We start from the raw sequence: 71,719 nt of genomic DNA, 5'->3' as shown, positions 1-71,719 counted from the left end.
TGGTAAGGGCGCTAGGCAACTGAGCCACAGCTCCCGAGTTCGAACCCAGCCGCGGGGGACGCGCTTCGATGAAGGCGAAACGCACAAGGCGCCTGTGTTCTGTGAGTTTACGTTAAAGATCCCCAGGCGGTCGAAATTATTCTGGAGCCCTCCACTACGTTACCTCTTTCTTCTTTCACTCCCACCTTTATCTCTTCTCTTACGGCGCGGTTGGGCAGTCTATCGAGAAGTGAGACAGTTACTGCGCTGTTTTCTTTCATCAAGACCAACTTTTACAGCTATTGCTGTTAGGCGCCCGTCCATGGCTAGCGCTACGTCGTCGTCGCCATCGGCTTACTCACCCAGTTGGTGGATATCATTAAGGCACCCACGGGTCATTAACGCACTACCTTGATCGCAATACAAAAACAACTTTCCAGTAAAAACTTGCACTCTGGAGAAAAAAAAGCCCGCCAAACACTAAATCAGTAGGTGAAGCATTACTTACGGCCGCAAAGGACTGGGTAAAACCATGAGAAGTTGTTGCTTTCATTGCAACGTATGGATGCTTCGTAGTTATGTGATCGGGTTTGCCGATAGAGGAGCCAAAAGTGCGTTGGAAATAAACCCCTTGATAGTCTTCAACTTCCGTCATTCTTTGTACACTGCCGCCATCGCACAACATCCTCACCTCCTGTTCTCTTGCACGCCTCTTCGGCGTGGACCAGGTTCCAGCCCGTCTATCTGGATGACGATTCGTTCACAACGCCGTTGGCCTTGGAAACTTTCGGCGGTTGGGCTTTGTTTCGCAGTTTTTCGTTGTACCAATTCTTCTTCTTTTCTCAGCGCAGAGAAGGTAGCACATTGCGCTTAACTTCGCATACGCTGCCATTTTACGGTAATGATTCCTGTTTAACTTGAGCAAAAGGCCTGAAGATGGGTATGCAGTTTTCACGACACCGCAAACGAATCTCGATGCCTTGCACAAGAAGCAATGCACAAGATTGCAAAAAAAATAGTTTGTTCTCACGAAAAAGAATTTTTTGCGAGATATTTCGCCGTTCTTATAGCTCATCTTTGAGGCGCTCCCGATTGTCTTCCTTTTTGAAGCGAATGATTCATACGCTGGTTTTCAAGAGAGCAGTGTCAGTGAAGTCATGTGACAGATATCACGTGGCAGGCCATGTGACTTACTAACGTTATCACAATCTGCCCACCATGACAGGTGTCAACTGCCCCATCGGACTGCCCCATCGGCAATGTGTCGTGCAAAGGAAGCTTTCGCTTTTCACCAGGGTTGACCAAATTTTAAATCACAGCTAATTTTTTTATCTCCCTAGTTGCTCCCCATTGTTCCTGTTTTTCTCCTTCTGCGATTTTTATGCTGCACATTGTGCAGTTTTGCATCGGTGTAAACAAAGGCGACGTCCTTACAGCACTACGCTGTTATTACGAACCTTATGCACACAGTGATGATTATGGTTTGATTTAGTAATGCAGGATTTTTTATGCAGGCAGTGAATTCTTAGATAAGCGTACACGCACGCGGCATGTTAGCGACGTGTCATCCTATAAAAGACATTTTATTTATCCTGGCGTAGCATGGCGGGCTCTGCCATAAGTCTTTGCTGTATTTTTTTTCATTTACTTAGGTACAGCCATACACAATGCAAATGCCGAGCTGAGAATAACCAGCATTTTGAGGGCGCTCTCCAAACAGACCGCAAACAGCATTCCTGTGGCTACCTGTTCACTAGAAGTTATGCCCGAGCACGCATTTCGCTGGCCTCCGTAAAAGCCAGTGCCGTGCGCCTAGCAGTGCGCAACGGAAGCCCGGACTCTCGGACATGTCGTGCCTTGCAGCATGAATCATCCAGGCTGGCCCAGCGGAATGCTCCTCTTTCCCCCCTCGCAAGCGCCGGCTCTAATCGCAACCGACGCTCCGCTTGCAGCCGTCTTCCGGTTGTAAACTTACAACAGCTTCTCGTCCATTCGTCAAATTCGGATTGTCACCAGTGCCGTGGCTTGACTGTAGGGTTTGAACGGCTGACTGCTGCGACGGGCACCGGAGGCAATAACAGGTCGAGCAGACGAGCAGATGAAGACATCAAGCGAGAGAGACGCTTTCCCGGCGCATCACCGTGTCCCTTTGTGCGAGCCTGTCGTGCTCCCGGCGACAGAGCCGATAACTTAACGCCCCTGTTTGAACTGTACATAACTGTTTCGTTGCCTCACCGTGGCCTTTCTGTTTCGTCGCTCAGTTCTGCGCAACAGTAGCAGCACGTTGAGATGCGCCGATCCCAACAGCAGAGACAGGCTGGGATCCCCAGTTGTAACAGTGGATGGCAGCTGCGGGATCGCCCGGCGTCAGCTACCTCGGCGCGGTGAGTGCCTGATGTTTTTTTCCCCATCACTTCGGCAGACTGCTCAAGCACACGTTATTGTTGCCTAGAGTAGGGCTGTGGGAAGCACAGGAGACAGATTTGTTGTCCCAAGCCTAGTAAGAGTGGTTTGAAACTAAAATTGGTGTGAAGGGAGTAAACAAGGCGTTGTTGGAATGGATTGCATGCACGTGTCGCACTAGGAGCTGGTTAGTAGTGAACAGCAAGCAAATTCTAACAAGGACAAACAGCGTGAGGCTGAATTCGTCAGGCTGCTCTAGCACACGTTATTATATCCCAGAGTAGGGCTGTGTGAGGCACAGGAGAGAGCTTCGTTGTTCCAAGCCTGGTAAGAGTACTTTGAAATTAAAACCGGTGCGGAGGGAGTAAACAAATCGTTGTTGGAATGAATTGCATGCGCTTGTTATACTAGCAGCTCGAGAGTAGTGAACGAGAATGGAATTCTAACAAGGACAAACAGCATGAGGCTGAATTCGCCAGACTGCTGTAGCCCACGTTATTGTCGCCTAGAGTAGGGCTGTGTGAGGTACTGCAAAGAACTTTGTCGTTCCAAGTCTAGTAAGAGTGTTTTCAAACTAAAGCCAGTGTGGAGGGAGTAAACAAGGCGTTGTTGGAATGAATTGCATGCACGTGTTATACTAGGAGCTCGATAGCAGTGAACGGCAAGGCAATACTAAAAAAGGGCAAAGAGCAAGAGGCTAATGTCAACGATGGAGATTTTTAAAGTGAAGGAATTCAACGAAACTTGGGAAGAGTTGGGCATCGATTCTGTCCACACAAAACGAAAACTTGCGATTCTTGAGATCGTCTGGGCGGAGGGCGTAACGGCTGAGGAAGCCAATGAGGCCTTGGCTGAGATCAAAGAACGCCGTGAGGGTGAGGGGGCCAAACAATGCCGTGAGCGCGAGGAGGCAAAGGAACGCCGTGGAGAGGCACATAGACAAGAGCAGCTTGAGATAAAACAGCGTGATCTCGCAATGAAACTGCTGAACTTGGAGCTTGAAGCGCAGCGGATGAGTTTCAAGAGGGATAAAATATTATCCATACCGCATGAGACTTGCGTTCGGCAGTCGGGAGACGTGCTGCGGCCATTCGGAATCGCCGAGGATATGGCGAAGTACCTAGCAGATTTAGAGAGCATCTGGAGAGAAAGCGCATTGAACGGAATGGTTGGGAAAAGGTATTGGTCGCCCCTCTTTCCAGCAAAGCGTCTAACGTGATCGATGGCTTGGTAGACGATGGCGTGGACAGGTACGACGACCTGAAAAGTATATTATTGAGTAAGTATCACCTCCCATCGCTGGTTTTTCCGGAAAAAATGCGAGTATGAAGGTCGCAAGTCGTGCTTTGATTTATCGTATCAGTTTAAAGCCGATATTTTAAAATGGCTCGAAAATGCGGAAGATTTGGATGATTGTGACAATGAGGTATAGTGCGTAGCTGTAGAGCAGGCCTACCATTGCGGCACAGAAGAAGGCAGTTCGTACTTGACAGATAAAACTGCTGCTGTAACTGGAAGCTGCCCCGCATTCGCCAACTGAGCAAACTTCTCTGCATCCGGATCAGCTACCCACAGCATTGGATGATGAAACTGCAGAGGTCACACCAATTGAGATGGGAGCGGTATTATCGGAAAGTGAATCTCCTAGCGCGTCAAAAGCAGGAGGAACTGCAGAGCGTGGCGGAGAGGATGTCCGGCTGGACCTTGATGAATAGGTCAGTGCCGACGCAAGGGAAGTTAAAGATGATGACACAGAGTGTTGAGCATCGCTTTCAAGAGAAATGCAAAAATGGGAGACTTTCGGTCAACGGAAGCTGAAGCGTATATATAGTTTGCCGATGCTCAGTTGTACGCTACTGTTTGCGGCGAGCGATGCAATACGAGTGTGGTGCTTTTGCACCGCTGCGAGCTTAGTCACAGTACAGAAAGGTGCTGCTGTGGCGAAAACACCGCTACCGAGGTCAAGGACGACCGCCACCGTATATCGCCTGAAACGCGCCAGAGGCCCCGGGAAAGTTGCCTACCAGCAATCATGCCAGGAGAGAACACTAGCTCTTCAGCGCCTGAAGAAGCTAAAGTGCTGGACGACAGTGAAGCACAGGACCTTACAGATGACATGGTGGTTGTAGAGATCATTTCAGCCGACATGAATGACGACGAATGTGCGCTCAGAGACTGTGAGGAGGAAGAGCGATGTTTTGAGAATGTCATTAAAATCATCAAAGACAAGCCTAGGTAGCACAGGTGAATCGGCTGGCAAAGAGTGATATTGTCAGAAAACAGGATCCTAGGCGAACTAGGCTACTGAAGCAGCATGTGCTTCCAAAGAAGTAGGATCAGCTAGTACGAGAGTATAGCCACCGAGAGATGACTGGCAGGCATAAGATTGGTGCCGCCGAAAAGAGAGAAAAGGCAAGTGCATAAAAAAGAGCTGCCGCCATCGGAAGCATGAGCGTCACCGGCAAAGTGACAGATGCAGCGAGGTAAGCGGAAAGAACAAACCGTCTAAGCACTCGGAAAGCCACAGATATCGCGGTGGAAAGGAGTGAGTTGAGGTCATGCTATTCAGTACGCGTAAAATCCAAACGCCGGATAGAGGTCAACCTCACATCGAGCGAAACGGAAAATGGTTGCGCGCGGAACTAAACACTCGCGGAAGGTCTCATTTTCCACAAAGAAAAAAGAAAAAGAAAGGACGGTCCCATCGGAATAATCACGCACTTGCAATGAAAATTCGCGACTGGCGCGCAAAGCGTAAAGAAACAGAAAAATCTTCAGTCAGAGAAAACAAATCGTTCTCGTCTTGTTTCTCCCGTAAAAACTGGAAGGACGAGTTCAGAGAGAGAGTGAAAAGCGCAGCTACAGTGGATGAGGCAGAGACAGTAGCTCCTGCGGTAGCGTATGTCATTTAACGTTCGTTAGAAGCGAGTTAAGCGCGAACGCATACGCACTAAGCTGTGCGTTATAAGCAAGGCTGCCTTCGACCCCGTCGTGACTTACATTTTGTCACTTCGCGAAGAGTTATCCAGTTCGCTCGTAGATAGGGGCAAAAATAATGTCTTTATTTGCAGCCTCAGCTGTGTGTTTTCTGGCCCGATTGATTTGAAGGGACCCAAATTTATTTTGTATTCATTTCATTCCTTGTGTTAAATGTGCTTGGCACTTTCAGTTCCAAATTTAAAACATTTGTGTCGTGTTGAAGAGGGAGAGAAAAGGGAACAGACCTATTACTAAGAGAGTTTTAATGACCTTGAAGCCTGGTGTTTTGACGGGTGACAGAGGGAACTTCCTCGTGTTGGGTGTTGCCTATTGTCGGTCCGTTCTGGGCAAGACGCAGAGCGACCAACGACCGTGCTGCGAAGCAAGCCCGTCAGAAGAACCGAGCGAGGCTCGTCGAGACAGCTTAGCGACAAGGAAGCGGAGCAGTGATCCTGGCCAGAGCAGTGATCCTGGCGAGAAGAGCGGGACCTGTTCACGGAAGGGAGCGTGGAGGCACCTGCTGCATAACACCGGACGAGAACTTGGAGGCGCCTGGCGTACGAGCGCGCCCCGCATCCGAGTCACGTGAAAGCACCTCGTCTTCGTGGCGCACTGTCAGGCGGCGCAGGTGCTCTTATGCTTGAGAGCGCATTTCGCTGGCCTCCGTGAAAGCCAGACCGTGCGTCCGTCGTAGCGCAACGCAAGCCCGGACTATCGGACATATCGGGCTTGTAGCATGAATCATCCTGACTGGCCCGGCGGAATCCTCCCCCTCCCCCCTCGCAAGCGCCGGCTCAACGCTTAAGGTGCGTTTATACTCTGACGTAACCTGCGAGCTGCACGGCGTCTTCACGTCGGCCAAAGCGAGATCCTCTATACTCCAACTGCGTTTGACCGTCGACGTCTTCGGCGACTTCAGCGCATTCTGACCGCGCAGGCGTAGACTTGGAGCACGTGTCTATTTCGCGCCGAGTGCGCCAGGCGCCACCGCCCCGGCCACACCATGTCCGCCTCTCGTCGGGGCAGCGCTGTTTCGCAAATCTACGAGAGATGGCGCTTCGAATGTTCTGAGCATCATCTGCGCATGTGTTACTACTGGCACAGCCGCTGAGCCGCGTCGTAGTACTTGCAATGTTGCAGGGCCGAAATCGCGCCTGGCGTGGCGCCGCCAGCCTGACGTGACTGACCACCGCCGGCGCTCACCCGCACTCCGAAGAAGTCGTAGTATAAACTCGCCTATAGCCGGCAGCCCATTCCCGGCTACGAACTTCGAAGGGCCGAGCTCCTCTCGTCCATTCGTCAAGTTCGAACTGTGATCAGTGCCGTGACCAGGCTGGAGGGTGTGAACTTCTGGCTGTTGCAACGGTCACTGGAGGCGATAAAAAAGGTCAAGCAGACAAGGAGACGGAGATATCAAGCGAGAGAGATTCTCTCTCGGCGCATCGCTGTCCCCCTTTGTGCGAACCTGTTGTGTTCCAGGCGACAGTGCCGATAACGTAACGCCCTTGTTTGTACTGTTCATAAAGGTTTCGTTGACTCACCGTGGCCTTTCCGTTTCGAAGCTCAACTCTTCGCAGTGCCAGCCGGCTGAGATGCCTCAGCCTCAGCAGCAGAGACAGGCTGGGAGGCCCAGTCGTAACAAAGTACATCTCGAGATACCAAGAAATAAAAGCAAGCCAATATGCCGCAATCTCAGGGAATGCTGCGGCAATAGTTTGTTCACATATTCTGAGAAAGCTGTATAGCTTTCATTTGAAACAAAATGGCTGCGCTTGGGTGGATGCCAATAAATAAGTACTCCCTTATATATTTACACCATTAATTGATACCAGTTAATACCATGTGTGTTTGATTTGTGCCAAAATTTCAAAAACGAAGGGAATTAGCGTTGTTTTCATAGTGATATGTTCTCACACTCACAAGCGCGTAAGGTTTGTTAATTGACTAGTTAAATAAGGGGACATAAATATTACCTTATAATTATTATTTTAAGGACGCATTACTAAGTTGCAGATATGGAGATTCACGCTCGTGAAATGAATCCTAACCGAAAAATCGTATGAAACGTAGATTGACAACACACAGCTAGCGGGCTAATTTTGTATTTTTCGAGCGCTTCAATCCGGAACTTCCAGCAACAGGTCTAACGGAGGATAGAAGCAAGAGCGAACCAAGTTTGCTAGCAAGCATGGCTGGAGCGTCTGATGACGATAGGAATGTGGCCGTGTTGAGCTATGCGTTATCCTATGTCATGCAGTGGAAGAAGAAGCTTCAGCAGGGCAGAAATATTTTGGAACATAATATTTTCTCCTATAAATAATCACCGTAGTTTATAGATGTCTGCCGACAATTGGAACCCGCAAAAATCGCAAACCACTTTCAATGAAACAACCAAACGGAATACAGTAGAGCTCACTTTTAACGAACGTGAAGGTCACGCGAAATACGTTCCCTGTATCGGAGGTTCGTAGTAAGTGTACTTCCCCTGCTTTAACCAAAAATACAAAGTCGCAGAGTATAAGCCCTCCTCTATGCGCATACGCTTAGTCAAACTAGATCCTATCACTGCGATTTTCAAGCTGCCAAATTCAGTCATAAGCTCCTCGCCGATATCCTTGCAGCCCCCAAGCTGGTTTATGAACGTGAGATAACTAATCGCGATAAAATCTCTCACAGTATCAGGTGGTAAATCGGCCACCTCATCATTGTCCTCACCAATTTATTTACAATGCGAGAATTCTTGTACTTCACGTACCATTATTTTCGCCAGTGTATGGTACTTGGTGGAAATCCGCACTAACGAAGTAACGCTTTGTGGCATCAGGTCGAGCTAGCTGCGGATCGACGACGCGTTGCCACAAACTCCATGCGTCCGAAAAAGTTGTGTTTTGCAGCGCTGTTCAATCAATCTCGGTTCCCCAAGGCTGCCTTACAGAAGCAATTCTTGATGCACTCCGTAGTCAGATCCATCCACGAGATCTTATTTCTCCGCAGGGAGCAGAAAAAGTCGAACTGCAACGTCGCCGCATCGGGTCAGTCAATTGATATCAGCATGCACTGGTGACGCACAGCTGACAGAACACCTTGAGCATACGAATTATGCCCATGTTAGGTGGCTCGTCTTCGTCGCCGCATTTGTGACAGAAGTGCGTGGTCACCGCAGTGAAGGAAGGTAGCCGTGGTGCGCCGCACGGTTGTCGAGCATGGGGACTTTTCTATTTTTTTTGCAATGTCCTCGCCAGAGTCCACAAGCCACGAGGCGCGCAAGTTGCCTATCATGCCCATGCGCCCTCCATACGTATGCCCAGTGACATTCGTCGATAAAAAAGGTCTAAGCCCGATTACGACACTGCCTAATGCGATATTTGAGCACAGCTCTGTCTGCTTTGGCGGCGCTAACGGCACAATCCTCTCGAAGGCGCCGCATGGCCTCTACTCGGCATCGCTCCTGGGTCCTCTCAGCGGCAAGAGTGGCGTGGCCGACGCGGTAAATCTATCGCATTCAGCATATTTCAAAGCACCGCCTGACAGTGGAGCGCAGCGTGGCGCGACTGTCAGGGGCATGGTGTCAGGGAAAAGCGCGAGGGCGCGTGCTGCTAGAGACAGACCTCCCCTCCCCTAGCAACCCTACCTCAGCTCATGAAGTGGTGGTGCGCGATGGCGCGCACCGCTCTGGCGCCGTCTATGAGCGAGCTGCGCGTTTTCTCGCCACATCTGGTTTCGAGGGGAACGTGATCGCACTCCTCTCCTCTCTATTCCACCGACCTCGGTTACGCCTGCAACGCCAACGCGGCTTAATCCAAGAACGGGGGCCTCACAGCTTCACTCTAAAAAAGTCGGGCATCATTAAGGCATTTGTGTCGTACCCGTATTGTACGAGATGGTAGCTTCTAAAGCACTGCGTCTTGAGGTACTTCCCGACGACAAATGGCAAACACCGGTCGCTTCCATTCAGGCTTCTGCACAGAAACCCACATAAGCGAAGCTTACTGCACTTTCAACCAGCGCTCAGCTTCGCCTTTCGTACATTTCATAGCATACGTTTTTGACGGCCGCATCTGGTGAAACTTTTGTCGGCATTCCATACGTCCCGTATTCCGTATTCGTTGATTTTTTATTGATTATATTTATCTGAGTCGTCAAAATTATTTCCGTAGGAACGGGGACGGGATGATACGAAGGTAAGGAAACTCCTGTCGCTCTCCGTTCCTGCAACAAGCGCTGGTTTTCTCTGCGGAGCCGAGTTTATAGCATCTACTTATTCGCTGGAGTAGTGCCGCCTGTTCGTTGCATTTGAGACGCAGTGTCGTTGCCGTAAGACATCACTTTACAGTAGCACCGCCCTTGTTTGTAGTAGGCGACCGTTTGTTATGACTGCGGCTGTTATAATTTGACTCGACTGCATAAAGTTCAATCGAGAGGAGATCAGTGACTGTAACGAGTCTAGCGCTTTGCGGCTGCGTGAGAAGGCGAACAACGCAATTCAGCAATCTCATGCTTCATTTCCCCTCCAAACTAACGGAGAATTTGCATACCATCCAAAAGCTCAGAATTGGGGACAATGGACGAAGCGATCATGCATCGCAATGCTTTCGGCGGATTTGCCTCCAAATCATACCGCCGTAATTACTCGATTCTAAAGCGTAATTTTTTTTGGAGAAAAAAAAGCCCTAAAATGACATGTGCTTCACACCTAGATTGAAAACGAAACTACGCTAGCAAAACTCTATTGTCATCGGCATCACGGAAATTGCGCCTTGGTACTTCTTGCGCAACGAAATTATCTGTATCGCCCAACACAGTTTTGGATAATGAAAGGCCTCGCGAGCGTTTAAGTGTCCCGTCAGGAAGGCGCTGACCTGGACTAGAGCCAGAATGGAAACGTTCTTTACGAAGACACACCGGGTTCATTAGGATGTCAGGTTAAAGAGATGCCACCCTTGCGTGGGGAGGTTTTCTAAGAACACTGGTGCAGCCAAGCAGCCCCGCGCCTATTGCGCAACCGCCGCCGGCGCGCACAAGCAGGGCGCACAAGCATCTTGGCGCTCTGCCATGTTTATCGAGCGCACCACCGCCGCCGGACCTCTTGACGACGCCTCCGGATGTTATCGGAGCGAAGCACCTTGGCGCGCTGCCAAAGCATGCACTGCGGACGCCGAAAAAGGCTGGAAGGATCGGGGTAAAAACCTATCGATTTAAAATAATGTTATTTTTTGTATGATTGCAAGTAGCAACCGGGTGGCCTCAAGTACGTGCACTTTACAGAATATTTGAAAGTCTGGTGCGCATTGCAATCGAAGTCTATGCAATATTTTTTCTTTCCTCGTGAAAACAGTCGTGTGTTACAATCAAGGACGCGTTAGAATAGAGGAAATATAGTAATTATCTATCACTGCGATCAGCCATCCGGTGTGGCTGGAAATAAGAACAGAATCGAATCTTGCAAGAATCGGTAAGGTGAGCCTATACTCTGCACGTCGGGGCATAGAGGTAGCGCTCGGTCCTGGTCCGCTGTATAGAAGGGTGGTCGGCTCGCTGGCGGCCGCTTCAAAAAACTTCGATATCTTTTTGTCGCAGGAGTCAGTCCAGCTGCACTTTAATTGCTCCATTTAAGGAATCGACTGGTGCTATTTCTGTTCCCGTTTAGTTTCTCATGGGTGAAAAATGCGGTACATAAGGCAAACGCACCCAGCCATTTAAACACGCTTGATCGCACTCTACTCATTCGAACGGAATAAGAACCTACAACCGCCATTTGAGACCCTAGCCACAACGTCACACATCAACAATAAATTTCTGGAAAAGTATAGTGTTTGTTCCCTTTCTTAGCACTACTGTCAATACACCAGAGTATTACAGCGTTAAGGAAGTCTACAAATATGCAAGCCTTATCCTCTCGCCGTATGCACGCTCGTCTGCCTCTGTGTTGAGAACTTTATAAAAATTACAAGAATTGCATGTCTATGAGCACCACCACGGCACAAGTTTCAGGTGGTGGTGGTAGTGAAAAATTTTTATTTGGTGAAGATAGTTTGCGAGCCAAAATTGGCCCTTTACATAGGTGGAGTCAATAGTCCGGGACCCTGCTGAACGAGGCCGCTACTAGCGCCCGGTGGACTAGTGCCCTTTGAGACTCCAGCCCTGAACAGTTGTGCACGTCTGCCTGCCATGCCTCTCCCTTCTCGAGGGGCATGTTTCAGCGTGTCGTTGTTCTGGTGCGTATCATCAGCGTTCTGGTATCATCTATAAGCTTTAAAACCATTGTAAGGATGCCATGTTTATGAGCAACCGCACGGGGTATCGTTCAGCGTGTCGCTGTTCTGATGCGTAAGGTTTGCTTTTGCATTGGCATCCGCGAGCGACGAGTCACTCGCGCACGCCAGCGCTAAAGCGAACCGTCACCCGGACAAGTTTAACCAAATTAGGCACTGACCCACACTCCACCCTGCTTTACCACGCCAGGCAGGCGTCTATCTGGCGCCCCTTTCTTATCCGCTGTTAACGCAAAGCCCCGTTGTCCAGAAAATCCGCCGTTGTCGGCTAATCGTTCCTGTCGGCGTTGTGAGCGGAAACTCTCGGGAATGGCCCTAGCAGGTGGTCCCCAGTGAGCAGCCTAGCAGGCAGTTGGCCCACCTAGATCACGTGACCTTGCGGCGTCTTCACAACCTGCCCACCGCATAGTGAGCAAACTGCTCACCGTGGTAGGTGGCAGATAAATAATGATTGGCCGCACGGGAAGAGCAACGTGGGTCGTAGAAGAACCGCCGCTGGGAGCACCTGCCATCGCAGGGCAGTGGCGCATCTGTGCCAGGAGGGGTATGAGAACCCCCAGGGATCTGTCGATGCACAGAATGACCTTCTGCATACATAACAATTAATCCCTTACGCTATCATGCCTTACCCCTAAGGCGGAGGTTTGTCCCGTCCCATATTTTCCCCCTGCAATCAAGGAGCAGGATGGGGCTGAACAAGCAATCTTCCGTCGTTGGTCCAAGAGTTTTGACCAAGCCTCAGTGTCATAATGCCACGCTATGATAACATTTTAGAAAAGAGGCATCACTACAGTATTCGCTTGTTTTTGTGTTTTTTTTGTTTTCAGAGTGGGTGGTGAGGCTACTTACTCTGCGCACCTCCAAGGGCTGTCCCTCTCGTTCCCTTTTCTCTGAGGTGCCCCCGGGCAGGAAGAGTGCATGGGGGGTGGGGGTGGTAGTGCTGCTTGCTTATTAAGCCGGTCACGGATAGTTGCATCTGTGTCATTACCTCTAAATGCAACTCATAGATAGTTTTTCCAACCTATTAAGTCACTAATGTCTTCAGTCTACGGTGTCCTCTTCTTCCTAACAAGTGCACCAGGTGCACCAAGGCACCTACAACTGCCACAGGACCGACAGTATACTGCCATCCACGTATGTCATACGACTTCAACTATTCGCGCAGTAAATACCGCGCATTCATTTATGCACACTTTATCATCCCGCGCATATGTTCAGAATGAAATATATTGTGCTGGTACAACCTTTGTCCATAATTTTTCGAGACTAATTCATTTTGTTCTCTGGAAATGACTCCCCATAACAAATGTTGCTTTGTATGTGTAGCGCCGTCTTTTCGGGATAACCTGACTTATTTATTTAATTGCTGTGAAAGCCGCAAGATGGCACTACTTATAGTAAAATACGTTTTCAATAGGCGTCTGCGCTTTCTACTGTGAGTGAATGTGGAGTGATGGACATCTGTCACATATAGTACGGAGGCTAAATTAAATTTAAAAGGAAAAAAGGTGTAAAGAAGACGACGCGAATTAACCGAGGAATAAAGAAGAGGAAGAAGAAGCATTCGGTGAGGTGGAGGGAGATGATTGGTGGAGAAGCGTTCGGTGAGGTGGAGAGAGGTGATTGGCGGAGAAGAGAAGACGACAAGGCATACGTGGACTAACACCGAGGCTATAAAAGGGCGAGTGAGAGCGAGGCCCGAGGGGGAACAGCAGAGAAGCGGAGGCTCCGGCGGGTCAGGGACACTTTGGCTGGAAGAGAGCGACGCCGGCTACTGCTCCGGTGAGCTCGCGTTCTACGACATCGCATCGTGGACTTCCTGCCGTTCCTGAGCCCGTTCCGTGGAGTCAACAGAGGACACTACCACCTGCTACGGCCAGGGGTGTCTCCAGCTCTATTGCCATCCATCCGGGTGGTGCCCCCAACGCCAACAACGCCGGCATCACCTCCACGGGCGCTTGGACCTGGAGCTTGTACGACGCAGCCAGCGACGCCAGCCCAAGCGCGTCGAACGCCGCCAGCGACGCCAGCCCAAGCACGGCGAACGCCGCCTCGACGCCGCCTACTGGATCCATACAACGCCGCAGACACACCGAAACAACCGTGAGCACGAACGCCTACCGCTAATAGTAGAATACTAGTAGTAGACGCTAGTAGCAGTGTGCCCGGGTCGTGTGTATTTATAGTCTTTGTGTTTTGTGTAAGTTTTTTTAGTTTTGTGTTCTAGTGTGTGTGCCGCGTAGGGTGTACTAAATGTGCGTTTCTGTGGGTACTCCCGTCGCCTAGTCCATTCTTTCGGTCCGAGTGTTCTCCGGAGAGATCCATGACAAAGATAAGTGGCGAGCCTGTGCCATGATACATTACATTTTTCTTTTTTGCTTTGTCTCGAATTTTTCCGATCTCTCGACGGCAGAAAGTATGAACTTGGCAAAAACCTTAGAGCTGGCGCTCAAGCTAGGGTTAAGCAAGGAAGAAGCGAAGCGTCTCTGTGACGAGGAGAAAGAAGAGGCAAAAAGGCAGAGAGAGGAAAGGGTGCAAGCATGCGCAGACGCTCGCGAAACAGAATAGCGCGAGGCGAAAAGAGCTCACGACGCAGAAGAGCGCGACGTGAAAAGAGCTCGCGAGGCAGAAGAGCGAGTTGCTAGAAGAGCCCGCGAGGCAGAAGAACAGGAGAAAAGAAGGATAGAACGGGAGAAGGGGTTTATTTTGTGGAAACAGGCGCATATCGCTGGATTATATGAGGAGATCACGGACAATGATCAGCATTCCTTAGCGGGTACAGAATCTTCTAGACCGGCCAGAGTTTGCCCAAGGAAGCTGATGGCTCCTTTTGATGACAAGAGAGATGATTTGGATGCATATCTGCAACGATTCGAGCGGATAGCTTTGGGGCAAGGCTGGGAGCACAGTGAATGGGCCATGGCATTGAGCATGTGTTCAGTCGGAGGCGCTGAATGTGTTTAGAAGGATGCCTGCTGCTGATTCCGTGGACTACGAGAAAGTCACAAATGCACTCCTCCAAAGATTCAGGCTTACGGCAGAGAGTTTTCGTGAGAGATTTCGCACCACGAAACCTGAGGATTCGGAAACCGTGAAGCAGTTTTCCTGCAGGCTGACCAACTATTTTGATAGGTGGCCTGATATGTCAAACACAGAAAAGAGTTTTGAAGGGATGCGTGACAAGCTGGTCACAGAGCAATTTTTAGCGTGCTGCAGCTGAAAGCTAGCGCTATTCCTGAAAGAAAGTTGTGTTCATTGGAATAGTTCGCCGACACTGCAGACCAAGTACTCGAGGCTCAAGGGCTAAGAAATTTGAGTAAGGCAAAGGAGGAAACCCAAAAGACCTTAGAGACAGATGCAGCAAAACGAAGATCATATGACGGTGCATCTAAGGCGCCAGTAAGGTGTTATCTACCAGTCAACCCTTATAGCCATCCCTCGACACATCCATGCACATCTCGTTGTGAAACCCCTTCCTCAAAAAGTCTATCCCCAATATCACATCCCTCGCCGCGTAGCTCGCGCTAATGCCCTCCATAAGTATTATGGGAAAGCCCACGATGCCGTTTGGGTAGATGCCGCATGTACAGCACATGAAGCGGTAGCAGTTGCCTACAATCCAACCCTACCTCACCCCCTAACTCACCGTCTTCCCTCGGGCTCTACGCCTGAGGAGGCAGAGGAGACCACCATCGCCTTAGCCCTTGCATATTCGGACGCCCAATACATCTTCAGCGACTCCAAAACGGCTCTGTCCAACTTTGCCAGGGGCAGGATTCACGCCCCTGCCTGGCAATTGTTGAACACCCCTACCCAAAATTTACCGCGCAGGGTAGAGCTTCAGTGGGTGCCGGCTCACTCTGGGAACCCTGGAAACAAGGCTGCCGATAAATTGGCCCGAGGTCTCATTTGCCGGGCTCAGGACAGTCTCGATCCAGGATTCTCGAGGGAGCGGACGCACACCTTTGCGGAGCTCACGCAAATACCCCGTTTGGACCGTCGGACTTACCCTCCTCCCCACCCCTCTCTTACGCACTCCCAACAGATCCTCTTCAGACACCTCCAGACCCGCTCTCTGTCATCCCCTCAGCTTTTATCCCACTTTTGCGGCACATCCCCTGCATGCTCCCTTTGCGGTGACCCCAACGCCACACTCTCCCATATCCTTTTCGGCTGCCCTGCTGACCCTCCCCCGCGGGGACAGCACGCCATCTCGAGCTGGGAGGACCGGGAGGTCCTGCTTATGTCTGCAGACCCGACATCGCAGCTCGCTGCGGTGACTCGGGCTGCCGACGTTATGTCCCGGCATGACCGACTTGATGCAGTGCGGGACCGCGCAGTAGCCCAGGGACCCAGCTGGGTCGAAAACTCACTTGCTGAATAAAGTTTTTCTGTCTGTCTCTCTGTCTGTCTCTGCGGCAAGGTGGGACACCGTGCACCTGACTGTCGGACTAGTATTGCTGCCCAAAAAATACAGGTTGTGTGTAAAGGTTGTAAGAGGAGGGGTCGTACTCTTGATGAGTGCCGATACAGAACGCAGGACCGAGCTGCATGCGTTGTCGACTCTAGTGTAGAACTTGTCACGCCACCCGAAGTTCCACAGCGGAAAGGAGAGCAAACGCCGCTGGAAAATGAGGCAGTGAGTGGGACAGCCAAGTAGAAAGCAGCAATGCCAGTGGTGGTTGGGCAAATAGGGGACCGTCCTATATTGGTGCTTAGAGACAGCGGAGCTAACACAGTCTTGGTTCGTAGAAGCCTGGTGAATGACGAGGATCTTACAGGGGAAGCGCCGGCCGTCACTCTGGTAGCCAGCACTGTAAGGTACCTTCATGAAGCTAGGATTCTAGTGTTCATGCCATATTATACTGGGCAGGTAGTGGAAAAATGCGTAGACCAACCCATCTACGATCTCATCCTGGGAAACATTACGGGTGCAAGAGGTGTCGACGACCCCGATCCCAAATGGAGGATGCTCGACGTTGAAGAACATCCAAAGGAGGAAAGGCCCGCGAGAGCTCAGACGGGTGCAGTCAGTTTCTCATCGGCAGTGGAGACAAGAGCTCAAGCGACAGCCCGAGCAACGCAGCGTCCGCTCTCCACTCCTGTTACGATGTGCCTGAGCGTAACACCGGGCGAAATTGTAATTAGGCAAAAAGAAGACCCGAGCTTGAAGACTTGGTTCGAAAGAGTCGGGGAAAGAGTGAAAAGAAAGAAGAGTCGTACGTCATTCGAATATCAATTGGTAAAAGTTCTTCGGCACAGGGAATGCATAATTAATTCAGGAAGGCGGGTCCAACATCTGGCGTTACCGAGATGTATGCGAGAGACCGTGCTGCGCTTAGGACATGACGTCATTATGGCCGGACACCAGGGTGTTCAAAAACGGTGTCTAGGATCACCGAGCAGTTCTTTTCGCCGGGTGTTCAGAGTGACTTTAAGCGCTTTGTTCGCTCATGTGACGTGTGCCAGCGCACAGTTCCGAAGGGAAGAGTTAGTCCCGTACCTCTGGGCAAGATGCCAGCCATCGACCTACCGTTTCAGCGAGTGGCGATTGACATTGTGGGGCCAATCTCTCCAGTATCCGCCAAAGGCAATAGATATGTGCTTACTCTCGTTGACGTGGCCACTCGTTATCATGACGTTATTCCACTGAGAACTATTGGCAGTATCCAAGTGGCGGAGGGTCTTGTGGAAATGTTTTCGCGTTATGGGTTCCCGAGGGAAATTTTGAGTGACCGGGGCTCGAACTTCACATTGGAGCTAATGAAGGAGGTTAAGCGCCTTTTGTCAGTAAGACAGTTACTGACGATGCCTTACCATCCCATGTGTAATGGGCTTGTAGAGCGGTTCAACGGCACCCTCAAAAACATGGTCAAGAAAATGTGCCAGGAGAGACCTACTGATTGGGATAGATATCTCCCAGCTCTTTTGTTCGCTTACCGCCAAGTACCACAAACGAGTCTTGGTTCTCGCCCTTTGAGATGCTGTATGGGAGAACCGTTAGAAGTCCACTTAAAATACTCAAGGAGCTGTGGGCTAATAAAGAGATTGCATCAGATCTCAAGACAACATACACATACGTGTTTGAGTTGCGGGAAAAGGTTGAAGGAAAAATGCAGGCTTGCACATCAAAGCCTGGAAAAGGCGCGTGAACGCCACAAGGGATGTTATGAAAAGAAAGCCATTCACAGAAATCTGAATCCGGCGACAGGGTTCTTGTGTTGCTACCCATGGATCATGATAAGTTAATGATGGAAGGGCCTGTACCTTGTGACGCGGAAGAAAAAGGATATCGATTATGAGGAATTGATAGAGGGCATTAAGAGGGTTTTCCATGTAAATATGTTGAAGAAATATGAAGAGGTCCTGTATGGCGGTACGCCCTCAGGGCAGCGTGTTCGGCAGGGGCCGAGGAGACAGCTGATGCTGCCGCGGTGCCCACGTTCAATGGGAAGAGAAACGCAAGAGGGGATGAGGAACTGAAGAAGCCCAATTTTAATGCAGACAGAGGATTACAGCTGTACTCCAAATCAAGGGGGAGACGTTTTGGATGGGCCAAGCAAAACTGAGGTCATATGTTACGAAATAGACTTGTATACAGATAGAGCTAACTGAACAGCTCTAGGTATCTCTGGGATTTATCTTGTTGTTGTTTCTGCTGTTGTTGGTGTTATGTGATCATACAAGGGAGTGGGTTGTGAACACGAACATGTTTATTAAGGACTCTGTACGGACGGCAGCAGTAGTGTGTTAGTGCTCTGAAAACGCAGTTTTGTGTGCTGTGTTAGTGGTGTGCGTTTGGTGTGTGCTGGACATCTTCGGTGTGGTTTGTGCTGAGTCCAGAATTGCCACAGAAGATAGTCGGCTGGCTGGATGGCTTGAAGATGAGGATGACGTGAGCAATTTTTCATGGAAAAACTCTTGAGAGAGGAGGCCCTTGTCGTATATATTAAGGAGCCAAAATTAAATTTAAAAGGAAGAAAGGTGTGAAGAAGACGACGCGAATTAACCGAAGAATAAAGAAGAGGAAGAAGAAGCATTCGGTGAGGTAGAGAGAGATGATTGGTGGAGAAGCGTTCGGTGAGGTGGAGAGAGATGATTGGCGGAGAAGAGAAGACGACGACAAGGCATACGTGGACTAACACAGAGGCTATAAAAGGGCGAGTGAGAGCGAGGCCCGAGGGGGAACAGCAGAGAAGCGGGGGCTCCGGCGGGTCAGGGACACTTTGGCTGGAAGAGAGCGACGCCGGCTACTGCTCCGGTGAGCTCGCGTTCTACGACATCGCATCGTGGACTTCCTGCCGTTCCTGAGCCCGTTCCGGGGAGTCAACAGATGACGCTACCACTTGCTACGGCCAGGAGTGTCTCCAGCGCTGTTGCCACCAATCCGGGTGGTGCCCCCAACGCCAACAACACCGGCATCACCTCCACGGTCGCCTGGACCTGGAATTTGTACGACGCAGCCAGCGACGCTAGCCCAAGCACGGCTAACGCCACCCCGACGCCACCTACTGGATCCATACAACGCCGCAGCCACACCAAACCAACCGTGAGCACGAACGCCGACCGCTAATAGTAGAACTCTAGTAGTAGATGCTAGTAGCAGTGTGCCCGGGTCGTGTGTATTTATAGTCTTTGTGTTTCGTGTTTTGTTGGTTTTGTGTTCTAGTGTGTGTGCCACGTAGGGTGTATTAAAACAACGCTGATAGCTTTTTTCGATGCCAGTGGTGCCATACAACACGAGTTCGTCGCAAAAGCGCAGACGGTGAATCAGGAGATTTATATCCGCGTGCTTTAATATATGCGTGATGCACTTCGACGCCGTCGCCCTGCCTTATGGGCATTTGGACAGTAGAGCCTTCTCCACGATAACGCAAGGCCGCACGCTCCTCGCAGCGTGACAAAATTTCTCGCCAAGCACAGTATTACTGTACTTCCCTATCCGCCATACTCGCCTGACCTCTCCCCATGCTATTTTTTCCTGTTTCCTCATGTGAAGAGAGATAGCCTTAAAAGGTCAATGGAGGGGGAGCGTGGAGGCCATTAAAGACGCCACGACAAAGGAGCTGGAAGAGCCAAAAAAAGTTTTTTTCAGCCGTTTCCAAGACCCCAAGAAGCGCTGGAAGCTGTGTATAGACTGCAAGGAAGACTATTTCGAAGGGGTGCTGCACAAATGATTTCAATGTTTAGCGCTTTTTTTGTAATAGACCTAGCCTTGGTACTATACGGACAAAGGTTGTATATTGCTTTCTAACAGCAAGGAATAATATGGCGGGAACCCCTCCTGTTTAATGTTATGTAGATATCGTTGTTTAGTTTTGACGGTGAATAGCTGCTTTTTGCAAACGACGCCTACCTCTCTGAACCTTGCCTACATTTTCATTTCTTTTTTTAACACCCTAAGGGCTATTTGGCATTACAGAGGAGAGTGATTAAATAGACGACACATCAAACAAAAGCAAGCAACGCAACAAAAATAAAAAGACAAGTTGTTAGGCTCCTAATTGTACAATGTTGGCTAGTACGTTTTTAAAACCATGGTGGTCTTCAATGGCGGCGATATGTCAGGGAAGGCGGTTCCACTCTCCGAGCATTCGACAGGCTCTAGATTCGATTAGCGCGGCAGCCATAGAAAGAGATTTAGTGCCGCAAAGAGCTCTTTCGCTCCCGTATTTTAGGACCTGTGCTACTATCTAGCGAATATGGCCAAGCTCATAAAATTTGATCAAGAGAAGCCCTTAGGAGTATGGGAGTCTGCGTGAGCATGTATTACTGTAGTATTCGAAAAAAAATTGTGGGGACGCTTAAGTAACCTGAAGTGAATGCCATAGCATTAGTTGTCATATTTGTCGCAGCTTCCATTTCAAGTTTTGTGCTTTTCGGTTTTGGTTGTATGAGGTTTAACATCCCAAAGCGACTCAGGCTGTGATCGACGTGTAGTGAAGGGCTCTGGAAAATTTTGACCACAGTGTTTTTTAACGTCCACTTAAATGACAGTTACATTTCTGACTGTGTATCCGTCATTTTCTTTGCAACTGTCAGTTCATCAACTCACATTTTCGGACTGCAAGCTGCAGTAGCACGTACATGCTATGCTGTGGCAGTGTGAACATTTGCATATATCACATTTTTTTTATTTTTTATTGTAATTAGATATCTAGTTTGCTGTCTACAAAGTAGGCTGCTCGAAACCCGGTGTACAGGTTCTCAAGGCATCACAATGTCACATGACCTCTATCCACCAATCTTTAATTTCATTGCCACCTGACATGGTGGGTAGATTCCTCACGATTTGATGGCCAGTTTCAACCTGCTATGGTGGCCGGGTGCAAACTTCACATGATCACGTGAGCAATCACGATCAATGAGCGAAATTTGTCTAGGACATTGCAGGGCTTTTCGTTTTACAAAACGCAATACCATCTTTACGAATAGAGCATTTTTACGAAGTAAAATAATTTTAAGCCATTTTTAACGCTCGTAACTACAGAAGAAACACAACTAAGCACGAATTTAAATTAAGAGGGGTTGTAGTTTCCCTCGGTGCTTCGGAAATATCGTTATTAACAATATAGAGAACATCCCAGAGCCTGAAGTTTGGAAACTCAGCGTAAGAAATCTGTCATGCTTTGGCACACAAATTATCCGATCCTAATTGTTTGAAATAAATGTAAAACAATAACGTCTGTGTATCGAGAGGACACAGCTGTGCGCAACTCTTGCTTCAAAACCGGCCCTCAGCCTCATGAGACACTAGCATGACCGGAAAACAGCTGCGTTATTGCGTAAGGGTGAAAAGCGGTGATCTCTCAGTCAAATAATCTATGCAGCAGGAACCGCGGCCGCTCACTGGTTATGGTACTCGGATGCTGACCCGAAAGACGCGGGGTCGATCCTGGCCGCAGCGGTCGAATTTCGGTGGACGTGAAATGCTTTAGAGGCCGGTGCATGTGCGGTGTCAGTTAATGAATCTCAGGTGGTCGAAGCTATCCAGAGGCCTCCACTACGGCACCCCTCATGGGCTGAATCGCTTTGGAACGTTAAACCCCAAAACCTTAAATCGCACTCTTTGGACTCCCGGGTATCAAAGAAGAGCTGCCTGCTATGCCCAGGCTCAGTTTTTTGCAGGACTGAAGCAGAAGCTGCGAGCATGACGCGAAGCCTACCATGAATGCACCGTTCATACGGGCAGACGGGCCAAACACGAAGGTTTCCAAGGTGGCGTTTGCACATGTAATTTCGCCTGCAAAGCCGCACAATGTTTTCTGAGATTAGGGGTGGTATAGTGTTAGCACTGTAGATGTATGCCGCGAAATATGATGATCGTGAAGGTATAAGCCAGGCTGGAACCTTTAAGCTTATTGGCCCGAAGGAGCAATATGAACTCGGACATCTAACTTGCCTGGGATAAATACGTTGTCTTGTTGAATTACGTTTAACGTTATTTTGTGTGTTTTTAACGAGATAGCGGCCAAGGCTTCCGTTCTACAAATAACCAATCGTTGTTATCGACGCTATGTGTGACAAATTTGCGGATAATGACCAATTACGCGTATATGGGTATTAAAGCATGCGGCCTATCGGGCCATAACTTAAGGCGGAGCTTAGCCGTCCCCTCCAGTTTTTTGCTTTTCTGAGTGCAGCTGTTTCTGTGTTTGAATTTTGCGCCTATGGGACTGCACCTTGCAGCCATCATCATTTGCATTATTCTTTGGGTATGCGCCACGCAGAACGCGAAGCAGAAGAAAACGAAGAATCGCTCACGCTCTGCGCTCTCCGCCACATTTTGTGAGGGGAACAACAACAACATCGCTGCTCCCCTTGTAGGAGAAGGTGCACTGCAGTCATGACCGGGAATGGCTCCTTCAACCGACCGCCGCCGGGTATGTCTCAAGCACCTTCGCTTCTGGACTGGTCCCCGCCAGGCCGCCTACGCTGCGCCAAAATGGATGTCGGACACAGCATGCGTTGCTGGGTGCCGTGGCCAATGAGTCTGCTTCTGTAGTGAGAGCAGCGGGCATAGCTCGGTACGTGCGACGTGATCTGGGCGGCCAACAGTCGCTGCGTTCGACAAACGCCTCGACGTCTCGGTCCGGCGGTGCGACAGCGCACACGGAGCACTTGGTGTTGGCGACTTCCTCAAGCCCCGCCGACGGGGTCAAAGGCCGCGGAGGGCAAGCCACGGGGACCCACAGTTGCCGGAAGTGTCTTCAGTCGACATTGCAGCGGCGAACAAGGTATTGATTCCTGAGAAGATGTTTGTCTTCTCAGTTCCTTTAGAAAGGTGTGATGGTCAAAATGGCCCCAGACGTGAGAAATATCTGTTGTGGTCTCTTGGCAGCAGGTTCTGCATAACTCGCTGCGCTATATCTTTAAGTTAAAAAGACACGGACAACTTATGAAAAGTAAGCTCAAAAGGCTTAAAGGAGTAATTTAGGCTTGAATGCTAGCTGTTAATATAGACGACTTTTGCCCTCATGGTGATCGCTATTAGAGTAATTTAGGCTCCATTATTGTAGCACCGCAGTGGCTTGATGCAGGAAGAATTCCTGAGGCCCATGCATATTGCGAAGTCAGTGCACCTTAAGGAACCTCAGGTGGTCGAAATTTCTGAAGCCTTTCACTACGGCGTCCCTTCAGTCGCTTTGGAGCGTTAAACCCCCATAAACCATAAACAAACCATTTTTGTAGCTCCTACCGCAGCCTTCCTCTGAACTGTAAAGAGGCGCCTAATGGGAACTTTCGTTCTACAGCATTTCTCAATTCTTAAGCGGTTCCTAGCTTGTTAGGACAATGAGATCTAGTGAAAAAGAATGTAATAATAATAATAATAATAGCAATAACAAAAGCGGTGAAATTTTGCTATAATAGTTATTTTTTCTGTCCTATGGTGGCACGCATTTTGGAGTAGCGCGAACAAGACTGCAAGGGAAATTGCGAAACACTATACTAATTATGCTCATCCTTGTTACGAGCATTTGCCCAGATGAGTTATTTTATTTTAGAACGCACCCTATGCTGTCGGGACGCGCCTGCTTTCCCACACATTATGAACTAACCCACTGTTTGTGCGCGGGCGTGCTTGCTTGTGCAATAATTCCTGTGGTTCTTGACTCTTGGAGTTCTTTCGCTTTCTAAACTCCTTGTGCATCCAACGACCGGTACGGGTTTTGCGCTGTCAGACACCGGCCTTGCACTCCCAGTGCGTTCCCCTGGGCTGTGCAAGGTACATATGTGGTGGTGTCGTCTACGGTGTGTCTCACCACCGCCGCCATTGCCGCAGTGCTGGAGGTAATAAGGCCTGGAGGTGCTTCTGACTCGCTCATCGTCGCTGCGTGCCCCGTTGAGGCATCTGCTGCAGGCCATGTCCGTGAATTGACGGCTCACAAGCGCCTGCATTCTTTTTTCTGTAGGATTTTATATACTGAGTTAGGATAGTATTACAACAACGTTTTCATTTTTGTTTTGAGCTTGTCACACCTTGATAAACGAAACATGGGTATACGTCGCTTGTTACAAATATTCGATTACTTGTAATCAGTTGTTTTCGTGAGAGCTTGCAATTAAGTGATTACCTTTTTCAAACGGTAACGTTTTGGGTGATTCATTTTTTTATATATTTGATTAGTAGAAATCGGTAACACTTTTCCAAAAACAAGATTCACCCAACGGTAGAGCGTTGAGAACCTCTTCGTGTCAGCAAACAGTAGTGCCGGCGGGGTTGTTTCTATGTTTCGTAAGTTAAAAACCGAGAACGAACCGTCAGCGGCGAAGCATCGCGCTCCATCATGTACAGACCACAACTGGGTCACTGCAGTCTTCAACGGTGGTTGTTGTCACGAGAAATATCACACGACCGTTGTGCAGTGAGCCTCCGTCGTGTAAGGTGGTGGCGCAACTTGCCTCCACAGCTTCCCGCTTCTGCAATCCAGTGACCCAGGTAGCCATCGGGGTCTACAAATAGGTACAAAGCCTATAAGGTGCTCGGCTTCGCTGGAAGCCTGCGCCTCGAAACCCGCCACTGTGAGCGAACATTGTGAGAGCCGCGTGCCTGATAGCTGTCTCAGTCATTGACCTATGGTGTGCTTCTCAAGGTATCCATTTTAAGCCGCCGGTGAGCTTAGGCAGTCTGAGGAAACTAATGAAAAATAAGTTCGCATTAGTCTGCCTTTCGGCTTGTATAGAGGGGAACTGAGCAGCACAAAACGTCGCTCAACACGACTATTTTTAGAATGTTCAAAGCTACTTTACAATTTCGGAGCACGTTGGCCACAGCCCGCAGCATTCATACATGCATTTATACACACAATTAATGTACTGCGATCGACGAAAGCCGCACTGTAAATAAAAAGGAGTTAAAAGGGAGTAAACCTAGCGCACTCCTTTTCGTCAGAGGACAGGGTACTTTCTTTTCACTCTCATATAGGCGAATTCCTGTTGAGAGTGCGCTGCGACGGGGGGTGCCTTGCTGAGTCTGTAGCGGTAGTGGCAGTAACTAAGCGCACTAAAAACAATTAAAACAAACAAACCTGACACGCTAGCGCAATTCTTCATGAGCAGGTCGCTCTCCGTTCTGGCGCACGCTACCACGCACGCGAGCCCCAGCGACCACCATGTGAGTGCAACTACGAGCTCTGCGCCATTGTTCTTAGGTTATGATACCGATCTGCCCTCCAGAGCGTGCATTGAGAAAGTGTTCAGTGTAAGTGCCGATCTATTCAAGAGCAAACCGGCAAAAATTAATGACTGTTTCGAGAAATTCCTGTTGAAACTTCGACAAGGTAAGTTGTTGGGCTAGTTGGTTTCGATATTTAATGACTACAGTGCAACGATCGGGACGTAGAAGTAGGACACAGGCAGAGAGACAACACAGCGCTGACTCACAACTGAAATTTTTATTAGCTGCCAGCCGGAATAAATACCCGACTGGCAGCCAGGACGGAAAAACAATGCACACAAGTAAAAATATAAAAAAGACGCTCAAGTCACAAATTTGTGACTTGTGCGCATTGTTTTCTGTTTCTGGCCGCCAGTCGTGTACTTATTCCGGCTGGCAGCTAATAAAGATTTCAGTTTTGAGTCAGCGCTGTGTTGTGTCCCTACCCGTTTTTTTTCTACACCCCGTTCGGTGCGCTGTAGTCATGGAATGTTGAAATTGAAAAGTGCACAAAATATCAAGAAATTAAGCCGCAGTAGTTCATTTAGTCACAGTAAATCTGCTTTATCGTTGTGAACATTAGAAAGCAAGTAACACAATAGTAATGAATTACTTTTCTCAGTAACTTCTTGAGGGGCTGCAATTTACCTCTAAACGGTTACATTTCAAGCGGAGGAACTAATTGTAATCGGTGACATATTTTCTGCAAAGTGAACAAGACTGACCAGTTAGAGCTTAGAATGGCTTTGTATTTGCAGGGGACGAGCGAAATGAGATGTAAGATGTAAATACACAACGGGAAGAAGTACGAGCGTTTTCTCTTTTCATCCCGAGATGTTTCTTTCCCTGGTGAAAAAAGTTGTATAATGCAATAGCCTCATAAAGGCTTTGTCATACAAAATTGATACAATTTAATGATAATGTAAGTCATCTGTATAACGAGTGTATGAGTTTGCAAAAATGAATAACATTTGTTGACAATTTTGTGTGATGCGAAGGCAATCGTAAGACATTTGTATGACCAACTGTACGAGTTTATTGCACTGTACAGCTTTTTTCAGCAAGGGTTGTTTTTGTTTCAGTGGTTTTTAAAACTGTAACGTGCGCTGAGGTACGAAACCCATGATTGCGTCCATTATAAAAAAATAGAAAAACTAAATATTTGACGCGGCCTTCTAAGCATAACCATAAGCGCTGAAATGTGTTGATGTTACCCCATAAGCACAAATGGGGCTCTGAATTGCGGGCCCTTGTGGGCCCGGCACGGGCTGCCCACAGGGGCCCGTTGTGACATATGTGCGAGATTTGCAACTCGCCATTGGGGGGACCCTCAAGGGCAGCCCAGTGGGCTTACTGCAGAGCCCCACAAAGCTCCGCGCTGGATCCCCGTGGGCTGGCCCGTTCCGGGCCCCCGTGGGCTAGCCCGTTCCGGGCCCCCGTGGGCTAGCCCGTTCCAGGCCCCTTTGGGGTAGCCCGTACTGGGCCCCTGGGGGCTAGCTCGTTCTGGTCCCAGTGGGTTTCTTAGGTGACACTTGCGGGAAGTCAACCAAGGTAACCGATGTAGAACCCATAGCTCTATGACTTTGGGCCCACCGACCCAATTAGACTTGAGGTCCATCTTGCCAACCCAGAGAGGCTTTTTTCACTTCATCAGTATTATTTGTGTGCATGTTACTACTGAAATTACATTCCACATATCTGACATTACAATGCAAGTAAGAATGCTTCTTATTTATTTGTTTTTGCAAGACATTTTGGGCATTCTTATTTACAAAGCCCCAATTACTGGGGTTAAGGGTCCACCTTCTTCATCCGAGCTTTCCAACCGCCATCCCAGTCTCTCGCCCCACGCAGGAACGCCGCCACTCTGTTGTTGATGCCTTCTATGGTGGCTGTTGAGATTCTGCACTGCAAAGACAGATGTAAAAGTGAACAAATAAACACACATATCAAATTGATTTTCAGTATGGTAGATAAAAATCACTTTGCACAGCATTACAGGCACATGTTCCAGGAAATGCTTCATAACCATTTGCAATGCTACAATGTGCAATGTTGAAATAGCAAATTTCTTTTGCTATTAATATCCGTAACTAGGGGTGTGCGAATATTAGAAATTTCGAATACGAATCGAATGAGTTTCATATTCGATTCATATTCACATTCGAGATTTGATATTCGTGAATTTCCGAATATTCCAAAATTCCCGAATACTCGGAAGCGATCGTATATCTCGCCGACTGATTTGTTGCAAAAGCGCAATATCTGAGAAAATTATCTGAATATAGAGTCTAAAGTTCCAGGAAAACAATATAAAAGCCCTGTTCTTTCTTCTTCGTCGTTTGTCGCGTCGACCGATCGCATTCCGATGCCGCTAGGCTTGACCTTGTTCACAATTCCGCAGGTGGACTTTCCCATTTACCACACGTGCTGCGAACAACATGGGGGACGACTCGCTTCTAACAATTACAACGCGAAAGTGCGTTTATTTTTTATCTTTCTGTAAGGTCTTATCTAAATAATGCCCTCACCCATGGCATTCGTTCTGTCACCTTAACATTCTGAGCGTGACCACCGCCATCATGCTTTGTCAACTACGCTATGCGAGAAAGCCTAATGCGGAATTTTGTGTGAGGCTCCCGAAGGGGAGAGTCGAGGTGTCACAACAGGGAAAGCGATCCTGTAAAAATCCCGCGTATTGCATGGTGCACTGTTACCCATGCACCTCTTAAGTGGGCCTAACGGCAGGCGTGATAATGTTCGGAGGGCCCCTGTCACTAGGTTAAATAAATAACCTGGCCGCATAGTTTTGGTTTCTGAGCTTGGCCACTCGCCCGTTGCAACGGCAACTGTCGGCCCGCACATTCGCCAGTAGTACAATCTCAGCACCGTGCCGCTTTCAGACGCTGACTGACACGTCGCTTGCCATTTCTTTTCCTTTTTTTAGAAACAGTCTCGCCATTCCGACATCAATGCGCGTTCCCATCTCGCTTATGTTCGCGATGTCTTCCAGCACGCCGTAACTCTGTGCTCGTCACTGGATTGCAGGTGTTTCCACGATAGAGCCACCTCACAAGACTACCGCATTTTTGGGTTTTTTTCGGGGCCGCGGGGAATTTTGTAAATCGACCTTCAAAAACCTGGGCATTTCTGTCGGTTCTTTGAACTCTGAATAATTGAGGTTTTACTAGCCTACATGTATTTTTGTTTCCAGTCTTGTCATGTTATGGCTTGCATTTTGCCTGACCACATTACAGGTTGCTTATTGTTATGCAGTTCAATTAGGTAGTACACATTTTTGCGCACATCATGTTTTTTAATTCAGTGCTGAGGCAGTCTAGTTTCGTTTATTTCAGTTGCAAAGGCCATACACAATTTTGAAAAAATATGAGCAACAATTTTTGCTTGTTTATCTTTTCTGAATTTATTTTTTGTGCTGACCAGATATTCGATTCGATATTCGAAGCCAATTTTACATCATATTTGTATTCGATTCGTATTCGAAAATTTCGATATTTGCACACCCCTATCCGTAACCATAATAACCATAAATATCCGAAATAAGAATAACCGAAAGGTGCATGAGCCATTAAAGAACTATAGACACCTAAATATATTGCGTGTTTTCTTCTGTAAAACGGTGCGTTAGATAATAAAATACGTGGATTACTTGGTGGTATTTGCCTACAACCCCGCTAAAAAATTTATAATTGAATTTCTTCTCTCATGCTGTTTTGGTTTCATCGACCGAACGCCCACTGTTGTCAAGTTGATGTTTTGGTCACATAATGCAGCTATAAAAACTAATACATTCGCTGATATGTAGCTTTAATTCTCTACGATATTTAATCCAGACTCTTCCAAGACCTGCAATGAGAAAAAAAACCTATCAGCACTAACATATCTGATTTTTTTATGCCTCATGTGACTTAAACACCAACTACACGTCACAGTCATCGTTCGACTGATGAAACTGAAGCAGCGTCAAAAAGAAAAATAAATTGTAGAAAAACTGCAGATTGCGCTAGTTGGTTTTGATGAGTGCTGGTTCAACAGCGCAAACACACACGAACCAAGTAAGAGACGAGACACACAAACCAGCGCTGAATATAAAACAGACTTTTTATTACGAAGAAGCACGTCATATATACACACACGAAAAAACAGCGCACACGCGCAGTGTCAACAAATCTCGTAGTGCTAGTACAAGGAAAAAACGCTTTAAAAGCACGAATCTGCAGAATCGCTACCCACTATGTAGCATATTCATTTCTCAGAGCGATAATGTAAAAGATGACGTACTCACGCACCCATTACTTGTTCTGATATGAAACACCTCAGCTACTTCTCTAGTGCGCTGGTCAGAATGAGCGAACAAGACAGCAGTATCATAAAAAACGGCGTACATTTCCACGTGAAACAATGCTTAGCCAGGTTAGTTTCTCTCTTTCTTAAAGAATTCGCGCGCTCTTTTTCTAGCACTCTTTCTAGCTTTTTAGGTGCAGAGAACAGAACCTTTACCCCATGCTTGCTCCTCACTCTTTTGATCGGGTGTGACACCGTGTGGACATATGGCATAACCACTACCTTGCTTGTCCCTTCTTCCGAACCTTTTTCCAGCGCCGAGGTACATGCAGACAATTTCAGCGCACGGAGGACTTTGTCTGCACTCTAAACGAGAACTGAGGCCAGAAAAGCAGCTTCCCTACATCTGTCTGCCTGAGCTAAGAGACTGGGCATCAATTTATGATAAGGTTTCTTTACTGCCATGCCTAAGCATCCCGTAACGATGCCACTTTTTACAAGCTTTGAATGAAAGGGCCTGTAATTCAAAACGGGATTTTCACTCCTAGGGGAATACTGCCATCAGACATGGTTGGGTTCAAAAGACAATTTTAAATCAAGAAATTGCGAGACTTTCTTGAGGGACTTCATGTGTAAACCTCAGCACCGACCCATTACATGCAAAAACATTAAGAACATTTGACACAAATTCCTGATTCACGAACCTATCCAGCACCAGGAAATCGTCCACGTAACGAAAAATGTGCATGCAATAACCGGCTAGATCAGTCTAACCTTTCATATCAGCCCGGCTTAGATAAATGTTACTGAGAATGGGAGCTACCTTGTCACCTATGCACACACCCGATTTTTGCATATAAAGTCGACCATCCCACTCAACAATCGTGTTACTGGGGTAGTAAGATAACAGTTCCAGAAAGGATTCTATTGTGATTCCACAGTAATTTGGGAACACGCATTCATCGTTGTCATCCGTAATACAAAGCTGAGCATACTCGATTAGTTCAAAGTGTGGAAGAGAATAAAACAAATCAACCACAACTACGCTTAAACCGTCACGTAGTGCCCGGCTCTCATTTCGGTGGACATCATCTACTGCCTCAGAATTAGGTACGAGAAACGGATCCTTTACGCGAAGTGACGACAAATGTTTGCAAAGATAGGTAGAGACAAACAACTGCCAAGAATTGTGCTCAGAGATTCTTGCCCGGAACGGAACGTTAGGCTTGTGGATCTTAGCACTAAACAAAATTTCTAGCACCGAGTGTTCAGCTTCCTTCACTTTCTTTGCTATACCTTCTAACAAAGTTCCGAAGTAAAGTCACCGCCTTCTCTGAGCACTCGATGTTAGAAATTTTCTTTAGTGCTAAGATGCACAAGCCTAACGTTCCTTTCCGGGCAAGCGTCTCTGAGCAGTTCTTGGCAGTTGGTTGTGTCTATCTAATTTTGCAAACATTTGTCGTCACTTCGTGTAAAGGATCCGTTTCTCGTACCTAATTCTGAGGCAGTCGCTGATTTCCTCCAAAATGAGAGCCGGGCACTATATGATGCTTTAAGCGTAGATGTGGTTGATTTGTTTTATTCTCTCCCACGCTTTGAACTAATCCAGTTATGTTCAGCAGCGTATTAGAGAGGACAACGATGAATGCGTGCTCCAGAAAAAGTGCGGAATCACAACAGGATCTTTTCTGGAACTGTTACCTTACTACCTTAGTAACACAATTGTTGAGTGGGATGGTCGACTTTATATGCAAAAATCGGGTGTGTGCATAAGTGCCAAGGTAGCTCACATTCTCGTAACATTTATCTAAGCCGGGTTGATATGAAAGTTGACTGATCTAGCTAGTTATTTGCATACGCATTTTCAGTTATGTGGACGTTTACCTGGTGCTGGCTAGCTCAATGAATCCCGAATTTGTGTCACATGTTCTTGATGTTTTTGCACATAATGGGTCGGGGCTGAGGTTCACACATGAAGACCCTCAAGAAACAGTCTTGCCATTCCTTGATTTAAAATTGCCTTTCGAACCCAACCATATCTGTTGGGAGTAATCCCCTAGAAGTGAAAAGCCGCTTTTGAATTGCAGGTCCTTTTATTCAAAGCTTCTAAAAAGTGGCATCGATACGGGATGCTTAGGCATGGCAGTAAAGAAATCTTGTTATTATAAAATGATGCCCAGTCTCATAGCACAGGCAGACAGATGTAGGGAAGCTGGTTTCCCGGACTCAGTTCTCGTTTCGAGTGCTAAGTCCTCCGTGCGCTGAAATTGTCTGCAAGTACCTCGGGCTGGAAAAGGGTTCGGAAGAAGGGAGAAGCAACGCAGTGGTTATGCCATATGTCCACACGCTATCGCACCCGATCAAAAGAGTGGGGAGCAAGCATGGGGTAAAGCCTCTGTTCTCTGCACCTAACAACCTTTAAAGAGTGGGAGCGGCGGTTCAAAGAAGACATGAAGGGCACAGAAGAAATGCTTGCAACATAAATCATGTAAATATATTCCCTCTAAGACTGGCGTAGTGTATCAAACCCCTCAGTCCTGTGGCCTTACCTACATAGGCGAGACTGGCCGCTGCGTTAACATGCGGCTCATGGAACATGCTAATTCTTTAAGAAAGAAAGAAACTAACCTAGCTAAGCATTGTTTCACGAGCAAATGTACGCCGTTTTTTGATGACACTGATGTTCGCTCATTCTCACCAGCGCACTAGAGAAGGAGCTGAGCCGTTTCATATTATCTGAAAAAGTAATGGGTGCATGAGTATGCCATCTGTTACATTATCGCTTCAAGAAGTCAGTATGCTACATAGTGGGCAGCGGTTCTGCAGATACATACTAGCTTTTAAAGCGGTTTTTACCTTCAACTAGCACTAGGAATCTTGATGACATTGCGCGTGTGCGCTGTTTTTTCCGAGTGTGTATATATGACGTGCTTCTTCCAAATAAAAAATCAGTTGTAAGTTTAGCGCTGGGTTGTGTGTCTCGTCTCTTACTTGATTCGCATGTGTTTCGGCTTTTGAACCACCACTATGAAATTCAATTATAAATTATTTAGTGGTCGTATATGTATAGAATGTCTAACGCATGGTTTGAAAGAAGAAAACGCACAGGCAAACATTTGGTACCTATAGTCCTTTAAATTTGGATGCCTACTCAGTAATTGATAACGGAAGTTCTGAAAACCACACCATGTAGATTGAAAGTAGCTTTTTCCTGCAATTAGATGGTGTGTACCAAAAAATGTCTATAACCTTCAGAAGATTCACATGTACTCATCAACAATTGCGCTGTACAGCCGTAGGTTCTCAAATGCTTCTTTTTCGTTCTGCCCCTTCAATCTGTTCCTGAGGGCCACAGGAGTCTTCAATAAAGTCTTCATAATAAGTTTTGTAGCCTCATCAGCTGTCTCACCCCAATGAGTGCTAGCTTTTTGATCTGAAGTAGATCATACAGATTATACAAAGTGAACTATGCCATGAAAACCATACAATGAATCTTACATAAAACTACCTCTTTGAGGAACCATGTCCAAATCAACAAAAAATCAGAAGCATGTAGAACAGGAACATACGGACAACTCAAACAGACCTATGATCACAGTGGTTTAACTCAACTTAACAATAACAGAATTCTTAGATGTTTTCTAAACGCCCATCTTTGCATCATCATATTAACTTCCCTTTATGCATGACTCAATGGCATATGCTTCCCAAACAATAAGATAAGGGGGAAAAGTGAAGCCATTAATTTAAGGCCACCTTGAATCATGACACAATTGTAGTCCGGAGCTACTTGAGTGATGTAAGCACATAACCATCAGCTGCCACTATGAACAGCAAGGCTAATGCTTGTGCTAATTTCTTGTAGTAGGCTATACATTAACTACAGCAAATCCTCCTCCAAATACACTTGTAAAAAATGAAGCTTTCGTGTCTACAAATCCAAACGCAACATTAGGCAATTTCGAAGTCCCAACTTAATCTGAAGTGGACTCACCATATGTAAAGGGCTCAAATTAAACTACAGCTGAACAAAATACTATGCATCAAAATTATAATAAAATGAATCAATACTATGCAGTAGTTCATAGGCGCAATTGAAAGAATTGCCATATACCCAGTAGAAAAAAACACCAGCCCGTTTCTGGTGTTTACACCAAACTGGCTTTTTTAGACACGGGTTCTGGTGTGACCGAGTATGGTGTTCCAACCAGCTCAGGATTTTCAGACACGGGTCCTGATGTGGCGTAGTGTGGTGTGCTTTAGTGTGTTCTGGTCTGGTGTTCTCTGCTGTGACCCGGTTGTCTGATACTTTAGTGTGTTCTGGTCTGGTGTTCTCTGCTGTGACCCGGTTGTCTGATACCAGCTCTGGCCTGCTTTGGTTTAGTGTTACCTGGTGTGGTGGGTGTACCATTCGATTTCGTGTGGTTGGTGTACCGCAGAATGTCGTGATTGAGATGCTGTGAGTTTGAACATACTATTTTGAAAAAAATTAAGAGATCCCTGCGAATGCACGCCAAATAGTGTAAAAGGGCAAGTCCTCCTGATGCCGAGGCAGGTGCACTAACATCCACCAATCTCGCCGGGCCGGACTTGGTGGCACGAGCATTTCATCAGATGGCACCTGCACGCAGTTAGGCATAGTGTGGCACACACTAGCAGTGTCATAATTTTTCACATGATTGTACACGGGAGCATGCACATAACCACATCATTTCTGTTCTTGCCGAAGATGAAGAGCAAGCACGTATCGTAAAGAAAGAAAAGATGCTCACATTTGCTCAAAAGCATCCTTAGCTTCATTGATAACAAAATTGGCAGTATAGTCAAGAAGGAGGCCCCTAGCATCATAGCGTGCATCTTTTTTGACAAAGTCGAATATGTTGCATTTCCCTGATAGCAGCTTGACTCCAGCTGCGTAGCCACAATGCCTGAAGAACTACAAAACAAAATCACGAATTTGTGTGAAATACACTATAATAATCAGTGAAAAGACCAACTGGGAAATACTGCTATTAAATTTATCTCAGTAGTGCAAACATATACTACACATTCAATACATCTTGCATTGCCTCTGCAGTAAATATACTGTCTTCTGCTATATAGTAAATCAATGCTGCTCTCATTAAGCGTCCCACATGTATAATTTGATTGAAATCAGTGTCTGGATGAGCTAGTCTTTCACACTTTCATTTACACTGTGCAACAATGAACACGGGCAAGGGGGAAGACACCGAAAAACGCTTTTAGGTGCCTCCTCCCTTGCCCCTGTTCATCATCATGCTGTGTGAATGAAAGTGTGAATTATTGCGTTAAGAGTTTTTTCTTTTTTATTCATACCTAACTGCCTATATTTACAACACAGCTGGGTACGCCTGTATCATAATCTCAATTCCTATCATATTTTGGCGTTGCAGCTGATATTGGGCATGACAGTCCTAACACAAAGTCAGGCTTTCTGAGCAAATCAATAGAACTCTTAACATCTCCGTAATTTGATTCATTACCAGGCTCAGAGATTCTAATACTTGGTAACATAGAGAAATAAATTGATAATAAAATTCTACTGCTGCAGAAAACAAATTAAGAGGAATTAAGGAATTAGAGAAATGATTAGATGTCATAAATATGGCCACAAAAAGGAGATAAGACTTAAAAAAAAATTGATGCAAGTATACTTCAGGGTGACAAAATCCATGTAATGAGACATTTTATGTGCAGAGGGTGCAGAACTGTAAAGCACTGGCTGGCTGCACCTATTTAGAAGACCATTCCTTATCATTTCTTCCAAAATAGTGGCAGCAAAGCATAAAAATCCAACTGCTGAATTTTATTTTCAGCTGAATGCCACATACAAAATGACAAGGCTGGAATGGTAATGATTCGAAAGGAAACCTTAAAGCAGATGCTCTGAGCCCTGGCACTGGTAAAACCCTAACAGATGTGCAAAAAATCTGCCAGATTAATTTTCCTGCTTTATATATTGAAACCAAAGCTGCCTGAGCGCACATCAGTTTTGTTTAGATATAGCTTGCTATACACATCCTGAGCCTCTGGTGCAGTTTACTGCACAGTACTTTCAGACACTTGCACACACACAAGCCCACGGTAGACTCTGCATACTGTACATTGCCCACTATGGTGCCTACCACTCCCTGTCTTCTAGTGAGATGCACTTCTTTTGGAGCATCCACGCAATAGTGTTCCAGTTATAAAAAAATTTCCAAGTTGATTACGAGTTAAGTGATTAAGCTTAACCAGTTGACTGGTTCTAAGCATGCAGATCACTTGCAAGGGCCGCTTCTCATAGCAAGGCAGATAACAGTAACGGCTTCAGGACACTGTAGTGCAGGGCTCCAAATTAATTTAGAACAAATGGGGTTCTTTAAGCTTCGCCGACATTGTATGGCAGACCGGCGCCTTTTCCAAAGTAGCAATGTTTACTGCCACACAAATACATAACACACAAGTCGCATGATTCCTCCCAACATGCATGCAACAAAGTATTGCAACCGCTTCGAGCCATCTCTGCAGGCCCCACTGGGCCGTCCCTGCTAAGTGTGAAAAAGTGGCTAAGATATGCTTTGTGATATTCAATGCTGCAAACTATTTTTACAAAGCATGCAGCAAAACTATCGAAAGAGAGCTCAAGCACATCTATGCTTGAGTAAAATGTAGCCAAAACTTTTTTACATGTAAACTGAAGTAGCTGAAGTTAGAATATGACTTGCAAAACTGTATGCATAACAGCTAGTCAAGAGAGCAGAGAACGTAAGGGAAGAGAGGGGCTCATTATGGGCTACATGATGGACTCTAACAGGCACTTCCAGCATGGCATCTGACAGCTAAACAATAGCCCAGCTAGCATCCAATTCACCTTATTTTCACGCAAAAAGCTTTCAGTGATGGCTACAAGTTATAACATACAATTTTCGTTGTTAAGTAGAGACAACCAGAGGATTCATGTACGATGGCAAATGACGCGGCACCCATGAATGCCTATACTGAATCAGCATCACTTAGGCCTCAGTACCTAAAATCCAATCTTCAGGGCCAATGACTGCTAAGTACCGTCAGTCTTCTGTTTCCATTGCTTGCGAAGTATTCACTAAAAGCTGTTCATTATGAGTAATTTCACAGATCATGCACTGCCGGACTGCACATAGAGCCTAGGCCTTTAAGCTTCTTTTATCCTCACATGAGCTAACTGCACCAATCAATTAACCTCCTGTAAAAAAACTTTCACATGAATACATCATCTACAATTATTTGGCCACGTCTTGTATGTTTGTCATTATCCTTTGTTAGCGCTTACATATTATAAACCACTAACAAACCTGAGTCGTAATTCTCACATACACTGATGAAGTGAGTATATGCCTCCGAGATAAATTCAGCTAAAGCTAGCAATTACCCCTCAGTGCATCCATTTTTCACTTCAGTGAAATATGAAACATCACTCCAGCGCACAAAACCACATGAACGAAGAGGACAGACACCACGGACACAGGACATAATTTTTGTGTGCTGGAATGATGTCTCATAGTTTTGCCCAGAACCGACTATCCCAGCCCTCAACGCTTAGCCTTGTGGAGAACCTTTTCCATGTTTACTGCTGTCACCTCCTGAGCACTTGCCACTGGAACTGCATTGTACAACTGCTTCTTCTGACCAGATGGTAGTGGCAGTCCTCTTGTGAAGTACTGCAACCTTTGGGATTCCCTTCATGGTGTCATACATTGCCTTCTCTACCTTCAATTCAGATACACCTACAGGAAAAAGAACACGCGTATAAAAATTTTTAGTCATATTCGAAGCCAGAAATATGATAATAATTGTATTTGTACGCTTCACATTGGCAGTATGCTTTAACGCCTGTTGAAGAAAGAAAGTAAGAAATCATTCCGTTTATTACCAACGCAAGACTTACACCTTGACGTTAATGGTGCCATGCCATAGTGGCGAGTTTTGATGGCAGTGTGAAGTACGAAAGGCAACTGCTTGCTTTGACTTTTAGAATATGCAACTTTAACTGCACAATTATTGAAAAAAATTGACTTCATCCTTGAAAATCGCAGATTGGTGTGTGTGGTAGCAAATACTCAAAATAAAAATAATAGGAGCACTGCCAGTTTTTAAATCAACACGCAGTGACTAGTTCGGTTTACGGTTTGGTTTATATGGGTTTAACTTTGCAAAGCGACTCAGGCTATGAGATACGCCGTAATGAAGGGCTCCAGAAATTTCGACCACCTGGGGTTCTTTAGCGTGCACTGACATTGCACAGTACACGGACCTCAAGAATTTCGCCTTCATTGTAATTCAACCGCCGCAGCCGGGATCGAGTCTGCGTCTTACGTGCCAGCAGCCGAGCACCGTAACCACTCAGCCACAGCGGCGGCTTCGCAGTGACTGCTAAGAGCAATTTTCTAATTACACTCCTTGCCCATGCCCATGTCAAGCAAGGCTCTAATGCCTGTTGACTTGGAGTAATTCTAATGTGTCCTCAAAATGCTATCAGTTAGCAAATTTCTTGTAGTCAAATTGAACGAAACATTACTCAACATTTTTTGAGCTAGAAGTGCATGAGCTATCGATATAGTTCAAGGCAAACAATTTAGTGCATCAGAATAGTGTTCAACGAGGGGCCCACACGCAGAGATGCTGGACTTGACACTGTTTCCTTATACAAAGTAGTACAGGAGTGCATGGCCTGTGGTGTTCATGATAAGAAATACAAAATATAAATAGAAACAAAACTGAAGAGCAAAGAAAAATTAGAGATAAGTTCTGTGATTACACCTTATGTGACACTAGAGAGTATATGTTCGTAAAGACATAGTAAAATAGTCATTTTGAAATTTTGCACAATCATCAAATTGTCAAGAGCTTAGTCAGTAAGCCTTTACTTCGCACAAAAGGTCTCCAGCGGCTCCGGTGCACTTTAGTTTCTTTAGTACAGTGCCTTTAAAAGACAAATTGTTGAAGGGCCACAAAATGGTAATGACTGTGCATCAACATTTTCATTTCCATGCTTCATTACTTTTTAACACAACCTCCCATATGACCCACATGATTTGCTGCAGGAGCAGGATGCCGGTGTGCACCATTCACATTCCATGAAGGACCTGGCTGCTTTTTCCAAGTGTTATACTAATTTTCACAATGAAAGTTCTGTTCAGCGAGTTTGGCAGCAAGCAAAAACTTGATTTGAACCCAATAGCTTAGGAAGTTTTAAAGTCGTCCGTAACATTATGCTTGTAAACAGACAACTTCAGGTGTCAATACTCATCAAAGTTGCCATCAGATATCAGCTTTGATGTGCTCATAAAGTAATGGTGGGGTGCTTAGTAATAATGACCGATTGTCACGGCTGGTACGTTGTGCCACCTACTTCAATGATGAAGGCGGTGACAAACTATCCTCCAAAATCTGACATCTGGCAAAAAGGCTGAAAAGCTAAAGCAAATGAAGGACCACCGAGACTTGAAATTACTTCCTACTTGCACAGTTATGAACATCATAAACAAAGCTGACAAGTGGCACAAAGTTATACTCGTATTTTGGCACCAGATGCTCGCTCATTTGAGCCTCAGTATCCTAAATAAAGGAATAAAAAACACATGACTGTTGAAGAAGGCTTAAAAAGCTCCGTAAAACTCATGAGCAGTAAGAAAAACAAATTCGAACCCCTCATAATAATACAAAAGTCAGCCAATGAGGCCACTGTGTCAGTCAACAACTAAGAAACCATGTACAAACTATACACTGTAAATGCACTAACCATACATGAGAGCAAAGTATTCCCTGCACTTGTGAAACAAATTTTTGTCAATGTAAGATTCTTGGCAACAGTAGGCATCACCATTAATAGATATGCTAAAACGGAAGAGGGCACCTAAATGATTCTGTACAATTTAGAATTCAGGTTTTCAGTAAACTATATTTTGTCTAGTACCATGAGCACCATCACAGGAGAAGGCAAAAATGAAAGGAAAGCTCTGCCAGTTGTCATGAGGCCTGTCACAAAAAAAAACACTGAACAGAAGTGACGCACAAACAAAAAAGAAGCGATGCACTATGCGATTCATCATCATCAGCCTTACTACACCCACTGCAGGGCAAAGGCCTCTCCCATGTCTCTCCAATTAACCCTATCCTTTGCCAGCTGCATCCACCCTTTGCCTGCAAACTTCTTAATCTCATCCGCCCACCTAACGTTCTGCCGCCCCCTGCTACGCTTACTTTCTCTTGGAACCCACTCCGTTACCCTTAAAGACCAGCGGTTATCCTGCCTTCGCATTACATGCCCTGCCCAAGCCCATTTCTTTCTCTTGATTTCGACTAGGATGTCATTAACCCGTGTTTGTTCCCTCACCCACTCTGCCCGCTTCCGATCTCTTAACGTTACACCTATCATTTTTCTTTCCATGGCTCGCTGCGTTGTCCTTAACTTAAGCTGAACTCTTTTCGTTAGCCTCCACGTTTCTGTCCCGTAGGTGAGTACCGGTAAGATCATGCTGTTGTACACTTTCCTCTTGAGGGAAATTGGTAAACTGACTATGCGATTACACAACACAAAATAACACAGGAAAACAGGGCTCAACCAACGAATGAAAAGAGAACAACAAAAAGAATGTAAGCAGTACTGAACACTGCTACCTCTGCAAATTGAGAACAGTGAAATATACAACTAAAAAGTTAGTTTCAAGGACTATAAACACGTGATTTTGGTCACATATTTTTTTAGATGCTGCATTAGACATTAGAATACATGAATCCCCAAGTGTTGTTTGCCGACCTATAAATAATTTATAATTTCATGTCCTTCTCTGATGTTGTTTAGGCTTGATCAGCCGAATGATAGCTGTGATGCCTAGTTGGCCTTTATGTCTGCTGAGGCATAGAAAAGGCTTGAATATAAACGTTAATATGCAGATTTAATTCACTACAACCCCTAAAACAGCCTGTTTCAAAAGATGGAATGACAACAAATGCCATACCAGCAGTCATATTACCACTTTTCTTGCTTTTGACTTGACCTGAATACCAGCTACACGTCGCAGCCATCGTTCGGTTGATAATACTGAAACAACTAGAAGAAAGAGAATTACAAATTATTTACTAGTCATAGAGCAAATGTCACGGGGTGGTTCATGTACATTAATGTCAAAGGCATTCGAAAGAAGACGCAAGCAAACATCTGGTGTCCATAGTATATGCAGTTTCTTTGAAGCTTTGTTTAACTATGATATCAGGTAGCATGCCGAAAGGCTGGTACTACCTCTAGTAAAAATTACCTGCGAATACTCAATTTACAGAAGCGCGTACTTCGGTTGCTTGAAAGGTATACAGGACACCCACAAGAGTTACCAACAGGTCCACTGTTTGTAAAGTATTCTCTGCTGAGAGCTGATGAAGTTTATTGTTTCAAGTTATTGCAGTATGTACAAAAACATAAACTTCACGTAAGTAGTAGTCCTGTCGAAACACATACGCTCGCCCTTCGGAGGCAAGAGCGCAGAAAGCCTCGAACGCGCACGAATTATGGCAAACAGCATTTAAATTACCAAATTCCGGTGCTTCTAAACAAATTGCCTGAAGATGTTAACCTAAAGAAACCACTGAAGAAAAAAACGGTAAAAGCATTGGTTATTGAGAAAGAAATTCGTTACCAATGACTTCTCTTAAAATCATGTGTAGCGTCTGTAAACCAGTACTGTTTTTTTTTCTCTGTGTTTAGGATGTCGCCTTTCTTTTTTTCTTTCTTTTTTCTTCTTTTTATATGCACATATGTTCTCCGCGATGACTGAGCTTTGCACCTTTGTTAATATTTTATTCTCTTTGTTGTTTATATTTGTGTATAATCATATGTACTGCATCCTGCAAGACCTAGAAATGTGTAAAGTGGAACAACAAATGTGTGTTTTTGTAATGCTGTCGAAACTGCATGCGGAGGGAGAGCCTCGTCAGGCCAATAGCCTTTAGCTTTCCCTTCGCTTTTTCCTTGTATTGGAAAGAAACCAATAAACAATCACAATCACAATCACAAATATTTCACTACAAGCTCCTACCTTCCTGTAAGTGTATTAGAGCAAGTATATTCACTGAACTTGCACAGTGTCATTACCTAGCAAGTGAAATGGCAAGAAAAAATCTAAACTCACCAAGACAACCACCCAGGTAAGAAATTATGGTGAACATTCACCTTTTTTCATTAGGCACTTTTTGCTTTTTTGTGCACAGGCTATAATTCAACACACACTGAAGTAGTTTGCAGTAGACAGTGCTTATTTTCTACTAAGATCTAGAGGCAGTAAAAATAATGCAACTAGAGAGAAAGGTTTGTTTAATAGTACCTATTGCTGGGCGAGTTGGTGTAACATTGCGTAACGATAGCAAAAACAGCGCTAATTTTTACTTTTATTATACAGTGAGAGGCCACAGAAGAGAATCTTACAAGAGCAGCTGTCAAGTCCAATTATTGTTTCATCTTTGAGGCGCATTCATAGCTGCACTATACAACACCATTCATATTCTTTTCACCAAGTGAAATAAGGCGTCTTTGCTGGACCAGTCTCTGAGGAGTGCCACGTGACACCATGTGCAGAAGCTTGACATGGTTATCCTTTTACTATGATTGTCTATGAGCAGTGCCATGTGAGATGGGTACTAGAGGAAAAAAGGATAAAAGCATTTTTCTCATGCTGTAATATCACCTTTGAATGTTGCCCTGTAGCCCATTACTTAATATTGGTGTTTTTTAAAGCCACTGGCTGCACTGAAGGAGGTCACTAGTGGCTCGAGAACAGGTGCGGAGAGAACCAGAGAGGGAGAGAGAGAAAGTGGCTGAGCTGAGGCTATGCCAGTGTGCTTGCTGATGCTGTGTAGCCTTGGAGCTGAGCGGCCAGCTCTGGACTCAATCGTGGTATGAGGGTGCGGGTTTCTCTTTTTCTTCCACCCTGTGTGTTGTGCTGTCAACTTTGCATTTTTTCATCCCGGCTATAACAAACATGATAATGATTCTTGCTAAAAATCGCCACGATATTTTAGAAATGACAGGAGAAGTGTTAGAATCACCACAAAAAAGAAAAAAGAAAATTGGTTGCTTGCTTCGGATTCATACACTCCCTACATTCTAGTACGGGGAGTCTAAGATTCCTCGTTAGTTTCGTAAAGCTTCTGAGGCCAGCCGAGACCCCCTTATTTTAAGCACTGCTTTATTCTGAGCAGGAAACTGGCAATATCAGATGATGACCTATTGAGAAGAGACACGAACGTTATTTTGAATAGGGGATGTCAATACATGCCATCAACGTTCTGGTCCAAAGCAGACATTGCAACACTAATCTCAACACAGAGGTGAAAAAAACCGGTTCTTAGAAAACTCGATACATACTTGTGCTCTGCAATGTACGCTGAACGGGCACAGACAAGAACAGCCCCAAGTCTGGACAGCGGAGACATCCTCTCCGATGATGCTCTTTTCAGACCTCGCCAATACTGAAGAGCAGGCACTTCACCCGCATAACATCGTAATTTCCAGCTATGTGTTTTGCATCCACAGTGCCTGGCACTTCCTGATAATTATTTGTATTGCTGGCATTCCACACAACCACAAGAAAATGTTTAAACAGCCAAACTTCAACTACATACCGCCACTTGCTCACACTAATTTCTATAAGCTCTGTACTACTTGGGTTATTCAAAACCACTTAATTTGAAAGGACTACAAAGCGCTCTTTTTCTAGGGCTAATCCTTCGTCAACATTTAGCAATGATTTTTATTCACGGCCACCTGCAACTAAAAGAACTTTACAGCTGCAGGCAACGTTACCAATATTAGAAAAGTGAACGACCAGGCAGCTCCCTGTTTGTTAGCGTATCGCAGTGACGCGTCGCTGTATTCACTCAGTCGGTTGCATGCCTTGACGCGTCACACACCTCCCACTCTGAGCTTGACAGCTAGTGTAATCGGCTCGTAGAGGTGCTTGCTAACCTTAAGACGCCACATCAGATCACTATAAAGACGCACATACTCGCAGAGAATAACACAACGCTAAACAGACCGAGCTGCGCACGCTATCGGCAGTCCGCAACGGGCCCATAGGGGCGTCAAAAACAGGCGTGCATGCAGTGCACGATCACGTCCCACGTCGAATAATGAACAGAAAGTCGGGCAACCACCTTAACGAAAGACTAAAACATAGTCACGCGCCTTGCTGGGTGGTATACAATTGCCACATTTACATTTAGGACTCCTACACGTGCCTGACATTCAGCAAACGCATCTATGCATACACCTCGGCGGTCGCGTCGCAACGCATACACTGTGAACACTGACAGACAAGCAGGTTGATTATTATATGTGGAATGCACTTTGCTGCAACGGAAACAACCAGTGACTCACTCGCAATGCCGAAGGGAAACGAACAGGAAAGAGCTGACAGAGCTTGGTCCCTTCCGCTTCTTCTCGCCTTTGCGCTCGCTCGTTTATTTTCGCGGTCGCCAATGGCACGCACTCTTGTGCTACACTACGGGTCTCACCTGGAAACGAAGACTCGACGTATTGCAGTAATCGGTTTCTTCTCTTGCTTCGCCGCTGCTATGGTTGAAGTCAAACGCGTTGTCAATATGAAACGGCTCCATGCTTCTCGGCGTGGCCACTGTTTCACAAAGTACGCGAACGGCTGCATTGCTGACACGCGGCGCAAGCTACGATAAGCAGGAAACCAAAACGGAAATTTGAACGAACGATTTTGAAATCAGCAACAAACAGCACACGAACAGCAGCAGCACAGACCACGTCTCGGCGCGGCGTAAGGCCTAGCCGGATATCACTCCGGAATTCAGAGGGAGAGGAGGGGAGGAGCGTTTGCGGCGTCCTACCACGTGACCTAGCAGCCAGCGTGCTGGATTTGAACGGCGTTGGGAAGCACGCTAGGCGCTGGCGCATGGCTATTAGCGTGGCTATTAATGTCATGGTAAATAATTACTGCGAACTGTCACAAAATTGCAGTTAGACTAAGGCAATCTGCGCCTCCGTGTATCATTGCCGTGCAGTTTTCTTGTCAAAAGCAGGCGACAACGATTCAGCTCCTTACAGAACAACTTTAAAAAATGTTTTCTTAGCTGTTTTCTTTCTCGTTTTTTGCAGACCGGATTAACGAACTTCCGCTGCATATTTTTTTAGCACAGCACCAAGTTTCTCCTAAACCGCATTTCGGCTTATGCTACATAGATATGATCTGTAGAACAAGTCTGCTTTACTCATGAACTGCAAAAAAAGTTAATCTAAAAGTTTCTATTGCAGCTTTCAACAAAATGTGTATTACTGCAATAGCTCATGATATCGAACATAGAGCGACCATACAAAATTTCAAATTATCAAATGACCTACAACAAAACTAACAAGAACCACTTGTACCGGGGAAGAAGAGGGGACCGTCTCAGTTATTGCTGGCAGCCGGAATTCGTCTACCTATATTCTTTGCCATTTTGAAGCGCATATAATTTAAATTACATGCTTAATTCTATATTCTATGCAGGATATAGATTGAACGCGGGAAAGCAAGCTATCTGCCACATCCGTCTGGCTTCATCAACGTGCTGAGAGGGCAGCCCATATGCTGAGCATATATATGCCCGCACTTCACCCATGCGACCATGCTCCATCGCTGTGGCACCCATGCAGCCCTTTTACACGTGATGTAGGATATGCAGCGAGGCTAATGTAAGTGGCACTACATGTCCATAGGTGTCGCCGAGAAACGATCGCTAAAATTACGCGTGATGTTTCTGCACTGCAAACTCCAGAATAATCGACGCAGGACTTACGAAGGCTGCAGGCAGAAATAAACTCCTGCTTCCACACACAGTGTCATCAGAGTGATGCACGGAAAGCCCCAATCGGGGTTGCCCGTAATAAACCGTCGTATAGCCCAGGTTCATGCACACACATTTTCCACTACATAGTCCACACTTTGCCCTTTTCTACCAGATATGTAGGCGGGGAAGATATTGGAATATCAGATATGTGCCAATGCGCCGCCCACGTATTTTCTACACACTGCACTTGTAGGATGTAGGCGGGAATATTGGATGTTTGCCCACACGCAGCTAGCCTCCTTGGATAATTGAGGATGCTGCAGGGGTAGCCCCTATTGGCGTTCCCCGCACTTCACCATCATATAATTCCATTTTTTATGCACACGAACTGCATGCAGCCCATGCTTAGCCCTTTCATACCCTGTTTAGGATACAGGTGGAAAAGATGCGGGAACGACAAATGTGCCCACGCCTAGCCCATGGCGGCCGCTGGGGCTTTCTTGTGCGGACATCCTTGCGAGCGTGGCTTTTTGTTAGTTCGATTGTGTTCGCTGTAAAGTGAGTGAATTCTTTCCTACACCTCAATTTGTCCACACATTTAGGTTTTCAACTTTAGAGCACCGATTGCACTTGTTCTTCAAAAAATAATAACGTAACAGATTAACAAATATTAAGTAATGAATTTTTAAAGATTACTGAAATACTGAAAACGTAAGAGCTTAAAAAGAAATGAGTACATTAAAAATTTAAAAATAATTTCAATTAATTATTTACTCGTACTAGCGTGCTTGTCATGTTTCTTGGCTTTTCCTGCTCTTTTCATGCTTGGATTTTATTTTTTGCTCCGAAAATTCCGTTTGCTTTAGCAGAATACGTAATGAATTGTTCTGATCATAGCTATGGACAGTACCGCTAGCATGTCATGCGAACAATGTTTAGTTGGGTGCTAGGCACTAGTTTATTGGCAAGTTGTCAAGTTGGCGCATCCTAATTTTTGCTAATCTAAATATGGGTTATCAACCCGCACTATATTGTGAGTGTTGTTAACAGCTGCGGAGGAGTCGCGTAATTTTCCGTGGCAGTTCTCGATACCTTCACGATGTAATCACCACGGAACGCAAGCCTCAGTGCAAGAGAGAAATCCTAGAACCCTGGACAAATGCTTCTAGTTTGCGCGGCTACCGCGATGCCCCACGTGGCGCTGAACACTCAGGAACACCTCGAGAAATTCGAGCGTTGGGCACACCTCATTTATTTTCTATGGCCGTCGTAAGTTATCGTTGTGAGCTGAGGAGCTATCTCATAGGTCAAATTTTGCAGCAAGAAGGAAGAGACAGTCGTGAAAATCGCCATGTTCGCGCAGAAACTTCGAACCCTTTTGTTTTCTCAAAATTATAAATTCAAAATATCCTCATTGAGTTACGCAGTGTTCACTACTATACAGTGCAACCGATCCCACTAGTCGCCGGTGTCCGGTAATGTCCTGGAGAATGTTGGCATGGTTTTTCTCTTCAGTGTATATAGAAATGTGGCGCCACGGTCGGAAATCTAACCTCCGAATTTGAGCATCCACAGCGGTTACCACGTAAACACTCACCCTCTAGAAACAGCTAGTACTAAGTCCTCGTCTTGCAAGCAATCCAGTGTGCTCCCAAGTGATAGGTTTGCATTGATAAACTTGGACGATGACTCTCTTCGTCTCTCTGTTTATTGCTCAGCACTGGTGTGGCACCATTTACACCGAATTGTTTGCCTTCGAGAACTATATTTGAGCTTGCGGTATGCGTGAACTCCTCATGAACTTTATTGATTTATCAATTTTTTTTTCTGCGCAGTGCTTGAGATGTGGCTGCCTCTGCTGCCGTGAAGGCGCGCTCTAGGAGGTCTGCTCTCCAGGGACACTTGGAATCTGTTTACTGCGACATTTTCATCGCACTGAATTTATTGCATTGCAGAATTTATATTTCGTGTATTCTCGTTTTCCAGAGAGTTTCTAGTAGCATTATGCGCTAGGCAAGTAGAAACTCATGCCGAATGAATGTAAGTACATTGCGATCTTTTTTTTTCAATCTCCTCAACCTTACGCGCACTCCTTGTGCGTGGGGATAGATTTAGTGATTGCCATAGCCACCTATCACGATAGTGTCCCCATCCTAAACAGCGCTCTCAAACTTCATGAATAGACAACTGTCCAAAAATGTTCATACAGTGCTTCACAAGAGTGCCCTGGAAAGATAACGCAGTCTTCTGATGCAAGTTAATTGTGTGACAAAGTGAATAATATTTAAAGAGGGGCTGCCCTGACCGCGTATCATGAGTTCACAGACCCATCTATATTTAATTCGTGAGTGCAAGAGAGACTCAAGCAAATATGATGCGACTTTCAAAAACGCAACTGCACCTTAACGAATAACTGCCTTAGCAAACGTGCTGAAGCCTCCATAAGGCGGGGCCAAGGAGCCACTTTTCAGTCATTTCACCGATAAGGAGCTGAGTACCTAGAGAACATGGTAAAGGTTATACCCGTAGAAAAACGGTGGGTGCCTACTAAACCTTCATTGAATGTGGTCAAGGAAGCGTGAGTGGGATCACAATAAATCGGATTAACCCAGAATCACGGCGTATGAGATGTTTTAGAGCTGAATGAAATTCACCCTAATTCTTGGCTTTGCCCGTAGAGTACCCTGATTGATCTGAACTTGATTGGTTATTTATGTAAAGAAGAGCACTAACAGATTGAATTAAAACCAATCACACTGTGCTGCTCATTTTATTTCGTATGTCTAGTGTCACGAAGCCTATTTGGAAGCTCGACGGAATAAGCATGGTCTGAGCCTGTGACAATTTTTAATTTTTTTTATGCTGCCAACGTTTTTCGAATGCAGTAGAGAAGTTGCGGTTATAAAGCTACGGAAGAGCAAATACATGCAACCACGTATAAAACTGCATACATTTGACGGCCGAGTCTTAATACACTATTCCACTAGTTTTGTGCTTGTGCTTTGAATTAGCCGTAAGTCTATGCTTACCTTCCAGGAAAATAATTCCAAATAATTAACCTCGGTAAATTTGATGTAATCGTCCCAGTTGTCCATCGCAAGTAGTGTGATACGATGCAGTGACACTCTGTCAATCCCCCGCAGTGGGTAAGCGCCATCATCGTATTGAGGACAACAACAGCCAAGTAGATTTCATCGGTGCCGACAGAAGCGTACCGCGGTCGCTCATGTGGAAACGCTGACTGGTCGACGGAATGCGTTCCTCTGTCGCGCCAATCAGTATGAGGCCGGCACGATGAAGGAACTGATTGATTTACTGGCTGAAGTGCTAGAACGTCTGCTGGCATGGAGCCGAACGGCGCGTGACGCCGGCACGAGGAGCGAGCTCAATTCCACCGCACTTCGGCGTCATCATCATCGACGGCTAGTGCTGCTCCTGCTGCGTAAGGCCGCTGCTGCTGCTACAGTACCGCCACCCCCCCCCCCATCGCTAGTGAAGGAATCCGGTGAACCTTGGAGACGGTACGATACTTTCCGCTTCTGAGAAGTGTCAGGGAAAGATGGCGGTGGAGGGCAGCCGACCGGTTGGGGCAGAGAAATCACGCATGAAGGTCCAGTGGGCGAGGCGTCCTCTGTGAAGGTTGGCTTCAAGAAGTCGATTGAAGTGGTGTCAGTGCGCCCATGATTGTCGACGACGAAGAACTTCGGTGTTCTTTCGAGTACACAGAAGGGGCCGTCGTAGGGGCGCTGAAGCGGCTTGCGGACAGTCTCGGCAAACAAAGACGTGCATGCAAGTCACTAGTTCAAATGGAACATGTGAAGATAGTCGAGACTGGCGTCGGAGATGTGGCGCTTTGAGATGGCGGAAGAAATAGCGGAGCTGCGTCACGTAATCGGTAGGGTCAGGACTTGTAGACGAATTGGTAGATTTGAAAAATTCACCAGGCAGACGCATGGGTGAGCCGAAGACAAGTTCTGCCAGAGTGCAACGAAGATCTTGTTTCAGTGTAGCACGGAGACTGAGCAGAACCAGCGGGAGTGTCGAGTTGTCCTTTGATGGATATTTTAACGAACGATGGCAGCGTTCGATCATACCGTAGGCGATGGGATGGTAAGCAATATCTCAGATTCAGGAAAATCCAAGTAAAGTCATAAGGTTATTAAAAAGATGAGATTCAAACTGGGCGCCACTGTCAGTGGTGGTGGTCGATTGAAGCCTGTACAGGGAGACCCAGCCGGCGACGAAGGTTCTGGCGATGGTGTCGCTGATGGCGTCAGGCGGAGGTAATCCTTGGGGCCAGCGAGTGAACGCATCGATGCAAGTAAGCAGATATTACTCTCCAACGGAAGGTGGCCAGGGGCCCAATATATCGATGTGGACGTTGTCAAAACGAACTGATGGCGGAGGGAACGAGCCTAACGGAGAGGTCGTGTGTCGCTGAGTTTTAGACTGCTGGCAATCCAGGCAGGCAAGAGCCCAGGCGCGCACGTCCTTGTTTATGCCGGTCCAGACGTAACATTGCGTGAGAAGGCTCTGCGTGGCGCGAATTCCGGGATGGGATAGACCGTGGAAGGCGTCGAAGAAAAGACGACGAAAGACAGAGGGCACCAAAGGGCGCGGAGTGCCGGCCGAAGTCTCGGAGATGACGGAGACGGGGCACGAAGGCAGGATAATTTCACGGACAACCAGCAAACGAGGGTTCTGGCAAAGATCCATGACTTCCGAGTCAAGTTGCTGTGCTTTTGCAAGGGTGGCTAGGTCGAAGTTCAGTGGTGAAGCAGCCGAGGCGAGAGCAGCAGTAACACGTGACAGAGCCTTCGCAGGGGAACTGTCAAGAGCTTGCACATGTGATGTCGGTCGTGAATTTTGATACGTACGAAAGGTAACGCATTTCACGGGGCCAGAATTTACCGCTCCTCGATTTGATGGCAAAAATAAGAGGTTTGTGGTCGGTGACGATGTGCAATTGCCGACCTTCTGGGAGGTGCTTGAAATGCCGCACGGACATGTATATGGCAAGGAGTTCACGGCCGAAAGTACTGTAGCGGCTTTCGCCAGCGCAAAACTTGCGGGAGAAAAAAGACAGAGGGCTCCAAGAACCATCCACGATCTGATGGAGCATGGGAGCACGGCTCCAACGCCGGAGTCATAGGTTTCGGTCATGAGGCGTAGGAGTGCATCAGGACGCGGATGGGCAAAGAGAGCGAGGTCAGATAGTTTCGCTTTGGCCGCCTGGAAAAAATCCAGAGCAACTGATGACCATGCCAGCTCTGCGGAGTTTGTTTTCTTGTATTGAAGCATGTCTGTCAGCGGGTTTAGGAGAGCAGCTCAGTGAGGGATGAAACGGCGATAAAAATTGATAAGGCCGAGAAATTCGCGGAGCTTGCGGTTTGAAGCAGGCCGAGGAAAGTTTTGAATGGCCTGGACTTTTGATGGGACAGTCCGGATGCTGGAGCTGTTGACATGGTGACCAGAGAAGTCGAGCTCCTACTTATAATAATAATAATTATAATACTTGCCAGATTCACATTTTGCTCTGTTGATGATCAGGCCGTGATCACAGAGACGTTCGAAAAGCTGTCGGAGGTGTTGCAAGTGCTGCTCCGCATCGCGGCTGAATACGAGTAGGTCATCTATGTAGGACATGCAGAAATGTAGACCCCTTGTAACTGTGTCCATGAAGCGTTGAAATGTCTGGCCAGAGTTACGAAGGCGGAGGTATTCGTAGAGGTCGAATGGTGTGATGATTGAAGTTTTGGGTACATCGGATGGTTCTACAGAGATTTGGTGGTAGGCCTTGGCGAGACCAATCATCACACGAGCGCCAGTCTACTGGGGATTTTTTCGGTACCATGTGTAGAGGACACGCCCATGGGCTAGATGAAAGTCGGATAATGCCGAGCTCCAGCATGTGTTCGAACTCGTTGCATGCCATAGTTAAAGGTCTGGAGCAAGGCGATAGGCTCGAGCATGCGTGGGCGGGCGAATGGTGACAATGTGATGCGTGACCTGGTGTTTGACGGGCAGTAAGAAGTTGGGAGGACAGAGAAGAGAAAGGCATTCATCCATGAGATATCTTAGATCGACTGGTGTGGGCTGGGTATACTGGCAAGCGGTTCTCGAAGACGGAGGGCTTGAACAGAGAGGTTTGCCGTGGCGTCTACGAGACACTTGGTATGCATGTTGACCAGCAGATTGTAGTGGCGCCGGAAATCGGCTCTGAGGATTGGGTACCGTACGTCCACGACGAGGAAAACCCATCGGAACACACGTCGGAGGCCCAAATTGAGTGCAAGAGCATGTTCGCCGTACGTAGCGATGGAGGTGAGATTTGCGGCTTGTAGGGATGGGCCAGGAAGGCGAGAAGGTGAGGATGGGATGCTGCAGGGGAGGACGCTCACCTCTGCTCCAGTGTCGACGAGAAAACGGAAGCCCGAGATGTGGTCGCATATGAAGAATAATCGGCTGTTGTCCGGGGTGACACCACTTGAAGCTTCTAGTGGTGTCGAGGGAAGTTTCCCTGGAACCGACAGGGCGGGGTACACTGACGCGCTGCTGCACCAAAGGTGCGATGATACCAGCACTCGCAGGTTTCATGAGGTGGGGTAGCACAACGTCGGCAAGGTGAGGCCTGGCGACAGGAAGGCGAAAGAGAGCGGGAGGTCGACAGTGGGGCGATTTGGTCGCAGAGACGTTCATCTTGGCATGGAAGTCATCCCGAAGGCTCTGAAGGCCCACGCGGGTGGGAAGAGACGATGGCGGGGTGGGAGGCTGGTATACTGCGCCGAGAGAAATGGTGGATTTTGAAACGTCCATGATGGAATACGCCAGCTCAGCGAGCCTCTCCATAGACAACCCCTGGGCGGCACAAGCACCATGTGGACCAACGACGGCAAGCGCTGAAGCAAAAACTCACACAGGAAGGCTTGTCCGAAGGTGGCAGCCTTGTCGCCCAGGAGCTGCTGGAGCCGCCGCAGCGACTGTGTTGGTTTGCGGTCCCCCAATTTATTCGAGGAGATGAGCTGCTGCAGACGGCGATGTTCCGAGACGGCTGTTCGCTTGATGAGCTCAGCAGCCAGCGTATCAAGAGGGGCCGAGGCGGGCGGAGTTATGAGGAGGTCGCAGACTTCGGCGGCAATCTCAGGTGGTACCGACGCAGCGACATTATGAGACTTCTGCGACTGGGTGGTGATGCGGCCAATAGTGAATTGGCTGTTGACTTGAGCGAGCCAGAGTTGAGGATCGGCCGGCGAGAACTGGGGAGGGCGAAGTGACGGCGCAGAGACTGCACTGGAGGGTCCGTCAGCGGGCATAGCGGAGGCGTTGTCGTCGGCGTTGGTCATGGGGGGGGGGGGTTCGAGCGGACGTCCGGAGTCACCGGTTTGTCGCGCCAATCAGTGTGAAGCCGGCACGAAGAAGGAAATTATTGATTTACTGGCTGAAGTGCTAGAACGTCTGATGACGTGGAGCCGAACGGCGCGGGACGCCGGCACGAGGAGCGAGCTCAATTCCACCGCACTTCGGCGTCATCATCTGCGACGACTAATGCTGCTCCTGCTGGGTAAGGCCGCTTCTGCTGCTACACCTCTGTGGTGCTTTTGGACCGGATGTGACGGCGCTGCTCTGATCCGGGCCTGTTCCTAGAGCACCTAAGGAATCGCTAGATGCCCTGCTCACGCAATGGCTACGCTGGCGGGCGCTGCCTGCTGCCATTTGAATATTTGAAGCGTGACTGTGGCACTCTTCGCACCTATCGCTGTAGATATGTGCCGAAGCTGCGCCATTCTTGCGCTGCAGCGTGATTGGCGACACCAAAAAAAAGGCACTTTCGCAAAAAAAGTTGCTAACAAGGTGCGGTATAAACATTTCGAAATTGAGCCTGTGTATTGGTGACCGCTTAATTATGTGCCTGTTCTCTTCACGCATTTCAGGCCCTCGCACCAAAGCTCCACTACAACGTGGCCATCGCAAAAATGTTGTAATTTTTTTCTTTTCTAGACTGTATAGAGGGCGATCTCCAGTTATGGCAACTCAGCATACTCCCAAATACTCCCAAATTAAAATTAGAAGCATTAAGGTATTCTTTAATATATTGAATTAACGGAAGCATTCTACATCTTACCATCCGCCCGCCGGAGCCCTCAATATAGCACTACGGCCAAAATAAATCTAAAGGCAGTTACCTTTTTGATAATTTTCGACCTTCTGAGAAAAAAACTTTAGAAGGCGCCTAAGCTTTGCCTTAAGAGAATACGTGATAGCGCCTTCTCCTCCTTTTCTCTCTTTTCAATCCATTTCTTACTCATCTCTTACCGAGTACCAATCCACAATTTCATTTTTCGATCACGGTCATTGATTACAATCGCAACTGCCGATGGAATTATTGATTACGAATCACAAATCACAACTATCCACTATCAGCCACCAGTCATTATCTAGGCTACACTGCACGACATAGTGGCTGTTGTGGTGGCTCAGCGGTTATGGTGTTCGGCTGCTGACCGAAAGACGCGAGTTCGTACCCGGCGTGGCAGTCGAATTTCGATGGAGGAGAACTTTTAGAGGCCCGTGTACTGTGCGACGTCAGTGCACGTTAAAGAACCCCAGGTGGTCGATATTTCCGAAGCCCTCCACTACAACATTGCTTGTAGCCAGAGTCACATTGGGACGTTAAATCTCCATAAACCAAACCAAACTGCATGACATACTACGCCACTCCTTAATCATAAGCACAGCACTTGCTTTATTAGAATGAAGCATCATACCACCACCTTTTCATTCCGCGCAATTTCTCATGCGTATATAGCATATTATTATTTCTTTTATAATTTTTTATTAGTATAAAATCAGTACACAGCCCAAACACACTTTTTCAGCCGTACACACCACAACGCTTTCAGTAGCTGCCCGTCTAGCATGCTCGAACCAGCGAACCTTCGTGGCTTTTGTATCGGATTCCCCAAAACGAAACAACGAAACAGCGCTGACGAACGCGGCGATTGAAGAGGCATAGTACACAGCGCTTGTGTTGGTCTCTTCTTTTTCTATCGTCCCGTTTGTTAGGGCTATTTCATCGTTTCGTTCAACGGAACCATTCAGCCCGACATAGCGCTCTTATTTGATTCCCGTAAAGATTTTTCCGCCACTGTTCCCACTTCGATTTACTGAACAATTCGCTCTGGCCCTACCATAAGCTCGCCGTCCAGGTTAGCTCAGTTTGTACAGTTACTGCTCCGGCGAAGCGGCAGTCCCTTGTTCGGATCCCAGTCAAGGACCAATTTTTCTTAGGCTGTGATGTTTCCGAGAAAGTTGTTTGGCTTTCATTTTTAGCTGTACGGCTGTGCTTAGCTGGATGCCAGTAATTACTCCCCTATTGTAAATCTGCTTCACTTTCGGGGAATTCCCCTGCAGATTTGACCAATAAATACACTTTTTCAAAATAGAAATTCTTGGTGACCTCGCCATTTCTGGTCAGTAGTGATGAATATTTTGCGGGTATCCGCCTGTAAAGAAGCTAGATAAGAATGTGTTTTCCTTGTCATTGTCAAGCCTCCTGCGCACGGATTAGCAAATTTTGTTGCTGGGGTATTTTAATCGCGTATGTAACCACGAGTATCGATCAGTATATCACGGACGCTATGAGCCTAGTTCTGCTCTTCTCGCCGACTGAATTTGTGAGCACAAGCCTGTTGACATTGGGCGACTAAAATGCGATAGGATACATTTCACGCATTTCCAAACTTCTTCGAATGCTCGAATTAAACGTATTTACGTTTCCGCGGGCACATTACCTACTCTGCATGCGTATTCGGTGAGGCCGATATTTTTCAGCGACCACTGCGTGGTGTCTGTTCTGATAAAAAGGTACATTCGGCACCTTCTCTAACCGCGGTGTGAGCTATGGAGGCTAAATAATTCCCTCCTCTCAGTTGTAATTTTTTTGTGCGCTGTAGCTGCTTGCTTCAAAGATACGTGCGCACGTGCATATCTCCTCGTCTTTCTAAAGTGGGAACGTTTGATACAGGAGGTTAAAAACCTTGCTATTGAAGCATCATCACGGATCACATTCTTGAAGCGCCTTTTCTTCATGAATTAAGTGCACCCTGAAGGAATATCATGAACTTGAATGAATTGCTCCGGTATCGCATACAGATGATATCAAGAATACTAAAGCGCTGTTACAACAGTTGAGCGCAGAAAAATACCAGGTTGCTTGAGAACCTCGCCAACACGGTGGTTCGTTAATGAGGAATCGCCTGGTGGCGCGTTTAATGATGAAACGCACGTTGCTCCCTCTGCCTTCTACGGCTAAGCCATCCGACCCGACCCGACCGCCTTGTGCAGTCGCACCCAAACACCCCATCCCCCTTCCTGCTCTTTACCCTGCACATATCTCGTTAAAATCGCGCCAAATACCATCCCAGTATGACTCCATTCTTCTTGCCTTCCGCTCAGTTCGCCAATCACGCAAACAACCCAAAGCAACGCGAATGAGCTACCGAGACGAAAACCGCTTTCACACTGAACTCAACAGCCTTCCCAGAGTCACCACTGTGTCAGTTTCAGTGAACCCACGCCCCCATGGTCTGCAAACTTTCCGATAGCTCCCGCTGCCTGTTTTTCGACAAGGCACAGAACCTAAAGCCTTAAATACAACAACTTAGTTATGTCGGCTGCGAGGTGATCCCAAACTTCGGCCGAGCGAAAACGCGAGATCCGATACCGACGCCATTTGAACTGCTCACGCCACACACATTTTAACGGTACAGCGTTAAAGGCCCCTTGCCGGAGAAAAGCCGGTGTCGTCGCCGTCGGCGACGTTGACCGTGTGCGAAAAAACTCTCCTCTTCCTCCTCCTCCTCCTCCTCCTCCTTGCAATGTACGCCAGCGCCCCAACAGATAGCGCGCGACTGAGGCGCCTCCAGCTCGTCTCGTTTGGGCGCAGTGGGGCCGTGAGAGCACGCGGTTAGCGGTGAACGACGCAGCGCACATCCAAAGCGCGTTCACCACGAAGCTTGCGGCTTGCTGCCCGTTCGTTCGGCGCGGAAGCTATGCTGGCGTTAGTGGCATCGGGTTTGTTGAGACCGATGTGCCGACGAATTACAACTGCAACTTCAGTCCCGCGCGTTTCGGCAAGGCGCCTGGCAGCGCGTCTACGTGGTTTGCCGCTCCGCGCGTCCGTTTCACCGTCGCTAGCAGAGCGATTTTTCTAACGGGCAAGGCATCGCGCCTTACAGGTAATGGCATTCCGTGCGCTCCCTGGCAGTGCTGCAACACGCTGCGCGTTCTACTTTTAAAGGCGAAGCTTAAGCGTCCTTCATTATTTTTACCTTCGCTTCCCACCTCAGGCCAGACCTCGCAAGGTGCTTTTTCTTTTCTTTTCCTCTCTCTCCTTTTTGTGCACGACTGAACAGTATGAGCACGCTCTTTCCAATCTAACACTGAGCACGACGTTTTTTCGGGATGCTTTTGTATGCCTTCGCTTTGAGGGTAGCTCGCTACAGTTAAGAGCGCCGTAAGTGTCGCTCATGCACTACAAAAAAAAATACGACACCATACTTAACTAAACAGTCAACTCGATCGCCACCAGATTATGTGTACACCAGGAAACGAAGGTCTAGAGAAAACCGACGTGGCTTATGATTAATCTCGATATCAAACAAACCGTGCGGATCAAACCTCCCCCCACCTCGAAACCGTTTTGCCCACCTGCATCATAAAACTAGAGCATTTACAGCCGTGTCAAAGAATATGCTCCGCCTCACAAAAGGCTGAGCTCGGAAGAAGCTACGGCATGCAGATTAATTACAACTTATTCCAAAATCATTATAAGTGCACCAGAGCGTACCCCGCACAGCACAGGCCCACTTGCGCCTGGTGTAACGCCAGCCCGCACATCACTTTTCGGGCTGGTGCAAGGAAAAACCCTCACACCTTAATACCACTCACGTCGTATGAGCAGTGAGAGGCACAGCGGACGAGCGACACCTTGAAGGGCCAACATGCACTCACCAATAAAACCTGCCAATCAGCAAAGTTGGCACTGGGATCATGGAATGAGGAAACCCCCATCTGGTTTTTCGAATCTTCATTAAAGTGTCTCCTCTTTCAACCCTATTCTGAAGACATTTGTCTTGGGAAAATCTGGATTGCTTGCTTTTGGCGCGAATATTTCTTTAATGAGTTGCGAGGAGCTCATCAGAAATTACGCCACTCATGCGTCTGAGCTTTAATCCGCCGCGGTGGCTGAGTGGTTATGGCACTCGGCTGCTGGCCCGAAAGACGCGGGTTCGATCCCGTCCGCGGCGGTCGAATTTCGATGGAGGTGAAATTCTAGGGGCCCGTGGACTGTGCAATGTCAGTGCACGTTAAAGAACCCCAGGTGGTCGAAATTTCCGGAGCCCTTCACTATGGCGTCTCTCATAGCCTGAGTCGCTTTGGGGCGTTAAGCCCCCTAAACTAAACCAAACCGGGTGAGCTTTAGTCCTCCAGTAGAATTCCACTTGATCTTTACACATACCTCACAAAGCGTCGAGTTTCACCCTCACCCCAACCACTTAAACCAGAGAACTGTAACTGGAATAAAAAATATTTTATTTCTTTCTCTCTTTTTACGAAGGGTTTAAGCTGAGTATATGATAAGCCACTGGGAATTCCAATGTAGTTTCTCAGCCAAGTGGTCACTGCTGAACTTGAAACGAAGTAAAATCTAATCTGTGTCTTAGGAAAAGAGCAAATTTGAGCACTGACTCGTGAATGTGTTGCTGGCACCATTTTTACTGCTTCCTGCCCTTGTGGAGAATTTACACAGATGATAATGTCTACTGCGCAGTAAGTGCATATTAAAGTTGCAAACTAAGAGAACAAAGAAAACAGAGAATTTGCCGTTACAATGTAGTGAACGTCTAACACTGCTCGACCGTCTTCAATGCTAAAATGCCGATCGCACCCGTACAGCTGATGCTTAAGCCTTTCCGCACCTTTTTTCTAGAAACTCATCGCAAACACATAACAGCGCATCGCACTATATAAGAATTTTCTTTTAAAAATGCTTGACCGTACTAGAACACCACGTGCACTTTCTATATCGCTGTCCTTTCCTGTTTCGAAACGCATACCCTGGTCGTCTAGCCTGTAGAGCGGCAAATTCACAGTCGATAGGCCGCAAATTATAATTCTTGGACGCTAGAATTTTTGCTTTTCTGTCATATGTTTTTGCTCCGCTCTCAGTAAGTATTACACACAACAGTATCTCTAAAGGGTACTTCGACACTCTCTTGAGGGGTTTACATTAACGTCAGCTTCTGCGGTCCAACAGTTGCTAGGAGAGGAACAGTTAGTTACGAAAAGAAGGAATCTTTAGGCAAACGAGTTCGAAACGGACAAACTGTTCACTCTCGTTAAGGAATTTTAACACGATGTTGTCGTTGTTGGCGTTTTAACACCAGAACATACAAATAGAAAAATCTTGCGGAAATACATGGAAAATAATCCAGGCCTTTCAGGTTGCAAAGTGAGCACACGCCGAACACGCTACAAAGGCTCGTTGGTCTGAACTAAACAAAAGCAGATCTTGTGAATGCGTTGCGGTCTTTGACTCTGTTAAGTATCTTTGAGTACGGATACGCACATGAGTAATACCCTGGAAGCGCTGCAACACGCTGCCGCGTTCCACTCTTGAAGGCGAAGATTAAGCGTATTGCAATTTTTTGATTGCTTGCAATGACACCCATTAAGGACTCAGAACAAATTGGCGCATCGAGCACTAAGGAGAAACACGGCGGCCAATATGCATTCGAAAAATTTTATTGAGTTAAAAATTTTTTTGAAGAGCTGGAAACAAAAAATTTGTGGATTGTGTTGCGAAGATCATCTCATCCCACACTGGCTAAAGGTTTTTCAAATGTTTCCACAGTTTATCCGTCTTCTGTGCATGGGTACTAAAAACATATAAGGCGCCGTGTTGGCTTCGATTCCAACCTCGGCGGTCGAATTTCGATGGAGGCGAAACTCTAGAGGCCCGTGTACTGTGCGATGTCGGTGCACGTCAAAGAACCCCAGGTGGTCGAAATTTCGAGAGTCCTTCACATCGGCGTCCTTAATAGCCTGAGTCGCTTTGGGGAGTTAAAGCCATAGAAACCATAATCCAAACTAAAAATCTCTGAAAGGAATAAATCAAATGCGCCGGAAAAACCGCCATTCCCACCTCAGTTTTCCTCAGGAGACGATAGGGGGCCAGGTGTTTGCCCTCATGTGCTCTGCACAGAAAGAATAAAAGTGCCCAAGGCTTACGCAACGACTGATTTTACTTGGCTGAGGATCAATCAGTAACATCTTCTCATAAATTGATGCAATTTCAACGATGCCTTCTCGTCGAAAAGTTTAGATATATTTGTTAGCTTAAGGAATGCAGGCTGCATATTCATAATTACGCATTATACTGTGTATACTCTAGAAACTTGTCACCAGCTTAGAGAGCTGGCTGCAAACTGCGCCTCTTCCACCTTGGTCCCGCTTTGAAGACATTGAAATGAACACGCACAAAACTTCCGTCCCTCCCTGGTAACTGCTTTCTAAGCGTGTCTGTGCCTCTCACCAGTCTACGCTCGTGTATAGAATAGAATTTCGTGTGATTTTCCCTCTAGGGGGTAATTTAGCTGTCACGAAGCTCATTATTGCACTGAACGTTCACTCGTAAATTGGGCAGCGCCTAGCACCTCTTACATGCCACATGTGTTATGCACCAAAATATATCGAAAGAAAATAGACTCATCTTAAACTTGCTGTCCATTTATAGAGAGGCAATTCAATAACCACTGAGCATACAGTGCTGAACAGTATGCCAAGACACAAGAGCCCAAAACAGGTGCACTTGCTTATGAATAAGGCATATTTGGCTCTTTTCCTCTTTCCCTAGATGTTAGGATTCTCAAGGAAGTGCGGACGAGATCAAAATGAGATAATGGGCTACTGTTGCTCCGAGCGTGCGTCCCGATTAACTGGGGCTTCTGGCAGCCAGCTATTCGTGAGGTTGGCAAGCATAACATTGCAGACTGGAACCGAAATTTAAATAAATGAACGCTCAGTTTTGTGTCCCTCCCAATCATATTTAAGCAGGTGACCTTTTAAGTTCTATTCCTGTCGTACTTCATATACATTCATATACACCTGCATTAAGTGGCTTCGTTGCAACATACAAATTTTGAGGGATTACGAAACTGAACATCATTTTGTCCGGTTCTTGCCGAGCGTTCGTGCTGGAGAACACGGCTATTGATGTGTTTGGGCAGGTAGGTGACGCCGCTCGTAACCATCAATTATTATCGGGGCAAGAAGTAGTGCGCGCCTGGACAGCTTCGGTCAGACTGTATCTCAGCTTTCCAGGAGTGCCTGTTGTCAAGAGAGGTGACGAGGTGACCATTTTCATGATCTCAATCACTCTTTTCTTTCCTTGAAGTCCCTGCTGATTGCCAAAAACATGCAAAGGGCAGCGAGCAACGCAACGCCCTGTGTCACAGATATCTTTCGCTCCTGGCAACACTGACGTCCACACGTTTCTAAAATGCTCCATGTGCTCGCTCAGATGTACTTTTGTGGCTGCTGTCACCGCTTCCTAAGTTCAGTAAGCTATAAGTGATAGCTGTATGGCTTACATGTACTAGCGAGAGTGCCCGAGAAACGTCGTGGCTCTAAACAGCGCAGAAGAAACTCGGCCTAAACTCCCAGACACGCGCGTCGTTCGCCAACCGCCAAACATTTAAAGAAGGGCAAGATGCACCCGAGAGCGCAGATCTATCAGAGGCACCGTGAATGCGATCGGCTAGGCTACATGCTAAGGCAATGTAAACTACGATCGCCATCGCTTAAGTGAACTTTCGAAGAACACTGAAGGACGAGAGGCGCTTTCACATACAGAACAAAAAAGAGGTAAGGAATTGACGAAGTTAAACTGAGTAGCCGCACGAAAGCAGATCTTCATTCTTCAATAAAAAGCTCCACTTTTATAGTATGACACGATAACTTCAATAGGTTAATGCGCTTATGTGCAGAATTGGTCATTATATGCTTAACATTTATAGATGGCCTCATGTCTCCACCAATGCAGTGGCGCAGCGCTTTAACAATTAGCCACTGCACTAGCAGGGTGACCTTTCCGTCACAGCAATCGATAGCTATTTTTCGACCCATGTTGCTCTTCCTGGGCAATTTCTCGCGCAGTGGCGCTACGCTCATCGGAACACTCACCGAGATTCCTCCCGTTGACTGCAGCATGCACGGCACTCCTTCCAACTTACGCGAGCTTGCACATGTTGTTACCCGAACCTACTCGAATAGCTCTGGTAAGCGGCATCGCGGTTGCTATGAAACAGCACAATAAAGAATGAGGTGACGGTTGACAAGATGCTTGGTTAGTGTTAGTGAACGTATTAGTGATTTTGCACTAAAACCTTCTGCGTGTCCCGAGCGACTACGCGCAGGTGCGGCACGGGAGTCCAACTCGGCTGACACCTTACATGTATCTATAATCGGTTCAGCTCTCGCCGGGAGGCTGTGGTCAATACGTCTTTCCGGATATTTTATCCATCGACCATGTCATGTCAATTTTTCCGGTGGTAATAGTGTTGTAATTAGTACGCGGGGTCAAATCATACGAGGGCCGGCGAGCGTTTTCAGAATTCGAATTCGATGCCGGTCCGTCTCCTGAGCAGAGAAGCGGTCGTTTGCTAGGAAGCAGCTGCATTATGAAGCAGCGCGCGATAGCGAGAAAGGGCCGAACATGCCTCTTTGACCCACCCTTGAATTCGTGGCGAACACCCTCAATATGCGAAGGAGACCTACAGTTGCGGTGCAGTGGAACCGCGAATCGTGTAGAGGATTGAAAGTATTCTGAATCCTGAGTAGTAGATCACAAACCAGAGGAAAGTGCACGGAAGGCCAGCTGTTGTTTTCAGTCCAGGCACATGTAATTGACGCCGACATTACAATTACGCGCGAGCCCACTTTGAGAGCTCTATAGCCAAGCGTGTGGAGCTCGGCGCGCCCTGTCTTCCGCAAGTCAAGCGTGGTCAGGGCTTCTCTGTTTGGAAGAGGCTGCTCGCTCTCATGTGAGCCATGTTTCCTGCAACTTTGCGTTGAAAGCTAGGGGGATAGTATGCAGACGTCTGAGGAACATTACTCACGCTACCATATGCGAGAAGCCACAGCGGCTCCCACTCGAACTTCTTCTCTCCACCATCGCCACACCGCGTCTGAACGTCCTGCGGGCTGAAACACGGCCAGCGCCGTCATGGTGGAGGGAGCCGCCGAAGCCACTACACAGTGCGTGGAGATGCGTGGAGCGCAATGCGCTTGCCTCGCTCCATAGACGATGGGGGCCGTGCGCTGGTCGTTGAGTGCACCTGTGATGACATGAGCTGCCATCAATTGCCTAAGAAAAATTCATTTACTTTTATTTGTTTACAGGTACTGCGGTCTCATGGAGACAAGCAGGTGCATATTCATGGCCAGGATTCTGGTTCATGATCCGCTGGTTCACAAAGCCGCCACCACGCGCTGCTTGAAGTTGAGCTCCTCCTCCATCTCTTACATTCTCTCTCCCTGATTTCGCGCACTGTCCACTTCGTGTGTCCTCCCCTCACGCCCAGCTTTTCGGGGAGGGGGTGTGGCGGCTTTGCATTTCTGTTTCTTTTTTTCTTTTCTCACCCAGCGCCTTCAAGGGAGGCAGACTGTGTGGCTCCTCTACTGATTTCTTTGGCTGGGTTGCAAAAAAAACGAAAAAAGTCGAGTCGCGGCTAACGCGGCGTACCCACGCCGTCTTTGTCGGACGTTGAGCGGTCATCTGTCAAAAAAGATGCCGGCCCGTCACTGTCTGGGAGACGTTGAAGTAACGACCGTTAAGTTCCAACTCCAAGGGCCCTTCCTGGGCGTACGCGTCCTGTGTCGGCGCTCTTGGTGTACGCGGGAACGGGCGTCGAAAAGAAGCATGCATCTCCATGTTCCTGGCGCTGGCTCGCCTCCCCTTTCTAGCCGAGGGAGAGAATTTCAAGCCATGAAGAGAAGGGGTTGAGGGGCGATGGAAGGACAACTTAATCCGCGAATAAAACTTCGGGGAACCTGGAAGAGCTTCAAGCCATGAAGAAAAGAGTCACCGAGATTCCCGCGATCCTCCCATTGTTAAAAACCCGACCCCTCTTCCGACGCGTACGCGATCGCCCGTGCGCTGACGCGGATATCTAGCACGGACAGACAACGGCGCCTCGCCGAGGCTCGCTGGCGTCTTCTGAAGTGCGCATGCGCAGACCGGTTTTGGCGTACGCCGAGCGCCTACGCTGAGCGCGTACCCAAAAAAGGGCGCTTGGATTTGGCGCTTTAGAAGTGTGGTTTACTAGAATTGATATGAATGAGATTAAAGTGAAGGGTCTCCAATGGAAATAAAAATTTGACATCTCACATTTATAATTGGCGTAACCAATCAATCAGCAATTTGATATACTCATGATGTTGCCAGTCAATCACAAAATGGGTTGCAGAGTTGATTTACTAAGGAAGCTGCCATCTTGAATTCCTCGGACTTAGCAAATTTCTCAAGAAATCGAGAAACGCGATGAGTAAGAGCTAACGCTCTTAAATTTCTTGCAAGTATTCACGTCACACAACAAATGGTCCGCTTCTCGTCTTTTTTTACGGCTACATAAACGCAGCTGTGGGTGACAAAGACGAGTCTTACTTTATCGTTAATCACTCGTACGCTTTCACTGCACGAGCCCTGCGAACCAGAGAACGAAGCGATGAAAGATGACGATGACGACGATATAGGTAACTCCTACCAGTAAGCACTTATCATAGCGCGGGATGCCACGGCTGTGGCTCAGTGGTATGAAGCGTACGGAAACAAACAATGCCCATTTTTGGCAGCGTCGGTCAGAATCCTTCTCTGCGCTCATTGTTGCAAAGTTTACTTTTTTTAGTACCGTCAAACGAATTTCGGAAGCTTTCGCTTCAGTCTGCTGAATATGGGAGCTAGATGATTTTCTGCGCTAAAACTGTATTCGGAAGTTGATTACGGTCATTGTTAAAAAATAATGAAATATCGGGACGCTGTAAGACTGGGACGCTTTTTACGACAAAATTTGCGAGGCAGAGAGCGGCGCGACGCGTCGACGCTCAGCTGGTGGTATATAAAGCAAAAAAGGGATCTGCGGTATCGCTCAATGCTAAAGCTTAATGTCATCAAGGAGGAGCGAGCACTGCTAAGCGAGAAGACCTGCCAAAGCAGCGACGGTGATCCTTCTGTTAAAGTGGCAAATGTTGATTTCGGCGCCACTGCACTAACTGTATAGATGCGGGCATAGCTATCTAAAAGAATTAGCGTTTTCGATTGACCGAAGCCGGCCTAAATTGGGTTGCCCGTCCAGCCGCAAACACCACCAGGGACGCGGTTTTCCTCCGACGCCGACACCTCGAGGAAACACGACCATTTCGATCAGACATTAGGTCATGTCGGCGTAAACAAAAAGACATTTTGTGCTTGATGAAACGCTTATCTTCAAGAAAGTCACGCTTCTGTGCACGGTGACACACTTCCTAGTTTCATTAGCCAGGAAGCCACTCTGTTACACATCTATGCATGAGAATGAGTCAACCTATGTACACACAGGTGACGGGGCCAATCCTTTACTTATTTTTTTTTAAAACGCCGCATTTTCTGGCGTAAATCCTTACCTAACAAGATAACAAGTCTGTATCATTGTTAGAACATTGCTCAGCGCGGTTCCGAGTACACATGTGCTTTCAGGAAGACCTTCCACCGGTCTAAACAACGCGACGTCATGGAGTTGCAACTGAATGTGCAAAAGTGCTGTCTCCAAGCAGCCGGTTAGGAAACATTCCTCACCACCTCTGTTCTGCCGTTTAAAGGTACCTCGTTATGCATTGCAGCATTTCTTCTTTTGCTATGCGGAATTCATAGAGCAAGAATTCGAGCAATCTCGAGGGTACGTTGTTCAGACGTCCCAAACGCTTCCTGCCTCCACGAGACGTCAGCTCGGGGACGCAGTCAGCGCAGGGAGACAAAGCGATGGGGTCTCACCTTTCGGCTATGTTAGCGTGGTTTTATAAGTTGTTAACACTTCTCTCAGTATAGTTCTATGCACATGCTTGTGCGCCCAGCCAACCATTCTTATTTTATTAGAATAGAAAAAAGATTAGCAAATTATCTCCCTTCTACCGATGCAGACACCTTAGCTGCGCCTTCGACGCTGATTTCCAGGAAGATGTTTAGGATCACCGAATGATTTTTTTTGTGAGTTCACTAAACTAGCTCAGACAACCAAGTGAGACTTAGGTCCAAGTTTTAAATCTGTGGCTTCAACCCCAACAGAACTCTTCCTGAATTACCACTTGTCCTTGTAGAGTTCTAGAACACATGCTAGATTTTTATCTTCGCGTGCTATAGCTTCGTCACCGTAGAGAGGCGTGCTTCAGTGAACACTATATACAACACACAAGCAGCGCCAACTTCCTTTATTGCAAGACTACCGTATAGACCACAGGCTTTTCCATAAAACACGTAGGAGTCAGGGACGATTTACAAAACACAGCAGCTCAGCAGATACGAATCAACATGAGCACAAGCTCTCGGTCAAAATTATGCACAGATGAGAAGGCCCCTAGCCGTCACAGCCAAGTGCACTTAAGAGGTGAAAATACAGCATTAAGAAGACAAAAATATATTGCTACAAACGATAAACGACGTAACCGAGGCATGCTCCATGCAAACGCCCGGGAGAATGCCCGACGCGTCAAGAAAAGAAAAGAGTGGTGATAAAGTAGGAGCCTCAAGGCAGAGGCGTGCCAGAAAACTAGGAGAAACGCGCAGTAACACTGACAAAAGAGAAAACAAATACCACGCCGATATAATATATAAAATAGAACCGAAGGGGAAAACGTGAGAAGATTAAAACGCTATTCGTTACATGTCCTTCAGGTCAGTGCTTACGGTTTAGTATGCGCTTAGATTCCTACTGATCTGAAAAGCGAAAACCGGTTTCTTCTTACTGGTTTCCTTTCCAGTACCCACCAGCCATCAAAACGGTTGCTGTGAGTTATTTCAATATTTTTGAATGGTTTGCTTGCTGCTGCTAACTGGAGATATTGATCTTCACTGAGGGCCTACCACCCGCTCCGTGTCTTCACTCTAACAGATGAAATCATTTCATCTGCCACTAACAATTTGGTCAAATGGATGTCACATCCTGGTAACAGTTTTCTTTGACTCTCTAAGTCATAGCAATCCTGCAAGAAACTGAAATGTACTGAAACCTGTAATAATTTGTATTCCCTTTTTCCGCTGAACACATTCAGGTCGGCAGGGCTCAGACGCAACAGCGTCGTAATGAACTACGCTCATTAGTAGCTAAATTATAGAACTTTAAAATAAAAAGAAACGTCATGGCTACATCATCAGTTTGTTTCGATTACATCATTCGTGACAAGTTATTCGTGACAAGTATTTCGTGAAAGTTATTCGTAAACGCGTTGTCCACATTCTCAGTGCACGCGCTGACGTTTCCCCGGAGAGAGGTATACGAGCACAGTGACATCACGACTAAAATAATAAAAGAATAGTGACGCCATGCGTACTCAAAGCAATATGAAAATAAATGGCAATAAAGAATAAGATATCTGCCGTTCTGGAGTGGTAAGCGAGTCTCATAACAAACTGCACATCTCCAACCAAAAATGTTTAATTTTAACCCAACGTTTCAAAGCCGACTCGGCTCCTTCATCAGGGGTGACTGAGGGCAGTAGCTAGCGTCTCTAAATATGGAGGAGAGGAAGGGGTCAAAGGAACGAAAGCTGCGATGCGAAAGGCGTGGGGGAGGGGGAGGACGGGAGGGGGGTTAAGGCTGTTAGTCACGTTGTCGCACTGTGGGGAGGAGGTCAATGGCGACTTTTTTTTCGTTGAGGTCCCTGGGCATACACTAGAAGCTGGTTTCCTTTTGTGCGTTTGGTGTTGTTCGGGGTGGTTTAGATGTGCCAGGATTCCAGAAGGAGCCTTTTGTGGTAATTTGTTTCGGTTACTAGGATGCTGGTTTCCTCGAAGTTGATTCTGTGGTCTGTGTACTCGGAATGTTCGGCTGCAGGATTGCAATCTCTTGCGAAGTTGCGGAAGTCGTTTTTATGTTCCCAAATTCTTTCTTTGAGGTTTTTGGTCAGCGATGATGTAGCTTGCGTCAAAGTCGGCGCAAGGAGTTTTGTAGACAATGCCTTTGGGCTCCTTCTCTCCGCGGCTGGTCTTTATGAACAGGTAGGCAAAGCGCAACAGTATTTGTGGGCTTGTGCGCAACCTGGAGACGCCCTTTTTTCGGGAATCGGGCGATGGTTTCACTGACACCTCCGACATCAGATAGAATGACGTACTTTGGTGGCGGCGTTGGTCTTTGTGCGTTGATTTCTTGGCGCATGTTGTCGTGTTTTTGACGTCGAATGGTTTTTTGAATAAAGTTTTTTGGGTAGGCTTTCATGATGAGTTCTTTGAGTATCGTGCGTTGTTCTTTTTTTCTGCCCGGTTCTCTGCTTGTTGTGCAGATGAGACTGAGGTGTTCAGTTTATTATAAGTCTTCAAACCCAACCAGACAGGCAAACGTGTCAAAATGTTTAGTTTGCTTAACCGAGTCTCCTGATTTTTGTGCTCTCCTTAGCGGTGTCTTTTGTCTGATATAGTGGCGTTGGAGATTCGATGCACCGTGCTCTACCCCTTTCGTCGCCAAATGATCTATGGTGAAATGGACAGTTTGCTCTATTCGACTCATTTCTTGCCACACAAACCAAAAACACGTGATTTTTGAAGCTGTCACCAATTGTGTGGCCGCAGAAGGGTCTCGCCCATTCACAATGGTCGGCTTTATTTTGTACTGTACACAGGCCATAACAACACAGTGCACTCACGTTGCATGAGAAGGAACGAAGTAAAGGCTCTAAGTAAAAGCCTTTCAGCGTGCCGTCCTTTTTCAGTGAGTGAGCAGATGAGAACCACGGCCACTCGATGATGCGGTTCCATCGAGCGGCCGCATTGATACCAATCGCTGCCTCCACACGCTAGTAGAACAACAGCGGGCTAACGGGGTCGCATTTTATATTGTGGCACTGGGTCTTCAATTTTGGATTTCAATGTGGTCTGTTTGTATGTCTGAAATTTACTTGATCTGAAATAAAATAATCGGAAATGTTTTACGGCCGCGAGTGAATTTCGAACCCGGGGCGGCGAGAACACATCAGTTTTGCTGGTTACTGCATTTGACAAATGCAACATCGCCGCATCCGAAAATTCTGCGTCCTAAAATACCAGTCTCTTGCGCTGTGTTTTGGATATAACCGTCTTCATCAACTGCATCCGAGCGCAACGGTACCGAACACCGAAACAGCACTGAAAACCGAAGTGCTAGCACTCCTAATTCCATTTGGCGAAACCAAGCTAAATCATCCGACATTTGTTTTTGGGCCACTCTTTACCTGTGCCATGCGCTGTGCTTTTAAGAAGGCTGGTGGAATTCCTTAGGTTGGTGGAAGGCATTAAAGAATGTAATTGATCTTCAGCAGAAACTCTGATGTCCTTTCCGGCGATTTTTGTCGGCGTCTGGAGAGACCCTTTGCCAGGACTAGCACATTAGCGGTTGTGTTTTTCTTTATGACAGCCTGGAGACAAAAGTGCATCGATGACCGTTCCGGGCCGTTTTCCCAGAGGCGCCGACTACGTCATGCTTCACACCGTAGGGGGCAGAAACACAGCGCATCCATAAGCAACCACGAACTGCGCTCCACAATTCGAGAGAAAATAAGAGGAAAAGAAGAAAGACAGGCAAAGGCACAGCAGGAGACCCCTCCCTATTGTCCTTTTCTTCCTCCCCCTAGCCATCTGCAACCGGGTTCCCGTGTACCTCTTGAAAAAGAATTTCGCCCTACCTAAGCACTTGCTCACATTCTTGACCCTTCGCGTTACCGCCTCTCCCACTTCTTCACTGTTTGATGCTGCGAGCCGTGCGTCTTGTTCTTGTAGTCTTTTTGGGAGGAACACTACCAAAAACTTTGTCCGAAGGGTAGAGGGAAATTCAAGGAAGTTTTGGTTAAGACCATTCCCAATTCTTGCTTATTTATTTAAAAAACAAGCGATAACAGCAATGGCATATCGCTTTAAGCATGCGGCTCGAGGACGTTGTGTGTTTCGTTCCCCAGTGCCGCTGTTAGGCACGCCACTGGTTTCCAATGAGCACAAGTTCTCTCGAAGCCTGGCGCTTGGTGTCTTTGAACTGAAGCGCTCGAAAAATGGTCTTTCACCTAACCTTGTGTTGAAGAAAACACTTCATCCCATTGCGCTTGGTGCGAGGTTGCCATTGCACTGTTAAAACTCATCATCAGCAAAAGAAAACATTTCTAAGAAATGGATACCCGAGATTCTTCACTCGATCTATCATCCAAAACCGAAAAGGATGCAACGAAAACAACTGTATATGCTTATATGCTAAGGACCCGCCAATGGAAAAATCCCGTATGCAGCTCGTACGTAGAAAGTATCAGCGAAACCTTGGCCAGTATTATCTGATAGGAAGGGATGCAAACTGCACAAAGGCCGGCCACCATTATCGGACGCCTCCTCTGTCCCTTCAAAGATAGTCATCCTAAAGAAAATGCCTAAGGCGGGGTCATGATGCAATATATACCTTTCTTCGAGTGCTTGGTGTTGTAGGCTGTGGAAACAAGTTATGGCACATTTTAAAGTCGCCGGATAGCGTTAATCGTTCCCTGGAAACGGCTTTTTCTTCTTACTCCCGCGGTTTGTGTGCTTATAAAGCACCTGCAACTAAGAGGGTGCCACACCTTGAAGAAGTAGTAGCTTACCAATCGCTTCAAAGGCAACAACAACTGACGAAAATACAAAAAGGAAACTAAAAATGTTGACGGCCCGGCGACTGCTATCTAAACTCTCAAGCCCCGGAACTGCAACCGGCGGAATTAAAGGCAAATAGATAGGATAGTGAGAAGTACATAGAAGAGTGTCAGAAAAGAAATATTTAAAAACGAGGATAGGTTTGCACGCCATATGCAAAAAAAAACAAATATGTTCGCGCCACTCTTTCGACAGCGCTTATAAGTACTGTTGCACCTATTCGCAACAGGGTAAATTCACTGCATATTCAGGGCCGCGCGCACATAGCGTCCTGTCGCTAATCGCTCGTGCAAATGGCACATTACACAAGCAGGCTGGATGGAGCGCCCAGCCGCCGCGCTGGAGATAACCACTAAGCTCTGAAACGTCGTGTTATCGAACAACAACTTCTGCTCATTTCTCAGCAAATTTAAATCATAATATTTAACGGGGGTTTGATTCTTGATTGCTGCTCGGGGTAACGGCGTAGTTTATAGCTTGCCGTACTGATGGCCCACTCTTCAGAATAGTTCCTAGCATGCCATCCTATGAAGTCTTCGTTAGCGGTTCATAGTTTACATACACCGTTCACATAACTGCCGAAACTAGCACCGATTACAGCAATGATAAAGCCCTTATAGACGGTTAACGATCCAATCGTGAGAGGCACTATACCAACCTAGAAAAAAATGTTGTGAACTACCACACACTAATCTTTACATTGGACAAATCACCTACTGCCATAAAACGCAGCATCAGGTTTGCTGCCTCTTATAGTGCAGCACTCAGTCACTTAAAAGCGTACATGCTGCACTTTCACCACATCGACAAAACTTTCAAAGAGCTGTCTGCTATTGAGGCTAATAACTGGAGTGTTAAAACGTAGTTATTAATACACGATTTTAAATCTTTCACTGCACAGTGCAAGAACCATATACAAGTATGGGTGAGTGAACTGTAAGTGTAAGCGTCCGGGAATTACGCATTTCACTGCTTGAACGAAAGTACCTGAAAGTTTCATTGCTTTGCACTGTTAATGCGCACGCAATTCCACTATCACCTATGCCCGTGTCGTAGGGTCACTGTATGCGCCTAAATAAATGTACCTGTCAAGCACAAGAGTCTCCTTATAATTTCCTCTATCCACCTCACAGTAATCACGCGCTTGCTTGTAGGACTTTATGCAGCAGCCCATGGTCGTAGCCTCACACCGATGGGGGAACTTTTGATAAAAGGGTGCATTCGTACAGCACGGCTCAACCTCCCAGAGGAACCTACCAAAACAGGGGCACTGTAGCAGGGACACTGTAGCAGGGCCACTGTAGCAAGGACGTGCGCCTTGCCAACACATCGAGAGGGGGCGCCACGCGTTTC

At 46.9% G+C, this 71,719-nt stretch overlaps 2 protein-coding genes across 4 annotated transcripts; both read right to left on the bottom strand.

The window, feature by feature from the left end:
- Positions 1-27,006: 27,006 nt before the first annotated feature.
- Positions 27,007-43,372, bottom strand: LOC144115734 (uncharacterized). Of its 3 annotated transcripts, XM_077650225.1 has the most exons (5): positions 42,992-43,372; positions 40,596-40,687; positions 37,215-37,361; positions 32,866-33,028; positions 27,007-27,198 (listed from the first exon to the last, which is right to left on the bottom strand). In XM_077650225.1, exons 1-5 carry the CDS (start codon positions 43,057-43,059, stop codon positions 27,174-27,176), a joined length of 495 nt encoding a protein of 164 aa, XP_077506351.1. In that variant the 5' UTR covers positions 43,060-43,372; the 3' UTR covers positions 27,007-27,173. The 3 variants fall into 3 exon arrangements, with proteins under 3 accessions (XP_077506351.1, XP_077506353.1, XP_077506352.1); XM_077650227.1 differs by lacking the exon at positions 32,866-33,028 and having other exon boundaries at positions 37,265-37,361; XM_077650226.1 differs by lacking the exon at positions 32,866-33,028 and having other exon boundaries at positions 42,992-43,369.
- Positions 43,373-51,497: 8,125 nt separating this feature from the next.
- Positions 51,498-52,733, bottom strand: LOC144123490 (uncharacterized). The gene is made up of 3 exons (XM_077656310.1): positions 52,337-52,733; positions 51,999-52,199; positions 51,498-51,940 (listed from the first exon to the last, which is right to left on the bottom strand). The coding sequence occupies exons 1-3, from the start codon at positions 52,731-52,733 to the stop codon at positions 51,498-51,500; spliced, it is 1,041 nt and encodes a 346-aa protein (XP_077512436.1).
- Between the last annotated feature and the right edge of the window lie 18,986 nt (positions 52,734-71,719).

The sequence above is a fragment of the Amblyomma americanum genome, chromosome 1, assembly GCF_052857255.1.
Source record: "Amblyomma americanum isolate KBUSLIRL-KWMA chromosome 1, ASM5285725v1, whole genome shotgun sequence".
In the NCBI taxonomy this organism is placed as follows: domain Eukaryota; kingdom Metazoa; phylum Arthropoda; class Arachnida; order Ixodida; family Ixodidae; genus Amblyomma; species Amblyomma americanum.
This window is presented reverse-complemented; position numbering and strand designations above follow the sequence as displayed.

Excerpts from the sequence above, each read along its gene's own strand:
- LOC144123490 (XM_077656310.1), bottom strand. The coding sequence starts at position 52,733 with ATGCCCGCTGACGGACCCTCCAGTGCAGTCTCTGCGCCGTCACTTCGC. Across the intron at positions 52,200-52,336 it reads CTTCGGACAAGCCTTCCTGT|TATACCAGCCTCCCACCCCG; the intron begins GTGAGTTTTTGC and ends CTCTCGGCGCAG. Across the intron at positions 51,941-51,998 it reads CATGAAACCTGCGAGTGCTG|GGAAACTTCCCTCGACACCA; the intron begins GTATCATCGCAC and ends TGTCGGTTCCAG.
- LOC144115734 (XM_077650225.1), bottom strand. The coding sequence starts at position 43,059 with ATGTCTCCGCTGTCCAGACTTGGGGCTGTTCTTGTCTGTGCCCGTTCA. Across the intron at positions 37,362-40,595 it reads AAGTGGTAATATGACTGCTG|GTGTATCTGAATTGAAGGTA; the intron begins GTATGGCATTTG and ends TTTTTCCTGTAG. Across the intron at positions 33,029-37,214 it reads CAGTGGCAAGTGCTCAGGAG|ATCAAAAAGCTAGCACTCAT; the intron begins GTGACAGCAGTA and ends GATCTACTTCAG.